The 67,257-nt window shown below is 42.5% G+C and overlaps 2 protein-coding genes and 1 long non-coding RNA gene across 3 annotated transcripts; 1 reads left to right on the forward strand and 2 right to left on the reverse strand.

Annotated features, from left to right (window-relative positions):
• Window positions 1-7,773: 7,773 nt before the first annotated feature.
• Window positions 7,774-25,528, reverse strand: RBM12B (RNA binding motif protein 12B). Its single transcript, XM_053467912.1, has 2 exons — window positions 22,434-25,528; window positions 7,774-9,268 (listed from the first exon to the last, which is right to left on the reverse strand). The coding sequence occupies exons 1-2, from the start codon at window positions 24,454-24,456 to the stop codon at window positions 8,103-8,105; spliced, it is 3,189 nt and encodes a 1,062-aa protein (XP_053323887.1). The 5' UTR covers window positions 24,457-25,528; the 3' UTR covers window positions 7,774-8,102.
• Window positions 25,529-28,937: 3,409 nt separating this feature from the next.
• LOC128496497 (RNA-binding protein 12-like) lies at window positions 28,938-38,723 on the forward strand. The gene is made up of 2 exons (XM_053466149.1): window positions 28,938-29,076; window positions 35,536-38,723. Exon 2 carries the CDS (start codon window positions 35,561-35,563, stop codon window positions 38,210-38,212), a length of 2,652 nt encoding a protein of 883 aa, XP_053322124.1. The 5' UTR covers window positions 28,938-29,076; window positions 35,536-35,560; the 3' UTR covers window positions 38,213-38,723.
• A 15,597-nt stretch (window positions 38,724-54,320) lies between these two features.
• LOC128496498 (uncharacterized) lies at window positions 54,321-55,083 on the reverse strand. The gene is made up of 3 exons (XR_008354241.1): window positions 55,000-55,083; window positions 54,414-54,640; window positions 54,321-54,380 (listed from the first exon to the last, which is right to left on the reverse strand). It is a non-coding gene; the product is annotated as an uncharacterized LOC128496498 (long non-coding RNA).
• Window positions 55,084-67,257: the final 12,174 nt, after the last annotated feature.

Here is a 67,257-nt window from a genome sequence, read left to right on the forward strand (position 1 = left end):
GGGCACAAGTCAAAAACGCTGTGTCTAGAACCTTTGGACCTGTGGTCTTGGGCTCTAATAATCTGGGTAAGAGTGGTTGCAGAGTATGTGTCCTGCCAACATCTGTGGCTATCAACAGTTTAGTTGAAGACTTTGCTGTTCCGGCTAATAAAACAGATGTTTAGTCAGCGGCAAGTAGATCTCTTTGCCTCTCATCAGCTCTGACTCCAATATTTGTAACCCAAAACCTGGTCAAAGGGGGCTTGGAGGGTTTTATGTGACATCCTTTTCATGGACAGACATACCAGCTCCATACACTTTTCTTCATCAGGACAGAGTTCAACAGATAGTCCTGGTTTGGATGTCCAGACCATGGTACACCCTGGTTCAGCCCTTAATCAAGCGCAGAGTTTCCTTTGTAATTAACGGTGGATTACTTTAAGAGACTTGCTTCTCAGTCTCCCTCCCATCCTATTTTATCAGATCAAGCTTTAGCGTTGATTTATTGTTCCCTAAGACATCACACCAGAATGAGATAAAAAAAAAAAAATAGTATTGAGGAATTGAATGACTTGAAAGTGTCCTTTTGGTCTTCTCCCTCTATGGTTGATTCTATTCTTTTAGCACTGGAATTCCTCACACTCAAATTTCAGTCTGATTTAGCATTAAAGCCTATGGCTCTGCTCTAAATGTACTGATACCAAATCTCACACGAGATCCCTATTACCTTAGACTATTGAAGGTAATAGCTCTATTCTGGTATATTACCCCACAATATACTTCAACTTGGCATATGGATCGCTTGTTAGACCTTTTGAATAAACTTAATAAAAACATTTTTTTTTTTTTCGCTGCAAAAATTGGTATGCTTGTTGGCGCTGGCTTTGGCAGCCAGAAGTTCAGAATTAGCCCAAGTTCGCATTACTGATCCATTCTAAGACCCTGGAGGGGTTCCATATCCCTATAGTGCTTCAGTATTACTCCATTTGGTCCGTGATTGTTCTGATCCAGGCCTATGCCGAATAATCTCTTTCTAAAAAAAAAAAAAAAATCTCCAGCTCACCCATTTTGTTTGCCAACCTTTGCTAAAATACATTTAAGGTTACTACCCATTTTCGGTTCATCAGTTGACAAATACCGTATTGGCTCGGATATAGGCCGCCCCCGTACATAGGCCGCACCCTAAAAGTTTGGTGCTTTTTTTAAAGAAAAAGTTTTTTTCTTTAAAAAAGCACCAAAAAAAACCTGCTGCCACTCTGTCCCCCCCCAGATATGCTGCCACTGTGTGTCCCCCCCGAGATATGCTACCACTGTCCTCCCTCCCCAAGATATGCTGCCACTGTCCTCCTCTGCCCCCCCCCCCCGACTTACCGGAGCAGACTCCCGGGTGTCTTGCGGGCCGGCGGGGGACATCTACGTAATACAACTTCCGGTGCCGGCACTGGAAGTTGCATACGCGTATTGCGTAGATGTCCCCCGCCGGCCCCGCAAGACACCCGGGAGTCTGCTCCGGTAAGTCCGGGGGGGACTTACGCTTAGACAACCTCCCGTGCCGGCACCCCCCCGTGGGAAGTGCTGGCAGGGGAGGCAGTCTGAGCGTGTCGGGGAGTAGGATGCAGGTCCCCTGCACCGCTGCGGGGGATCTGTATCCTAACCCCGCCCGGGACTGCATGCGTCGGGACTGCATGTGTCGGGCGGTAGACCCCGAATATAGGCCGCACCCCCACTTTAAAGACTTAAAGTGGGGGGAAAAAGTGCGGCCTATAGTTCGAGCCAATACGGTACTTCATGACTGCAGATTTTATACTATGTAGTTCCATATTTTATATGCTAACCCCGACTGTTCTCACCCCCATTTCCCATAAGAGCCCCTTTCCACTCTATTCTAGCTAGCACTTCATTTCTATCTTTATTCTCCCCCAGAGCCTAGTTTAAAAGATCCCTGATTCCTTTAGCTACCCTCTCCTAGCACTGGAGCCCCCTCATCATTAGGGTGCAGTCCATCCCTGCTGTAGAGTCTGTAACCTTGCTTGCTTACTTTTATGCTGCAGCTTTATGGCACTTTCCAATCAGTTTAGAGACCCTCCACTACCCATCAGTGGAAATAGCTGCCCTTACCACCAGGTGTAGCATATGTGCTACACAACACAAACCCATGAAGTCCCAAACTCTAACTCCCTTCATCATGTTTGGTTACTGATGGGGCAGCAAACATGGTGAAAGTGGTTAGAGATTGGGACTTCGTGGGTTTGCTTAGTGCATCACGACATATGGTAGTAAGGGCAATCTTCCCACATTCTACCTAGAAACAAACTTGTTTGGAAATGTAGCTGCAGTCCCAATGGACTCTTAAGTGGACAGAAAATAGGGGTTATACTGGAGGCAAACTGGGAAGACTGCCCTCCACCGTCCTGAGCTCGCCTCACTTTTGCCTTCCTCTTTCCTTCAAACCCTGCCCACCACTAACCTATCTTGAGTGAAGGCAACCCATTACTATAAATCTCAATCCCACTTATTGGTCTGTATTGGCCTTTTGTGCTCAGGGGACATCAAATCCAACCCTGGGCCGACCCCGACCCTTCCAATGCATGTTGCTGTGATCTTCTGGCTCTACTTCCCAATTGTTTGGTTACTTACCGTACCGCTTTCTTAGTTCCTTTCCTCCACCATGCCTACAGTACACTGATCCTAGGTGACTTCAATATAAAGATTTAGGGCTGCAACTAACGATTATTTAATTTAATTAGTAATCGTATGCTCTCTGAAGACCCTCCGCTTTCGAGAAGCATACTTTCTATTCCATCTGAACAACCAACAAACTTGACTGCTTGAATGAGGATTAGCTGTTCACTCCTCCTACTGTTTCACTTCCCCTTAACCCCTTCAATCCCAGGGGTTTTTGGTACCTCAAAGCCCAGAGCAATTTTGCCATTTTTGGGGTATGTCGGTTTAGCGATTATTCTCTGTTCCTGTGAATAGTGTACCCATGTAAACTATATATTGTTTTTTTCAAGGAGAGATAGAGCTTTCGTTTGATACCATAGTTGGATGATTAGCTGAAAATTTAGAATGAGAAATTTAGTAAAAACTAGCGAAGATTAGAAAAATAAACTAATTTTTTTTTACATTTTCCCTCTGAATCCTCACAAAATTAGGTAAAGTGATGGAAAATCCCCTCCAAGTTTATCAATTCAGGTGTCCTGATTTCAGAAATACCTAATTTATATAGATTTACCAGACTTTCCCAGCACCAGGGAGCATACTATTAGGTGTACAATTTTGTATAATTTTTATGCCTAAGGCTTAACTGGTTTGGGGGTTGTGAACGGGGGCAGAAGGGTTATACTGGCTAGATGTTATGCTAGGGCAGTGGGATGTAAGGTTTTTTTAAGAATTTTTTTTATCTTTTTATATATTTTTTTTAATTTTTTTTTATTTTTATTTTTTTACATTTTTTTGTATTTTTTTTTTTTTTTACACAATAATGGTAAGAGGTCCTCCTAGGGACCTCCTGAACATGCCAGCGAGATCACAGCTCACATTATAATTTTTTTTAGTATTATTTATATTATTATTTTAATGATTTATTTAATATTATTTTTTAAATGAATTAACTTTTTTTTTTCAGCTTTTCCTTTTCAGGACGGGAGGGGGAGTGAGAGAGATGGTCTCACACTCCCCTCCCCGCGATCCCCCTGCACCGATCACACTGTGATCTCTATGCAGGTCCTCACAGACCTGCATAGAGATCGTAGGGTCTCTGTGCCTCATTGGAGGGCAGGATATCCCCGCAGGGGATATCCTGTCCTCCGATGACCTTCCGGGTTACGTCAGCAGTGACACAACCCGGAAGGGAATGCCCGATCGTGCGTTTGAAACTGCGCGATCGGGCAGTTTACCGGTAACAGCTTACCGGCTTTCATGCCGGAAGCTGTTACAGGCGATCGGACAGCAGAAAGCCGGCAAAGCCAGGCAGGTATTGTTAATGGGGTGTTTAGCGTTAACTTAGGGGCAGTTATTAATGGGGTGTTTAGGGTTAACATAGGGGCAGTTATTGTTAATGGGGTGTTTAGGGTTAACTTAGGGGCAGTTATTGTTAATGGGGTGTTTAGGGTTAACTTAGGGGCAGTTATAGTTAATAGGGTGTTTAGGGTTAATTTAGGGGCAGTTATGGTTAATGGAGTGTTTAGGGTTAATTTAGGAGCAGTTATGGTTAATGGGTTAATTGAGGGGCAGTTGTGGTTGATGGGGTCTTCAGGGTTAATTTAGGGGCAGTTGTGGTTGATGGGGTCTTCAGGATTAATTTAATGCTGAGGACTGAGGATTAATTTAATTAATTTAATAAAGTTAATTTAAGGTGCAGTTAGAGGTAAAGGGGGCAAACTGAGGGGAATCTAAATCCTGGGGGCAGTGAAGATTAACCCTGTACTTATTCATAAAAGTATGGTGTCTGTGAACGAGTCTGCAAATCTATGAGTGTACTATGGCATATCAGGGGGGTATACGGCATACCTGAGGAGGACGGAATGACATATCTGGGGGTAAAAGGCATATAGGGTATATAAGGCATATGTGGGGAGGGCAGTGTGGCATGTCGGAGAGGGCAGTGTGGCAAGCCTGGGCTCAAATATCCATTGGGGAAATAAAAACAAGAATACATTTTTATTCTGCCGTTTGTTTTTAACATCCTATGTTACTTTATTTAATAATTTAAAATGAATTTTTTTTTTTTATCCGATTAATCGAAAAAATAATCGGCCAACTAATCGATTATGAAAATAATCGGCCAACTAATCGATTATGAAAATAATCGGCCAACTAATCGATTATGAAAATAATCGTTAGTTGCAGCCCTACAAATACGGTATTTTATATCCATTTTGAGTGTACAGTAATGTAGGTTATTACATGCAACACATTTAACTTGTTTCCTCTTGGTGCAAGGATATCCCTGACAGTGTAAAGCCATAAGGAATAGTTGAAGCATTACAACAGCATATAATAAAAAAAATCTATATATTTAATAAAAAAACAGGAATTGCTTGGGTTTTGCCAAACTTTGTGACCTATAAAATATACAGAGCACAATTCAACTGTCTGAGAGTGACATTTCATATGAAAAAAAAAAAAAAAAAAGCACAGAACGAACCTGTCTCAAGAGGGGCTTATTGGCTAAAATAGGTTTAACAGGAGAGTTGTATTTCATCTCCTTTACTCTACTAGAGTGATTTCTTCCGTCTCCTTACATGTTGTATACATTACACAGGGTAAGTTCAGTCCTTGTTGGCCCTTCATAATGAACAGTTAAGTGAGGGAGTTCAAACCACAACACTCCCTTTAGTTAATGAATCCCCATGTTGCTGCCGTGTTTCTGAATATCTCATTCTCCTTTATGAGTTAAAAGGCAAAGAAAAGATTTCAGATTAACGATATCATTAACCAAAGTTCCAAAATCTTCAGATAAACATTTAACATATTATATTGTGTCATGCTTTATTCAGCAGAAGAGCCATGCGTGAAAAACCAAGTACACCCTTACTGCTTCCGTAGGAATTAAGAAGCTAAGTAGCAGACAGGTTCTGCTAATTAAATGCCCTTGATTAATTGATCAGCATATGTAACCACCTATTTTAGCAGTTTGCTGGTCTGGAGCTTTCTGGTTTGAGTTAACACAATTTCAAGGAGGAAAGACATCAGTGACGATCTAAGAGAAGCAATTGTTGGCGCCCATCAATCCAGTAAGGTTTATAATGCTATTTCCAAACAATTTAAAGTTCATCTTTCTACAGTAAGAAATATTTTTGGAAAACATTCAACTCAGTTGCCAATCTTCCCAGGAGTGGACGTTCCAGCAAATTCCTTCCAAGGTTAGATGGTGCAATTCTCAGAGAAACTGCAAAAACAACAAAAGTTCATGTTTGGAAAGGATGCCAGGAGAAAGCCTCTTCTACCTAAAAAGACCGTGGCAGCATAGCTTAGGTTTGCAAAGTTGCAACAGAACAAGCCACAAGACTTCGGAAATAAATGTCCTTTTGACAGAACAGACCAAAGTGGAGATGGTTGACCGTAACGCACAGCATCACATTTGGCAAAAAAAAAACCACAGCATATCAGCACAACTCCTCTTACCAACTGTCAAGCATAGTGGTGGGTGATTTAGGCCTTTTTTTGCAGACACAGGACCTGGGAACCTTGCAGTTATGAGTCAGCCATAATTTCCTCTGTATACCAAACTATTCTAGAGTCAAATGTGAGGCCATCTGTCCAACAGCTGAAGCTTGGCCGAAAATGGGTCATGCAATGGAACAATAAATGCCTGAAAAAGAAAAAAAATCAAGGTGTTGCAATGGCCCAAAATACAGCCTCAACGCTGTGGGGGGCCTTAAGAGATCTGTGCATAAAAAAAAGCCTGCAAACCTCAATGAACTAGAGCGAGTGTAAAAAAAAAAAAAAAGTGCACCAAAATTCATCCACAATGGTGTGAATAACCAGAATAAGGAATCTGCACACTCCAAAGGAACTCAGGTGCTTAACTGTGCCAGGAAGGGCCAGCTCCCCAGTAAATCAAAGCGATAAATAAGGCTCCAGGCACTCAAAGATTCCAGCGTCAGGCAGGTTTATTAGAGGAAGAAAAAAAACAAAGTTTCCACCTCACAATAAGGTCTTTTTCAAGTTACAATGATGTGAGACCAATGATAACGTATAATAATCACACAGGAGACTAATACTTCAACTTATTGCTAAAGATGGTTCTACAAGCTATTGAGTCATAAGGTGTACTTTGTTCTTCAAAACATGGCTTCTCCATTTCAGCTTTATTTTTGTTGAATAAATCAAGACACTGTATTATGTCATGTGTCATCGCTCACCTAAGGTTATTACCTAATCTTAAGATCTAAGGAACAACGTATAGTTATATCCGAATATGTAAAACCATAGAATTTAGAGGGTTTCTTTTTCACAGGACTGTAAACAAACTACTACTATTAAAAAGGTGCATATCTTTTTTTGTGGAGACAGCACTAATGAATTAAGGCACAAGTGAATAAAAACCATAAAGAGAACACCCATGGTATTTCCTGATGTAGGGATGATATAAACGTTAGCAGTAGTTTCAGTGTCGCAGCCATCGCTGTTCATGTCTTCTTTCATTTATGCTAAGGGAAGGTCCAAGCACACAATGTAAATCTTTGTTTTATCTGCCATTCCATGTGTTACAAAGTATTTTTTGCACCCACAGGTCTAATGTTCCAAAGCAAGCGTCAGTTCTACCTTAAGCTTAGTTATAACCGTGTTACTAACACCATGTTCAGAAAGTCAGAATTATAGTCCAAATTTTCACATGCATGCAGACAGTAGTGAAAAGTATTTGAAGTGGGAAACAAAATGCAGCTTTTTCCTCCCACTTTGTAGTTTGGAATAACCTTATTATATAGCAGCTCCAAGAATTGTGACACTCAAGAAAACAAAGCTTTCAGTAAAACCGAGTATTCTAGTTTGGGTCACACTGTCAAAAATTCAAATGTTAACAGCATGGTCTGGAATTCTACAAATTAATCCTGACACCTCAAATTGTCCAAGAAATGTGGATGTTCCATAATCAATGTTTCATTAATCAGATGACAGTCCTTCGGCACTTAGTCTCCAATGTTTTAAAGGATTGAGAGAATACTCACCAATGAAATTCCATAGGGGGCACTTGCTATCCATTTCTCCACCATATTTTATGACTGTATAACTTAATGTAACAAAACGTTCCTTAAATGTCCTACCAAACACGACCACATTAAACAGTTTTTAAAGCAATGGCTTGTATAATTTTTATTCTTGAACAAGGAAATATCTAGACAGTCTTATGCAATGTATAACTTTTAATCTGTACATCAAAACTCACAACTGAAAATAAAACTGGAAATATATTGAAAATTAGAATATTTAAAGTGACCAAAGACATAAATGATGCACTCTTGTTTAACACAATTTTGACTAATTTACGAAAATTAGCTGCACTGGCTTAACTTTTGGCTCATTTTGTTTAGAAAAGTAAAGAAACTTGTATAATCAGGCCAACACTAACACGTGTCAAAGGGAAACAAAAACAAAGTGGAAAAAATCCCTTTGTTTCAGATTTTCAACAGACTCAAGATAACTTTACGGGATCCTATAGGCCTCTCATTAAGTTCATTGACAGCAGCAACTGCCTCATTATAATCCTTTATGCACACAGTTGCTGTTCCTGTGGACAATCCATTTTTTGTACGTTTGAAATTGATAGATTCAGGAATCACGTTGTAACCATAAAAAAAATCTAAGACTTCTTCTGTTGTAGCAGTAAATGGTAAATTCCTCATACGTATTAAAGCTCCACTTGACCCGTTTCCAAAGCTTTGGTTCTGATCAACTTCTGAGTCGCTGTAATCTATCATCTTTCTTTCTTCAATATCAAACTTCCCAAAAGGCTCACTACCTCTGTGAACATTCATATGGTATGGACTTTGCCTTTCTGGTGAACCTCTGAAATTATGTCCTTGCCCAAAATCAGACAAGCCCACAGAGTGTTGAACGGGCTCATACAATCTATTCCCAAAATCTTCACTCACGTCAAGGGGATGGTCAGTACGATCACGTGAATTTACTGGCTCACGAAAGTCATCTTCATAGACAGGAGAGTTCCTTGCATCTCTCACCTCTGGTGCATCAGGGAAAGAGCCAAACTGTTTAGTCTGTTCCTCAGAGATGCGCCTCAAAAGGACTTCTGTCCCCAAGAACCGTTGACGATTTAAACCTTCAGCCAGGATGGCTTGTTCTTCAGATGGAAATCTTACCACGGCTTCCCCTAGTCCAACACCTTTACTATCATAAAGCAAGATAACGTCATCCTCACGCACAGCAAATCCAACAAAAAATTTCTGGACTTCACCTTTGCTCACATCAAAAGGAAAATTCCTTAGATATAAGCATCTTTTTAAATTAGCATGTTCTTTCAAGCTTCCTTTTGAAAAATTACTGTCTCGTGAATTGCTTCTTATGGATGGCGATGGTTGTTCATGCGAGTCAATTAACTGCAACATTTCTTTTCTAGTAATAGGAAATACATAAACTAGACGCCCTTTTAATTCTCTTCTGTGTAAACCAAGACACTTTTCATACTGCCTTTTATTATCTAGCATAACAAACCCTTCCCTTGTTCTGTTTTTATACTCATCCAACAGAAATTTGATCTGCGTGTCTGCCATATCTGGATCACTTAGAAAATTCTTTATATCGTGTTTAGCGACACTAAAGGAAACAGATGACCAAACACACACACCAACACAGGCTCTGTCACACCAACACCCAGACACACACATCAGGACAGGCTCTGCCACACCGACAACCAAACACACACACACCAGGACAGGCTCTGCCACACAGACACCCACACACATCAGGACAGGCTCTACCACACCCACATCCAAACACACACACACACCAGGACAGGCTCTGCCACACAGACACCCACACACATCAGGACAGGCTCTGCCACACCCACATCCAAACACACACACACCAGGACAGGCTCTGACACACTGACACCCAAACACACACACCCTAGAACAGGCTCTGCCACACCGACAACCAAACACACACACACACCAGGACAGGCTCTGCCACACAGACACCCACACACATCAGGACAGGCTCTGCCACACCCACATCCAAACACACACACACCAGGACAGGCTCTGACACACTGACACCCAAACACACACACCAGGACGGGCTCTGCCACACAGAAACCCACACACATCAGGACAGGCTCTGCCACACCCACATCCAAACACACACACACCAGGACAGGCTCTGACACACTGACACCCAAACACACACACCCTAGGACAGGCTCTGCCACACTGACAACCGAACACACACACCAGGACAGGCTCTGCCACACCAACACCCAAACACACACCAGGACAGGCTCTGCCACACCAACACCCAAACACACACCAGGACAGGCTCTGCCACACCAACACCCAAACACACACACCCGAGGACAGGCTCTGCTACACTGATAACCAAAACACACAAACAGCAGGACACAATCTACGTCACAGACGTCTACATCAGAATGGATTTTTCACACTGCATTGTCGTTTATACCCCCCTTAGTGTTTTTGCCCCTTGTGTATTGATGCCCCTGCTGCCCATATATGTTAATATTAGCCCCAGTTGCCGATAGCAGGTATAGATCAACACATTAACACACAAACCAAGCTTTGCATGTATAGATCAATTGAAATTCACTTGTGATCTCAAATAAACAGAATCAGACATACAAATCCTGTATTTGCAGGTATACAATAGTATATGAAACGTAGCATTGCAGGTATAGATCAAATCAATACATGGAAACAGCATTGCAGGTATTAATCAACTGAATAATACATATTAACCCTGTATTTGCAGGTATACATAAATAATGTATGGAAACATAGCATAGCAGATATGGATCTACAGAATAACACACAAACCCAGCTTTGCAGGTATAGATCAATTGGAATTCGCATAAAAACACGTCATTAAAAGGTATATTTATAACCCCATAAATTACACGCATAGATCACAGGTTGCACACCCCAAAGCCAGCCCTGGCGTCCACACTGCCCACACAGCAATCACACTCCTATCATAACCAGGCAACCAGTAAATGCTGGAATTTAGGCATGATGGGACTGTGAGTGCTGTTAGCAATCACACTCCTATCATGCCAAGTCAGCCAGTACATGCTGGTACAGGGTGGCTGTAAGTGATGTGCAGACCCCATACTGCTGGCAGCATCAATACACAAGGGGGCAGCTAGCTAGGTTTCAGCATGTACTGGCTGACTTGGCATGATAGGAGTGTGATTCCTAACAGCAATCACAGTCCCATCATGCCTAGGTTCCAGCATTTACTGGTTGGATGTGTAAGTGCTGGAACCTAGGCATGATGGGACTTTGATTGCTGTTAGCAATCACACTCCTATCATGCCAAGTCAGCCAGTACATGCTCGAGGTGCGGCCCGCGTAAGATCGGTTGCCGATCTTACGCGGGCCGCACCTCGAGGTCTCGCGGGCCGCAGGTTGGACGCCCCTGCCTTATCACTTTCTAACCCCCTCTCCCTACTCACTATCTACCCTCCCCCTTTGTAGTTGTCTCACCTTTAGGTCCAGCGACGGGAGCACGAGGCTTCTGTCTTCGTTCTCTGCTGCGGTGGCCGCTGCTTCACCGCTGAGCGGTGCCGGCATTTCACCCTGAGTGCCGAAATATGACGGGATTTAAAGTCGCATTGCGACTTTATTCCAAATTCGGCAGGGGGGCAACAGGGGGGGGGGCAAGGATTAACATAGGGGGGCAAGGATTAACATGGGGGGGCAAGGATTAACATAGGGGGGCAATTGCCCCCCCTTGCCCCCTGTAGCGACGCCACTGACCCTAAACCTGGAGCTTTTTTAGCATTTTTATCATTTTCACTCATGACTTATTCCTAAAACTGCAGTATAAAATATTTTAATGGTCTGCTTGTGTGTGATAGTCTCTGAAATATCTGCCAATGCAGATATTGGCATGGTGGCAGAGGTTGTTACTGTCTTTCTTAAAGACTTGTCTCCTGCAGGGCTCTTTTTGTCCCTCTGGGGGAGGCATAGCCACCTTGCGACAGCCTGTGTGTATGCAGCAGATTCCTGAAAAGGCCGTTGCCTGCTAAAAATGCTCACACCGCAGGTGATTGGGACGATTGTGTAGCCACAAATTTGAAGGATGCCTGTCCTAGATGGATGCAGTCTCCAGAGCATTAAAAGGTTCCATAAGAGAGTCTTTTGTGCCAGGGACCATTGCTGCTTCTGAAGAGTATGTGGTCCATTTGTTTTCCTTTTAAATCTTTTATGTATGTTCTGCTCCTGTGAGATCATTGTTCAAATTTAATATGAAACATTAATAAAAAATCAGTAAAACGATTTAAATCTAAAATGGATATAGTTTGAAACTCCACCCAGCATAAGCCCAGAGACCTTCTTTTTTTTTTGTTTTTTTTTATATAATCTATCTTATTATTATTATTATTAATATATATATAATGGCACATTTTTAGGCTTGTTCGAAGCCTTTTCTGTGGGTCTGTTCAGTTCCTTCTTGTTCTTCCTCTTTGATCACCGTACATTGTGCAGAGAATAATTCTGTCTGCTCCTGAAAATGTAAGCAAACTCATAATGGATGCGCGGCTCCTTAAAGTCAGTGTAGTCCCTCATCTAATAGAGCGTTCGTGTAACCCATTGCAATCTGACTACTGTTGTGCTTCACCTGAAATTGACAGGGAGTCTGAGGAAGTGGTAAACTCGGATGCATCTTCTGAGAGAGTGAAGTTAAGCAATTTGTAAATGGCCAGAGTTAACTGGGCAATAATCTACCATCAAAGCTCTTTTCCTCTAGATGGGCTGTGGATTTGGATTCTGAGGTTAGAGATTTTGGTTCACTGGCTTTCATAGCACTGTTGGTGAAGGAACATGACTAACTTCTTAGAAATCATATTGGGATTTCTGATATACAAGCATCGGTGGCTCCTGAAGTGGAGCCTGCTTTACTTTACAGTACCGTGACTAATATATACTCATGCCATGGATCAGACCTTATGTGATGTCCAGTTAAAAATACACAGCCTTTACACCTTCTCCAGGATAATGAAATCATTGATTTCTCAAGTCAGACAGAGAATTTGTTAGCTTCCGTTATTTAGGTCAGGGCTTGACAAATCTGTTGTGAATCTAGGCGCCAGCTAAAAAAGGTTGGGAGCCAGGATTTTTTTAAAACTAACAGTTGGTCAGGAGTGATCTGATCATCATCAGCCCACTTACTAAACTTACAGCATTTGACCTGGAAGCACCCTGGACTTCCAGGTCAGTGCTGTTTTGTTTTTTTTATTATAATTTTTTTTTTAACTCTTTCAATGCTGATGTTCCATTGGAGCACAGCATTGACTGATATTTAGTCCCCACAAGCATTTGGGGACAAATGTTAACCCCTGCAATGCCACGAATGTGTCATACACATTTGTGACATTGAAGGGGTTCACGCTGCACTGTCGCTCTCATGGCGCGATCGGGCAGCAGTGGGGTGTTGGGGCTGGTGTCTACACTCATGTGGAGACCGAAGAACCCTCTCCCCCTGTCCCTGAAGCTGCCTCTGGCAGCTGGGACGCAATTGCTGGTCTATAGACCAGCCATTGCAGGGGGGAGTCTCTTTGATGACTGCTGTAGGCTTCCATGCCTACAGGAGTCATCAAAAGGCTTTTGGGGGCTCGTTTTTGCTGTTGCTGGTCTGCCTGGCAGACCACCAGCAGCAGAGCCCCTTACAAAACGGGAATTAACCCCTAAATGCCGCGGCATTGAAGGGGTTAACGCTGCACTGTCACTCTCATGGAGCGATCAGGCAGCAGGGGGGTGTTATGTCAGGTCAACACACCACCCCCTTCCCTGAAGCTGCCTGTGGCAGCTGAAAACACGATTGCTGGTTTTCCTGCAACCGCGTTTTCAGCCTACAGGATCACTCCGTGGGAGTGATCTCAGGCTTGGGGGCGGGCTCGAAGTGGCTGTGCAGTCTGCTGGCTGGGCAGACAGCAGCAGCGCCCCCGTGTGGTGACGAGGGGACAATTTTTTGCAGATGTAAGAGGCTGACAAACACCTAGGCGCCAGGACAAAATTCTCTGTCGCCATGGCGACCTGGCGCCTGGGATTTGTCGAGGCCTGATCTAGGTGATATTTTGCTAATAAATTCAGATTTGGCTGTGCTAATTCAACAGAGAAATTCTCATAGCTCTTTTTCAGGTTCTGGGGTTTGTACTAAATTTCCAAAAATCCATTCTAACACTTACAATATTCTCTTTCTAGGTTTTGTGCTGTCTTTGGGTATTCCCCAAGCAAAATGGGGGGGGGGGACTACAAAAGATCTGGTAAAGGTTATAGGAATGATCCCTTGGCGCCGGACGATTCCATTATTATGCAGGAACGTTTGTGGGCTTCAAGGGTGCTCATTCCTTACACAGTCACAGGTAAAGAGTTAACAGCTATTCTGGGGACTGGGATTCCCCATCCTCAATAATTGATTCCACTACCCTTTGCCTTCATTTTGATCACGGTTGGGGAGCATTCCCTGCTCAAAAGGCAATAAGAGGGACTTGGTCAGAGCAGGAATGCTCACTGTGTGTGTGTGTGTGATATATATATATATATATCTCAAACAAAAAGTAGCCTTTCACAAACTTGTTCCTTTAGGCCCTTCAAAAGTTTGTGTGCCATCAGCCAACAGATCAGCTGTGGCTTAAATAAACCACAGAGGGGGCACAAGTCAAAAACGCTGTGTCTAGAACCTTTGGACCTGTGGTCTTGGGCTCTAATAATCTGGGTAAGAGTGGTTGCAGAGTATGTGTCCTGCCAACATCTGTGGCTATCAACAGTTTAGTTGAAGACTTTGCTGTTCCGGCTAATAAAACAGATGTTTAGTCAGCGGCAAGTAGATCTCTTTGCCTCTCATCAGCTCTGACTCCAATATTTGTAACCCAAAACCTGGTCAAAGGGGGCTTGGAGGGTTTTATGTGACATCCTTTTCATGGACAGACATACCAGCTCCATACACTTTTCTTCATCAGGACAGAGTTCAACAGATAGTCCTGGTTTGGATGTCCAGACCATGGTACACCCTGGTTCAGCCCTTAATCAAGCGCAGAGTTTCCTTTGTAATTAACGGTGGATTACTTTAAGAGACTTGCTTCTCAGTCTCCCTCCCATCCTATTTTATCAGATCAAGCTTTAGCGTTGATTTATTGTTCCCTAAGACATCACACCAGAATGAGATAAAAAAAAAAAAATAGTATTGAGGAATTGAATGACTTGAAAGTGTCCTTTTGGTCTTCTCCCTCTATGGTTGATTCTATTCTTTTAGCACTGGAATTCCTCACACTCAAATTTCAGTCTGATTTAGCATTAAAGCCTATGGCTCTGCTCTAAATGTACTGATACCAAATCTCACACGAGATCCCTATTACCTTAGACTATTGAAGGTAATAGCTCTATTCTGGTATATTACCCCACAATATACTTCAACTTGGCATATGGATCGCTTGTTAGACCTTTTGAATAAACTTAATAAAAACATTTTTTTTTTTTCGCTGCAAAAATTGGTATGCTTGTTGGCGCTGGCTTTGGCAGCCAGAAGTTCAGAATTAGCCCAAGTTCGCATTACTGATCCATTCTAAGACCCTGGAGGGGTTCCATATCCCTATAGTGCTTCAGTATTACTCCATTTGGTCCGTGATTGTTCTGATCCAGGCCTATGCCGAATAATCTCTTTCTAAAAAAAAAAAAAAAATCTCCAGCTCACCCATTTTGTTTGCCAACCTTTGCTAAAATACATTTAAGGTTACTACCCATTTTCGGTTCATCAGTTGACAAATACCGTATTGGCTCGGATATAGGCCGCCCCCGTACATAGGCCGCACCCTAAAAGTTTGGTGCTTTTTTTAAAGAAAAAGTTTTTTTCTTTAAAAAAGCACCAAAAAAAACCTGCTGCCACTCTGTCCCCCCCCAGATATGCTGCCACTGTGTGTCCCCCCCGAGATATGCTACCACTGTCCTCCCTCCCCAAGATATGCTGCCACTGTCCTCCTCTGCCCCCCCCCCCCGACTTACCGGAGCAGACTCCCGGGTGTCTTGCGGGCCGGCGGGGGACATCTACGTAATACAACTTCCGGTGCCGGCACTGGAAGTTGCATACGCGTATTGCGTAGATGTCCCCCGCCGGCCCCGCAAGACACCCGGGAGTCTGCTCCGGTAAGTCCGGGGGGGACTTACGCTTAGACAACCTCCCGTGCCGGCACCCCCCCGTGGGAAGTGCTGGCAGGGGAGGCAGTCTGAGCGTGTCGGGGAGTAGGATGCAGGTCCCCTGCACCGCTGCGGGGGATCTGTATCCTAACCCCGCCCGGGACTGCATGCGTCGGGACTGCATGTGTCGGGCGGTAGACCCCGAATATAGGCCGCACCCCCACTTTAAAGACTTAAAGTGGGGGGAAAAAGTGCGGCCTATAGTTCGAGCCAATACGGTACTTCATGACTGCAGATTTTATACTATGTAGTTCCATATTTTATATGCTAACCCCGACTGTTCTCACCCCCATTTCCCATAAGAGCCCCTTTCCACTCTATTCTAGCTAGCACTTCATTTCTATCTTTATTCTCCCCCAGAGCCTAGTTTAAAAGATCCCTGATTCCTTTAGCTACCCTCTCCTAGCACTGGAGCCCCCTCATCATTAGGGTGCAGTCCATCCCTGCTGTAGAGTCTGTAACCTTGCTTGCTTACTTTTATGCTGCAGCTTTATGGCACTTTCCAATCAGTTTAGAGACCCTCCACTACCCATCAGTGGAAATAGCTGCCCTTACCACCAGGTGTAGCATATGTGCTACACAACACAAACCCATGAAGTCCCAAACTCTAACTCCCTTCATCATGTTTGGTTACTGATGGGGCAGCAAACATGGTGAAAGTGGTTAGAGATTGGGACTTCGTGGGTTTGCTTAGTGCATCACGACATATGGTAGTAAGGGCAATCTTCCCACATTCTACCTAGAAACAAACTTGTTTGGAAATGTAGCTGCAGTCCCAATGGACTCTTAAGTGGACAGAAAATAGGGGTTATACTGGAGGCAAACTGGGAAGACTGCCCTCCACCGTCCTGAGCTCGCCTCACTTTTGCCTTCCTCTTTCCTTCAAACCCTGCCCACCACTAACCTATCTTGAGTGAAGGCAACCCATTACTATAAATCTCAATCCCACTTATTGGTCTGTATTGGCCTTTTGTGCTCAGGGGACATCAAATCCAACCCTGGGCCGACCCCGACCCTTCCAATGCATGTTGCTGTGATCTTCTGGCTCTACTTCCCAATTGTTTGGTTACTTACCGTACCGCTTTCTCAGTTCCTTTCCTCCACCATGCCTACAGTACACTGATCCTAGGTGACTTCAATATAAAGATTTAGGGCTGCAACTAACGATTATTTAATTTAATTAGTAATCGTATGCTCTCTGAAGACCCTCCGCTTTCGAGAAGCATACTTTCTATTCCATCTGAACAACCAACAAACTTGACTGCTTGAATGAGGATTAGCTGTTCACTCCTCCTACTGTTTCACTTCCCCTTAACCCCTTCAATCCCAGGGGTTTTTGGTACCTCAAAGCCCAGAGCAATTTTGCCATTTTTGGGGTATGTCGGTTTAGCGATTATTCTCTGTTCCTGTGAATAGTGTACCCATGTAAACTATATATTGTTTTTTTCAAGGAGAGATAGAGCTTTCGTTTGATACCATAGTTGGATGATTAGCTGAAAATTTAGAATGAGAAATTTAGTAAAAACTAGCGAAGATTAGAAAAATAAACTAATTTTTTTTTACATTTTCCCTCTGAATCCTCACAAAATTAGGTAAAGTGATGGAAAATCCCCTCCAAGTTTATCAATTCAGGTGTCCTGATTTCAGAAATACCTAATTTATATAGATTTACCAGACTTTCCCAGCACCAGGGAGCATACTATTAGGTGTACAATTTTGTATAATTTTTATGCCTAAGGCTTAACTGGTTTGGGGGTTGTGAACGGGGGCAGAAGGGTTATACTGGCTAGATGTTATGCTAGGGCAGTGGGATGTAAGGTTTTTTTAAGAATTTTTTTTATCTTTTTATATATTTTTTTTAATTTTTTTTTATTTTTATTTTTTTACATTTTTTTGTATTTTTTTTTTTTTTTACACAATAATGGTAAGAGGTCCTCCTAGGGACCTCCTGAACATGCCAGCGAGATCACAGCTCACATTATAATTTTTTTTAGTATTATTTATATTATTATTTTAATGATTTATTTAATATTATTTTTTAAATGAATTAACTTTTTTTTTTCAGCTTTTCCTTTTCAGGACGGGAGGGGGAGTGAGAGAGATGGTCTCACACTCCCCTCCCCGCGATCCCCCTGCACCGATCACACTGTGATCTCTATGCAGGTCCTCACAGACCTGCATAGAGATCGTAGGGTCTCTGTGCCTCATTGGAGGGCAGGATATCCCCGCAGGGGATATCCTGTCCTCCGATGACCTTCCGGGTTACGTCAGCAGTGACACAACCCGGAAGGGAATGCCCGATCGTGCGTTTGAAACTGCGCGATCGGGCAGTTTACCGGTAACAGCTTACCGGCTTTCATGCCGGAAGCTGTTACAGGCGATCGGACAGCAGAAAGCCGGCAAAGCCAGGCAGGTATTGTTAATGGGGTGTTTAGCGTTAACTTAGGGGCAGTTATTAATGGGGTGTTTAGGGTTAACATAGGGGCAGTTATTGTTAATGGGGTGTTTAGGGTTAACTTAGGGGCAGTTATTGTTAATGGGGTGTTTAGGGTTAACTTAGGGGCAGTTATAGTTAATAGGGTGTTTAGGGTTAATTTAGGGGCAGTTATGGTTAATGGAGTGTTTAGGGTTAATTTAGGAGCAGTTATGGTTAATGGGTTAATTGAGGGGCAGTTGTGGTTGATGGGGTCTTCAGGGTTAATTTAGGGGCAGTTGTGGTTGATGGGGTCTTCAGGATTAATTTAATGCTGAGGACTGAGGATTAATTTAATTAATTTAATAAAGTTAATTTAAGGTGCAGTTAGAGGTAAAGGGGGCAAACTGAGGGGAATCTAAATCCTGGGGGCAGTGAAGATTAACCCTGTACTTATTCATAAAAGTATGGTGTCTGTGAACGAGTCTGCAAATCTATGAGTGTACTATGGCATATCAGGGGGGTATACGGCATACCTGAGGAGGACGGAATGACATATCTGGGGGTAAAAGGCATATAGGGTATATAAGGCATATGTGGGGAGGGCAGTGTGGCATGTCGGAGAGGGCAGTGTGGCAAGCCTGGGCTCAAATATCCATTGGGGAAATAAAAACAAGAATACATTTTTATTCTGCCGTTTGTTTTTAACATCCTATGTTACTTTATTTAATAATTTAAAATGAATTTTTTTTTTTATCCGATTAATCGAAAAAATAATCGGCCAACTAATCGATTATGAAAATAATCGGCCAACTAATCGATTATGAAAATAATCGGCCAACTAATCGATTATGAAAATAATCGTTAGTTGCAGCCCTACAAATACGGTATTTTATATCCATTTTGAGTGTACAGTAATGTAGGTTATTACATGCAACACATTTAACTTGTTTCCTCTTGGTGCAAGGATATCCCTGACAGTGTAAAGCCATAAGGAATAGTTGAAGCATTACAACAGCATATAATAAAAAAAATCTATATATTTAATAAAAAAACAGGAATTGCTTGGGTTTTGCCAAACTTTGTGACCTATAAAATATACAGAGCACAATTCAACTGTCTGAGAGTGACATTTCATATGAAAAAAAAAAAAAAAAAAGCACAGAACGAACCTGTCTCAAGAGGGGCTTATTGGCTAAAATAGGTTTAACAGGAGAGTTGTATTTCATCTCCTTTACTCTACTAGAGTGATTTCTTCCGTCTCCTTACATGTTGTATACATTACACAGGGTAAGTTCAGTCCTTGTTGGCCCTTCATAATGAACAGTTAAGTGAGGGAGTTCAAACCACAACACTCCCTTTAGTTAATGAATCCCCATGTTGCTGCCGTGTTTCTGAATATCTCATTCTCCTTTATGAGTTAAAAGGCAAAGAAAAGATTTCAGATTAACGATATCATTAACCAAAGTTCCAAAATCTTCAGATAAACATTTAACATATTATATTGTGTCATGCTTTATTCAGCAGAAGAGCCATGCGTGAAAAACCAAGTACACCCTTACTGCTTCCGTAGGAATTAAGAAGCTAAGTAGCAGACAGGTTCTGCTAATTAAATGCCCTTGATTAATTGATCAGCATATGTAACCACCTATTTTAGCAGTTTGCTGGTCTGGAGCTTTCTGGTTTGAGTTAACACAATTTCAAGGAGGAAAGACATCAGTGACGATCTAAGAGAAGCAATTGTTGGCGCCCATCAATCCAGTAAGGTTTATAATGCTATTTCCAAACAATTTAAAGTTCATCTTTCTACAGTAAGAAAGATTTTTGGAAAACATTCAACTCAGTTGCCAATCTTCCCAGGAGTGGACGTTCCAGCAAATTCCTTCCAAGGTTAGATGGTGCAATTCTCAGAGAAACTGCAAAAACAACAAAAGTTCATGTTTGGAAAGGATGCCAGGAGAAAGCCTCTTCTACCTAAAAAGACCGTGGCAGCATAGCTTAGGTTTGCAAAGTTGCAACAGAACAAGCCACAAGACTTCGGAAATAAATGTCCTTTTGACAGAACAGACCAAAGTGGAGATGGTTGACCGTAACGCACAGCATCACATTTGGCAAAAAAAAAACCACAGCATATCAGCACAACTCCTCTTACCAACTGTCAAGCATAGTGGTGGGTGATTTAGGCCTTTTTTTGCAGACACAGGACCTGGGAACCTTGCAGTTATGAGTCAGCCATAATTTCCTCTGTATACCAAACTATTCTAGAGTCAAATGTGAGGCCATCTGTCCAACAGCTGAAGCTTGGCCGAAAATGGGTCATGCAATGGAACAATAAATGCCTGAAAAAGAAAAAAAATCAAGGTGTTGCAATGGCCCAAAATACAGCCTCAACGCTGTGGGGGGCCTTAAGAGATCTGTGCATAAAAAAAAGCCTGCAAACCTCAATGAACTAGAGCGAGTGTAAAAAAAAAAAAAAAGTGCACCAAAATTCATCCACAATGGTGTGAATAACCAGAATAAGGAATCTGCACACTCCAAAGGAACTCAGGTGCTTAACTGTGCCAGGAAGGGCCAGCTCCCCAGTAAATCAAAGCGATAAATAAGGCTCCAGGCACTCAAAGATTCCAGCGTCAGGCAGGTTTATTAGAGGAAGAAAAAAAACAAAGTTTCCACCTCACAATAAGGTCTTTTTCAAGTTACAATGATGTGAGACCAATGATAACGTATAATAATCACACAGGAGACTAATACTTCAACTTATTGCTAAAGATGGTTCTACAAGCTATTGAGTCATAAGGTGTACTTTGTTCTTCAAAACATGGCTTCTCCATTTCAGCTTTATTTTTGTTGAATAAATCAAGACACTGTATTATGTCATGTGTCATCGCTCACCTAAGGTTATTACCTAATCTTAAGATCTAAGGAACAACGTATAGTTATATCCGAATATGTAAAACCATAGAATTTAGAGGGTTTCTTTTTCACAGGACTGTAAACAAACTACTACTATTAAAAAGGTGCATATCTTTTTTTGTGGAGACAGCACTAATGAATTAAGGCACAAGTGAATAAAAACCATAAAGAGAACACCCATGGTATTTCCTGATGTAGGGATGATATAAACGTTAGCAGTAGTTTCAGTGTCGCAGCCATCGCTGTTCATGTCTTCTTTCATTTATGCTAAGGGAAGGTCCAAGCACACAATGTAAATCTTTGTTTTATCTGCCATTCCATGTGTTACAAAGTATTTTTTGCACCCACAGGTCTAATGTTCCAAAGCAAGCGTCAGTTCTACCTTAAGCTTAGTTATAACCGTGTTACTAACACCATGTTCAGAAAGTCAGAATTATAGTCCAAATTTTCACATGCATGCAGACAGTAGTGAAAAGTATTTGAAGTGGGAAACAAAATGCAGCTTTTTCCTCCCACTTTGTAGTTTGGAATAACCTTATTATATAGCAGCTCCAAGAATTGTGACACTCAAGAAAACAAAGCTTTCAGTAAAACCGAGTATTCTAGTTTGGGTCACACTGTCAAAAATTCAAATGTTAACAGCATGGTCTGGAATTCTACAAATTAATCCTGACACCTCAAATTGTCCAAGAAATGTGGATGTTCCATAATCAATGTTTCATTAATCAGATGACAGTCCTTCGGCACTTAGTCTCCAATGTTTTAAAGGATTGAGAGAATACTCACCAATGAAATTCCATAGGGGGCACTTGCTATCCATTTCTCCACCATATTTTATGACTGTATAACTTAATGTAACAAAACGTTCCTTAAATGTCCTACCAAACACGACCACATTAAACAGTTTTTAAAGCAATGGCTTGTATAATTTTTATTCTTGAACAAGGAAATATCTAGACAGTCTTATGCAATGTATAACTTTTAATCTGTACATCAAAACTCACAACTGAAAATAAAACTGGAAATATATTGAAAATTAGAATATTTAAAGTGACCAAAGACATAAATGATGCACTCTTGTTTAACACAATTTTGACTAATTTACGAAAATTAGCTGCACTGGCTTAACTTTTGGCTCATTTTGTTTAGAAAAGTAAAGAAACTTGTATAATCAGGCCAACACTAACACGTGTCAAAGGGAAACAAAAACAAAGTGGAAAAAATCCCTTTGTTTCAGATTTTCAACAGACTCAAGATAACTTTACGGGATCCTATAGGCCTCTCATTAAGTTCATTGACAGCAGCAACTGCCTCATTATAATCCTTTATGCACACAGTTGCTGTTCCTGTGGACAATCCATTTTTTGTACGTTTGAAATTGATAGATTCAGGAATCACGTTGTAACCATAAAAAAAATCTAAGACTTCTTCTGTTGTAGCAGTAAATGGTAAATTCCTCATACGTATTAAAGCTCCACTTGACCCGTTTCCAAAGCTTTGGTTCTGATCAACTTCTGAGTCGCTGTAATCTATCATCTTTCTTTCTTCAATATCAAACTTCCCAAAAGGCTCACTACCTCTGTGAACATTCATATGGTATGGACTTTGCCTTTCTGGTGAACCTCTGAAATTATGTCCTTGCCCAAAATCAGACAAGCCCACAGAGTGTTGAACGGGCTCATACAATCTATTCCCAAAATCTTCACTCACGTCAAGGGGATGGTCAGTACGATCACGTGAATTTACTGGCTCACGAAAGTCATCTTCATAGACAGGAGAGTTCCTTGCATCTCTCACCTCTGGTGCATCAGGGAAAGAGCCAAACTGTTTAGTCTGTTCCTCAGAGATGCGCCTCAAAAGGACTTCTGTCCCCAAGAACCGTTGACGATTTAAACCTTCAGCCAGGATGGCTTGTTCTTCAGATGGAAATCTTACCACGGCTTCCCCTAGTCCAACACCTTTACTATCATAAAGCAAGATAACGTCATCCTCACGCACAGCAAATCCAACAAAAAATTTCTGGACTTCACCTTTGCTCACATCAAAAGGAAAATTCCTTAGATATAAGCATCTTTTTAAATTAGCATGTTCTTTCAAGCTTCCTTTTGAAAAATTACTGTCTCGTGAATTGCTTCTTATGGATGGCGATGGTTGTTCATGCGAGTCAATTAACTGCAACATTTCTTTTCTAGTAATAGGAAATACATAAACTAGACGCCCTTTTAATTCTCTTCTGTGTAAACCAAGACACTTTTCATACTGCCTTTTATTATCTAGCATAACAAACCCTTCCCTTGTTCTGTTTTTATACTCATCCAACAGAAATTTGATCTGCGTGTCTGCCATATCTGGATCACTTAGAAAATTCTTTATATCGTGTTTAGCGACACTAAAGGATAAGTTAGTCAGATGAATATAAAACTGCTGAAGATGAGGCGATTGAGACCTTGTTCTTTGCCTCCTTGGTGATCTAGAACGATTTCTTGCGCGACCATAACCGTCTCCAACAGGATGGCGTTGCATATCTAGGTCATCAATTTGGCCACCAGCTTCAACCCATTTTTCTTCAGAAGTCTTCTTTACAGATATAAACCTGTGACCCATGTATTCATTATTATGCTTGAGCGCTGCATTGGCGTCACCAACGCTACCAAACTTGACAAACGCATTTCCATTCCTAACACCATTTGGACGTAGCAGAAAGATAATATCAACCAAATGTAAACCATCAAAAAAGGATCTGATGTCATCAGGTGTTGCACTATATGGAAGACCATATAAAAAAACATAGATACTATCATCTTCTTTAGGTTCCCTGTTGTCTCTCTTTGCCTCATTTGGTTTGTGCAGTTTATCCGCATGCTTTATTCCACTACTATGAAACCCAGAATCAGAATGATTATCAAGTTTATTTTGATTCATTCCTTTCTTCGCTGTAGTCGATACCGTTGAAAGATCTCCAACAGGACCCGAATGCTTTGAATCTCTGGTTCCTTTGCGGTTCATGTCTAAAGTGTTTTGCATTTCTGTCTTGCTGCTTAGAAAAAGCTGGATGTAAGATTTCTTTATAACACCGCCAGCCCGGCTCATAGCACGCCTGGCATCTTCATCGGTGGCAAATATAATAAAGGCTTCACCAGACTTTCCGCCAATAATATGAACACCTCCATCCGGAATACTCAATCCAGAGAAGAAATGCCGAATATCAGCAGACCCAGCTATAACAGGAAGTCCCTGTAAACGGATGACTACTGCCATTTTTAGGTTTGGATTGAATGATACCTGCAGACAAAAAAACAAGTATATAACAGCATTTTTAATATGTAGTCTTTAAAAGCAAACAAAGGTACCAAAACATGGATATGCTAAGTCATTCTGAAATGGAGTGTTGCCTTTAAATAAGATGGAAAAATACAAATGAATGCAACGCCAAAACACTTGGAAGGCCTGAACTGGAAAAGTCCAAAAGTAACTATTCAAACTTAAGCCTCATTAAAACAAAAAAAAACCATTTTGGATCAAATCAGCATGTAATGTAATACAAACATAATGCCAACTGCCAGCAATTAGAGGATTTATACCACAAATGCATTAAAATGCAGTAACATGGAAAGAGAAGAGCTAGTTATATGTAGTACCTTTGCACACAATAATGTAATCCATGCGTTTCAAATGCTGGTAAAGAAAAGTTAATTAAATGTCTATTTGGCAAAGTCGTTCTGCAAAGTGAACTCTCCAAACATTTAGATACATCCATGGACCTCACGGATACTGCATGCCGAGTTTTGACTCCATTTGCATTTTCAATCCAAATGTTTATCATAAGGGCCAATAGACAGTATGAAGGAGTTACAGAAGAAACCATAAATTACCTTGGTGACTGGGAACTAATCTCCTTAACCACAAATCCCATCCATTCTGTGATTGAATCGGATTATAACTACATACATACTTTCATAAAGTTTAAATAGGCTAGTTTTTTTACAGCTTACCTGTGTTTTCAGATGACCTGTTAATTTGCTAACAACTTAACTGTGGAAAGAAGTTAAAACAGATATTAAGGCAAAATAATTTTTTTCCGAATCCTTTACAAATATAACAGACAGTAGTTCACATGATTAACAATCATATCCACAAAGATCCAAACCATTATGTTGTCAGTGATGACTTAAATCGAGGTTCATGAACTTACATAAACACACAAAGCTACCGTGTAACCTTTTCAACAAGAACGGCAGCACGTTGCATTTCCATTCATCAGATGCATGATTATCTTGGCAGCTGCTTTAAAGTAAAATCCCACAGAAATCAAACATATTTAAAGGAAACCAAACATTACAACAGTGGCTACTTTAATGCAAAACCCGATCAACTGTTATAAAGACATGATTCATTAAAAACTGAGAAAAGCCGCCGTCCTGCCGGTTAAACCGTTTGTGAACACCGGCAGCAGAGATCTGAACGCTTTCACTAGTTCACAGACACTCGTTGTCTGGAAATTGTTCCATGGATGCTGAGAAAATTCTTCTAGGATAAGATGTAAGAAGTAACGGGTTGAAAATGTGAACCCACAAAGGTCCTGAACTTAGAATCCATACAATGTTACACGCACTGCACATTAGAAGTTCCATGATATCCAATGGTGTTTTTAAACCCCAACCCATTAAAAGAGGGGCAAAGGACCAGCATAAAAATACACTTTGCTCCCCCGTGGCACCAGAAACGTGTACTACCTGTGCTCCTCCATGTAACACAAAGTCTCACAAACGGAATCATTTTTTAAATGATGCCATCAGGTACTACCATAAATACTTTGGGACAACAATCTAAAGACAGAAAGACAACTAAAAATGATCTTTTCTTTACAATTTCAATACTTAAAGTAAGCCAGAGGTTTAGACTTTAACAAGAGAAATAGAACCGCTTCTCATCAGAAGTGGTAGAGGCAAATAGAGCGAGGGGGATAAAGGAACCGAGTAGAGGAACCAAGCCGTGCTCATCCGCTGTGAGGCAAAGTTCCTCTAATAAATCTTAATGTAGAAGCAGAGACAGAACCCGCACACCTAAACCACAACAAGCAAAGGAGGGATTGAGATGGGAGGCAACATGTAGGTCTCCAGACCCCAAGAAATCATGTATAATAAAGAGTTATGGCCATTTGCACACTTTAAGTGCCAAATAAGATTGATTCAACGTGACCTTTTATGAGTCAGGTCATCAAAAAGACAAAATCATTAAAGCTGGAACAGCTTGAGCCGCTTTATTTTGGGATCCGAATAGTAAAGTGCCTGACACCGTTTCCATGCATAGAGTGGATGAGAAGCCAGTGAGTTTCAGTCAGGTGTTCTGCCGTATTCCAACGCATGTGGCGCAAGAGGTCCTCTCAGTAGCTACAGGAACAGCAAAGAATATGGATGGGTCTCCTTAAAGCCCGGCCGCGTCCAGATAGGAGGATCTATTTAGGCTGCTTAGCTCACAATCCAAAAAACCGATTCCAATTAATAAAGCCGCCACCACTCAGATCAAAAGTTGAGGCTCACATGCCAAGCACCTGGCAAGGTCCGGAACACACTGTAGACAGCAGCTCGTCCACGGATGCGCCACGTTACCAGATCGGAAACCGGAGCGCAAGTGAATCATGCGTGCAAACCCGGAGCATCAGGCACCAACACTGCATATTAGCCGTGAGGGTTTATACACAGGCCTAGCGAACCGCCGGCCGTACATCCCTATCAATTCGACACCAGCCCCGTCCCTCCCCACAATGCATTCGTCTCTCCTCCCAAAACTGCACAACTGGCAATATTTACCGGAACGCAACGGTAACGACCATAAGAACCCTCAAACAGGGATAAACAACACGGTCCGCTAGCGCCTCAACGACCTCCCTCAGCAAGAAAATGGCGCTCACCACCGCTTCCAGAGAGAACGCTCGCCGGTGTGACGCAGCACGTGACATGCCAGGTCGATGTTCTAAACTCTCGAGACCGCAACCACTGCTTCCAATCGTAAAATGGATTCCCAGTCGCTTGTGATGCCATCCATTGCGCTAATAGTAAAAAAATCGAGTCATACGTAAATTCTCCAGATCTCAGAGGTCTTTTCTTCAGATACAACCTGTGTTCGCTGAAAATAATGTATCACTCTCTCACACAAAAATATATACGTTTCGTGCTACTGTTTCCTGAATAGCAGGTGGCATTTTGTTCCTTTAGATGCCATTACATTGGTTGTCATTCATAAATCATACCGTAAGCGCGGATGCCCTGTAAAAAGTGCCCTCTTAAAGCGCAACCTTTTTTATAAAGCGGCAAATTCACAAAACATACTAAATTACAATATATGTAACTATTTGTGTGTGTGTATGTATATATATATATATATATATATATATATATATATATATATATGCAGTAGCACACAATCCACGCTTTACTGGACACTTGTACAGGTCCTCTCATCAGAATAAGGCAATGTAAGCCGTTCTGGACAACATATATTTCATTAACTGTGAATTTTTTTATTACTGAGCCTTTCCTGACAATTTGTATGGTTTGACTGGGAGTTTCTGGGTTAATGGGTAAATTCCCAGGGTCACATAATCTTGACCTGACTCCTTAACCTAATTGATGATATCAGTGCATCCCAACTGGTATATCACTGTCGACATCCCTGCTTTAGACAGAACTGTTTATTATTATTTTTACACTTTGTGACTGGGGTAGAGGAGTGCTTTTTTTTTTCAAATTTTACCATCTGGTCATCCTGCCTTTTTTTTTAACTATATAGTTTCCTGGGGTAAATTGTTTTGGCCTTGTACAAAGATACATTTGGGATATCTTTGAACCAGGCCAAATCAATTTACCCCATCAAACTATATATATATATATATATATATATATTATATTTAAATTAGACATTCCAGGGTATTTTAAATACCGGTATTTTAACTCTTTTCCTTGCACTAATTCTACTACCAGCCTTTGTCCAAAGTTTGTGGTAGTAATTTTTTGTGTTATTTTCACACGCATTGTACTTTAGGTATGAATTTACAGCCCTTGGTATATGTCACTGATAAACAGCACCCCAATATGTGTTCAGCACTGTGTGTGGAAAAAAAAACACAACCAAATCCTACCTTAAACATAGAAAAAAAGGCTGGTAGTAGAATTAGTGCCTGGAAATGGTTAAAATACCAGCATTTGAAATACCTTGATGTGTTTTCAAGCATATTCTACAGCTCAAATATATATGGTTTAATAGGATAAGCTGAACTGACCGGCTTCAAAGATGTCCCAAATCACCCATGGGGGCAGAATTATCAGATTTGAAAAAAAAAATTGTTTGGAAATAGAGATATGCTACTTTTATTAATTGCAAAAAAACATAAAACATTGAGTGTTTCTAAAATCAAGACAAACTGTCCTGAGTTTATCTATTTAGCAAGGATTTTTATTAGCTTTTGTAGACGAATAAAATTCGAGAACCTCAGAAATCTGAAGGGTAAAAAAAAAACGCTCTGTCCTTACACAAAAATTAAAAGCAACAACTGGTTGAAAGATAAGCGCTAATCTTTGTGATGAAAAATCGCATTTGATGTAACTTTAATGACGTCGCATTACGTGTTGTCATGCACCGTATTTCTTCTATACGCAGGAACTATAGATCGGCGCTAGAACGTTCCAAGCGGTTCATCTCGGAAGCTGCGCCCTGCACCCTTTCCCCGCACATGCGCAGTACGTCCGTCAGGCAGATCGGTAGACGCCATTACTGCCTGTAATACGGAACGCGGAGTGGCAGCGGTGGCGGCGGTCAGAACCCGGGAATTGGGGATTCTGAGCACGGAACGGGGAACCGGTGCCGTATACCGATTTATTGGTTGGTAATTTGCTGTGTTTTGTTGGCTTTCTTAGATTGGGCATGTTATTCATTTCCCCCTGATCGGTTTTGAAGCTGGTGGAGCCTGTGTGGCGTTATATATAGAAGATAGGGTGTGTGTTTAACGGGGTAGGGACGCGTGATGGGATCGGACACCGGATCTGTGTTGAGTGAAGTCCTCGGGCAGTCTGGGTTGCTGCTGGTTCTGCTGCATTGGGCTGTGTGTGTTCTGCTCCTACTCATGAGCCAGGAGGAGGCCTTTAGTGCAAGTAAACTGCAGCTCTAACCAAGGAAACGGCTTAGTGGCGTCATGTAAACAATGAATTGTGGCAAATAGCCCCCGATTTCGTCCTGCATATAAGGCTTCTGAAGGGACAACACAACCCCTGGTGTGATTCAAACGTCGTGCTGTGGCTTGGAAACCCAAATGGGTGAATTGCATTTGTGGTGGCATGGATGGCCACAGCCGGTCATGGATCAGTAAAGCAGAGTATGTTCTCCAAACCATCCATGTTCCTCTCCTAATTCCTACTTTTCCGTACTGCAGTGCAGATCATGAATGATCCCAACTGTAACCTAGTCTTGCCATTAGTACCCTGACCTGCGCAGATCAGCAATTCATACTTTATATGTAATATTTTAAATCGGGTTAATTTATTTGCATAGATCGCTTCATAAGATGTTTTCGTAATTTGGGTTTGTCAGAAAACACCGTTTCTTGTAATATTTACTGGGAGTTCAGCTTCTGAGTGTCTGACGGGAATCTGATCAGCTGTAGATTGGCCCTTATGTTGTTAGGGGGCATCTTAATCAGCTGGCTGTTTCCCGAAGTTTGAATTCACAAGCTGCATTCTCTGAAATAAAAATATTGTTTCGATAGATCTTTTCATTTTTTAGGTTTTGCAACTCTGGATATTTAGATTCATTTATGAAAAGTACTGAAAATAACAGTAGCCTGCAAAGAAAATGATCTAGTGTGTATACATTGTGTGTTTAATCTACTCTACGTCACAATTTACACAGATAAGCCACTTATAACATCATAGTTTAAAACAGATCTGCATACCCGTGAACTTTCTGGTTCTGTGGGATGTGGGCGATCCGACTGACGTCGCAGGACACAACGGTATTGTTGGTGGGGAGTGCCGCAAACTTGAGAAGCAGCGCCTCACCCGGAGTCTCTGGGCTGAAACCTGGAGAGTTCCCAGCTATGCAGATCTGTCACTTTCTAATATCCAACGTATTACAGTTCTATGCGCTAAATGATGTATATAATCTACAGATTGAAATAACTATAACCCCCATTTAAGTGTTTACTGTGGGTAGAGCCACCTTAACTTCCTGTTATCAGGATCTACGTTTTATATTTACCTAACGCACACAAAAAATGTAAACCGTTTCACAACCAGTTAGATGGCCACCAATTCTCGGCAAAGGATTGTTTGCACAGATTACATAAAACTGCAGAGAAATAATAAAATACCCCCCCATGCATAGTTTTTTTTTTTTTTTTTTTTGTGTGTGCTTTTTGAAATCTACATGGCACACGACATACTACGTTTCACTGCGCAGCAGCGCCAAATTGGGCAAGGTAGGCACAGAGAAAACAAAAGCTTAAATGGTAATACGGTTAAGATAAAATGAGATATACCGTATTTGCTCGATTATAAGACGAGGTTTTTTCCAGAGCAAATGCTCTGAAAAATACCCCTCGTCTTATAATCAGGGTCGTCTTATAATCAGATCTCAAATAGGTCTGATTTATGAGACTAAGATCCAGATCCCCCGCAGCGATGCAGGGGACCTGGATCCTCCTGTGTTAACCCCCCCCCAACTTACCGGTGCTTCCGAGTCCCCGGTGCTTAGTCCGGGCTGTGTGTAGAGCTCTACACGCTTCCCGGACTAACCACTGGGGACTCAGAAGCACCGGTAAGTTGGAGGGGGGTCCCCTGCAGGGAGGTCCCCTGCATCCTCCTGTGTTATGCCCCCTCCAACTTACCGGTGCTTAGTCCGGGCAGCGTGTAGAGCTCTACGCGATTCGTGTGGAGCTCTACATACTGCCCGGACTAAGCACCGGGGGCTCAGATGCAGGGGACCTGGATCCTCCTGTGTTATGCGCCCCCCCCCCAACTCAGAAGCACCGGTAAGTTTGGAGGAGGGAGAGGGAGTGTTAAATGGGGGTGTAAGGCATTTCTGGAGGCAGAGTGCTCTGTGAAATGCCTTTTAACCCCTTTAATGCCACTCTGCCTCCTGAAATGCCTTTTACCTCCCTATATGCCACTCTGCCCCATAATATGCCTTTTAACCCCCTAAATGCCAGAGTGGCGTAAAGGGGTATAAGGCATTTCTGGAGGCAGAGTGGCACATAGGGGTCAAAAGGCATATCATGGGGCACAGTGGCATATAGAGGGTTAAAAGGCGTATCATGGGGCACAGTGGCATTTAGAGGGTTAAAAGGCATATCATGGGGTATAAGGCATTTCAGGGGCAGAGTGGCAAGCCTGGGGGCAGATGTGCATAACTGGGGGGGCAGGTTGAAAAAAAAAAAGGAAATAAAAACAAAATATTTTTCTCAATCATAGCTTTTATTAACAAACAATTGTTCACTTAGTTTACATGAACTAACATTTACTGGTAAAACTTTTTTCCTACAGGGTCGTCTTATATTCAGGCTTTTTCTTTTTTTCATAAGTTAATATTCAGATTTTGGGGGGTCATCTTATAATCAGGGTCGTCTTATAATCGAGCAAATAAGGTATTTTCACAAGTACGCCAGCCTTTTGCTTTTTCTCGTGCACCGGCTCTTGTGGGCCACAACTCCCATCACCCTTACCAGCTTGACAACCTGTTGACACGCTTTCTTCCCCCGATCAGGAGCACTCATTTAACATGAATGGACCATCACGTTTACCGAGAACGCGATGCATCCATTCATAAAGGACGTCTTGGGCCGTTCTGTAAGACTTCCGGCACTGGAGGCAGCGAATTGCACAGGAGCACTCGGCTACTTTGTGATATTCCATGCCGTCACAATAGGCTTTTGGGCAACTTTTTTTTGTGACGGCATGGAAGATCACAAAGGTTTTAATGGGTTAAGAGTGGCATGTTGCCATCACAGATTTTCACGTAATGTCACTTATTGAAACTATATGTCTCTTGTACTTTTTGTCAGTCCTTGTTTTGGGTTTATTTATTAACATTTAACCTAATGGAAGCTGAGGTCCTTGGATGCCAGTGCTATAGCCAGCATTATCAGATTAGTTTCATTTTCTGAAGTTCTCTCCCTTCTCCTTTAGCAGAATTTACCGTAAACCTATTGCTTGTCCCAAATCCATCATTCATGATCTGCTTGATTTATTCTTCCTCGTTAGTTTATCTCTGTCATGTTATCAGGTTGCTGTTTTTTTTGTTTTGTTTTTCTCCTTTCATGCAGCCTTTTGCAGGAATATTAACTCATGGAAGCCGCAGTTTGGCTCTCAGGGTTGCAAGGCCAACAATGTTTTATTAATTCCCCAATCTTGTAGGTAAAATTTTCCAAAACAATTGCACTCATTGGCGAACAAAAAGCAAAATCTATAGGTAATCTTAATTCGTGCTTTCAGTTATGTCTAAAGGTCTGACAGCAACGTTTGCCCTTAATGGCATCGTAACTAATGATGTATTGGGTACGCCATGAAAAGATGTTCCTACCGGACAAATTATGTACCTGATGCATCATCGGTCAAAAAGCTCCCATGCAGCAATCACGTGGTCTCCCCTTTCGCTGACCGCTCCATGACTAGGACAATCGGTCTACAGCAGATGCTCTGCGCTTTTCTTACAACCAATCGCATCCACGGATACAGTCAGGCGAAAACGGAAACCCTTTAAGCACTACCTCTTTATCCGTTCTCTACCCTCTCTTTCTCATGGTGATCATAAGCTGGAGAGAGGCAGAGAACAGTGGATTTTTTTTTTCTTTAATCTGACCAAGAGGTTAAATTTTTTTGTGTTTACTTTTTAGTTTATATTGTGTAGTTAGTATGTGGACTTTGAGGGTTAGGAAGGGGTTTAAATAAATGAACATTATATAGCATTAAAGGGTGTCTTTCAAAATAAGCACAAAAAAACAAATACCGTATTTGCCCGAATATAGGCCGTGCTTTTTGTCCCCGCTTTAAGTCTTTAAAGTGTGGCCTATATTTGGGGTTTAGCGCAGGAACGCGCAATTCATATGGCCCAACTCCCGGGACATGCAGTTCCGGGCGCCTGGCAGGCAGCAGGGTTAAGATCTAGATCCCCCGCAGCGCTGCAGGGAAACTGGATCCTACTCTCTGGCAGCCGGTGAACGTCTGCTCGATACGCGTAGGCAACTTCCGGTTCTGGCGCTTCTGCCGTGTGAAGTGCTGGCAGGGGAGGTTGTCTGCATGATGTGATTAAACAACCTCCCTTTTTGGCACTAGAAGTTGTCTTCATGTTAGAGTCACGCAGACGTCCACTGCATTGGTAAGTTGGGGGGGCGGCGTATCTGTGGGGCAGGCAGAGTGGAGCATATCTGTGGGGGGGCAGATGGGCATATCTAAACGTAAGGTGTATTACAATGGCTATTGGTTTTCTGTTTGTATGTAATATATATTTTTTTTCTTTAAAAAAGCACCTAACTTTTAGGGTGCAGCCTATAATCGAGCCAATACGGTATATTTCTGTATTTTTCCCCATGTATACTGTGTACAATTTATATTTTACTCGAGTCATTTTGCATATATAAATATGGTTTTAAAAAAAGCCTTACTTCTAAAAATATATACAAATTGTTTGGTTACATAAATGGGAAAGGGAAATGGTTGAAGAAAGACATAGCAAAAATATGTATGTATTTTTTTCTATGCTATACTAAAATAAAAAAAATTTAATACACAGGAAGTGCCACTGATGAACAATGACCTAATTTATGTTTGGGAACATCCCGATTACAACCATACCTTCACATTCATACATATTTTTGTATGTATGTATGTGAGGGCCACATCCATCCCTTACATAGTATCCTATAGGGTAGTATTTTTCATACTTCTGGGTAAATGGGTTTGCGAGTAGTGAAGGGGGGGCTCATTCTTACATGTTGTGCTAGGCCAACGTGATGTCAAGGTTTTTATAATTTATTTTAAAAAATGGTTAGGCATCCATTTACACCTTATGTATGCCAGTGAGATCAATATGTAGACACTGAACTCTGTATTTTATTAAAATGTATTTATATTTTTTTTTAACACTTTTTCCTTTTATGGATAGAGGGGGAAACGTTGTTTCAAACTCTCTTCCCTCCAATCTTCCCTGCACTGATTAGTGAGCAGAGGTGGAGGGATCATAGGCCCCAGCCGTCGCCAAATGAGCCCCTAAAACTTGGGAAAAGGGTCAAGAGGATCCAAATGTTTTGCAGAAAGTGTACCTTGCAGTGCTTGTAGAAGTTAAAAATATCACTTAGCTGAAAAGCTGCAGCAGTAAGAAATGCACTTCAGAAAGCTATTATCATTCATTATATTACATTTTGTAGTGCAATTCTTGTGATTACATATACGTATTGTTGCAGTTTTTGAGCGGAGGGATATAATTTTAGTTCTTCTAGACAGATCCTGCTGAGTCCTCCAGTAACCTTCCAGTGGATGTCAGAAGTGAGAACTGGCTTCTGCTGACAAGGACAGTCCAGGTTGTCAGTAGACAGCCTGATCTCCCACACAACATTAGGGAGATGTCCCTGCCACTATGAAAAAAACATGACGTACTGGTAGGTCCTAAAGGTAAACTTGCCGCGCATTTTGTGTAGCAGTTGAGTTACTGGCCCTGAAGAGTCATAATTGGTATTGAATCCAGGAGCATGCAGTTCAGGCTGTTGGTGTGCAATTGGGGCCTGTTGAGCTAGCAAGTGTACTTATAGTAACAAGGTTGATCTTTGGCCCTGTAGATAGGCTTTCTAACAGACATTATCCCAAAGCACAGCAAAGGTATGAGCCACCCCAAAATGTTTAATAATACTGATGACTGTTCCATCAAAAGTGGATCCTTCTAGAAAATACCGTTTTACAGTTTTTCTTTCTCTGTAAATTAGTTGATGCCAATAGAATGTTTGCACCCATATTTGCTGCATCATGAAGCCTCAATTTTGATAGATGTACGTACTGTTAAGTGGAGGAATTTGGTTATGAAGTTATAAATAAGCCATTTTTCCCCCTGCATTCCACCAGTTTTGTTAAAACAGAGACCAACTTTTGGTGCTAAGTAAAATCCTTAATCAATTTTCTAGGATATTCTAGTAACATTAAACAGATAGAACGGACAGTACATTTCTTTTAAGATGGTTTGCATTTTACTTGGTATACCCATTTCTTAGATACAGAAAAAGACAATATACAAATAATCTCTCAATAGTATTGGTGAGAAATATAAATTCAATTTTTGTTATGTACTTCTTTTCGTCTGCAGGTAGATAATTCTGTCAGATCTAAGAATGTCTGTAATCGTCCGGTTGCTGGGGCTTCCTATTGTGGCAGATTCGTATGATATCCGAAACTTCTTCATTGGATTAAACATTCCCAGAGGGGGTGTATATATAATCGGCGGATTATATGGTGAAGCTTTTATTGCCTTTGAAACATTTGAAGATGCCCGCTGTGCCCTAAATCTTGCCGGCCGTGCTATAAAGAATTCCGTTATTCACCTTTCACTCAGCAGCGAAGCCGAAATGAGATACGCTTTTGAAGTGAATCGCATCGCTACAAATCAGCCTTTGCAAGCAATGTCCTCTGTGGGGTTCGGTAACGGACCAGCAAGTAATGGACTTCATCCTTATGAACCTCATATAGCAAGTGGAGGAAATGCTTCTTCCAGAGTTCCTTCCTTTTTATATATGCACGGGATGCCACTCAAAGCAACAAAGGTAGATATAAAAGATTATTTTAGGGGACTTGATGTTGAAGATGTAATCTTCTTAAAATTTCAAAATGGCATTAGGAATGGCAATGCTGTTGTTAAATTTGGAAGAAGTACAGATGCCAGGGTCGGTCTTGGGTACAACACGCTTTTCATGGGCACATGTCAGGTATCTTTGTTGCCAGCAAATGAAAAAGAGTGGATGAAAGCTGGTGGAACTTGTAAAAAAGAATATTCTCCACCAATTTCTCCCATTTCTGGTAGAAAAAGGACCCACTCTAGATCACCAGCAAGAAAAAATCTGAAACGTCAAGTCTATATAGACGAATACTATGTACATCTTCAAAACTTGTCTTACAATGTGACCAAAAGAGATATAAAAGGATATTTTCGCTTTGCTGACATTGAAGACTCACAAATTTCATTCCTACTTGATAAATCGGGCAAAAAGACACGGGAAGCTTTTGTCATGTTCAAAAGAGGAAAAGATTATAAAAGGGCTCTTGACCTGCATAACGTTCTCTTTCTGGGACGGCCTATAAGCATATATGCTATCCCAAAAAAGGCTATGTTAGATTTAATTGCACGTGAAGGAAAAATTACATCAAGGTCAAGGGAGCGGTCAATCTCAAAGGATTTACCTAAAAGGAGTTCTCGCGAATCCACAAGTGGTGAATTAAACTGCATTTATTTAAGGAACTTTCCCTTTGATGTTACCAAGTCTGACATTAAGATTTTTTTTACTGGATTTCCTGTGAAAGAAGATGATATATTTTTGCTAAGTGACGATAAAGGGGTTGGTCTAGGGGAAGCCCTAGTAAAATTCCCAACTAAAAAAGAAGCATCCAGTGCTGAAAAACTCCACCGTCGAAAGTTTTTAGGGACAGAAATCCTGTTAAGATGCATCGCTGAGGAACAAATGAAAGCTTTTGGAGTTGATGTTTGCATGACCCACTCAGCTGCCAGAGATTCGTCTAGTCAGTCACTAGATGAATCAGTTCCACTTGTTACTGAGACAGATGACCCACCTGAAGACACAGGCTTGGCGTGTACATTAGAGTCAGGGGACATGGTACCGTCATCAGATTCCTCACAGGTGACACCTGCCATGGATGTTGAAGAGGTTGTGTCGGGGCTCCCTGAAACATGTGCACCAGGGACAGATCCTCCGTCAGATTTCCCTAAAATAGAAGTACCAGGAACCGATACTGTGTCAGACACAGGTGCAAATCCTGCTTCAGACCTCCCTGAAACTAACTCCTTGGGTGCGAATCTTGCGGCAGGCCCCCCTGAATCTGAGGCACCAGGTGCGAGTCCTGCGTCAGGCCCCCCTGAATCTGAGGCACCAGGTGCGAGTCCTGCGTTAGGCCCCCCTGAATCTGAGGCACCAGGTGCGGGTCCTGTGTCAGGCCCCCCTGAATCTGAGGCACCAGGTGCGAGTCCTGCGTCAGGCCCCCCTGAATCTGAGGCACCAGGTGCGAGTCCTGCGTCAGGCCCCCCTGAATCTGAGGCACCAGGTGCGAGTCCTGCGTCAGACCCCCCTGAGACTGAGGCACCAGGTGCAAATCCTGCGTCGGGCCCCCCGGAGACTAAGGCACCAGGTGCAAATCCTGCGTCAGGCCCCCCTCAAACTGAGGCACCAGGTGCAAATCCTGCGTCAGGCCCCCCTCAAACTGAGGCACCAGGTGCAAATCCTGTGTCAGGCCCCCCTCAAACTGAGGCACCAGGTGCAAATCCTGCATCAGACCCGACTGAGACTGAGGCAGTAGGTGCAAATTCTGTATCAGATCCCCCTCAAACTGAAGCACCAGGTGCAAATCCAGCGTCGGACAGCCCCACATCATGTATCACAGAGAGGACGCACTCATTACAATCTACAGAAGAAAAACCAGTTCTGGATGTTTCAAATCCTTCTGTTGCAGAAAAACCTGCCAATAAAGAAGTGTCCATTCCTAGAACCAATCAAGCTGGGGGAGCCACCAGTGACAAAGTATCTGATGGAAAAACAAGTTTTGTAACCATTTTCCTTAGGAATTTGCCTCGTACAGTTACTGTTGCTGAAATTTTTGATTTTTTTCATGGCTACAAAGTGAGCTCTGTTAATCTCAAAAACATTGAAGCGGGTACTGCCACAGTACGTATACAGAACTACAAAGAAGCTTTGTCTGCCGTAAATAAGCTTAATACCAAGCTTGTTGGCAATAAACGCGTGGTTCTAAGTCTATTTTGAAATGCAAATTCAGTTTCTTCGTTTTACTGGTTTGTGTTTGTAAAATTTCTTTTGGCAATACCAAGGAAAGGTTATTGTTGTTGATTCCAAAAAAGAATTCTGCTCTGTAAATAAATAATTTGTATATTGTGTGTTTTAGTAAAACAAAATCTGGATTTTTTTGTTCCTCTTTTGTTATTTGTAGGGTCCTTGCAAAGTGCACATTACCCATATTCTTTCTGCTCCCCAAGCACACTAATGTCCAGTGCTCATGGGAGCCACAAAATCTTTAACACATTCTTTATATGTACACAAATGTTTAGTTCAACTGCAACAAAACCAGTGGTAGAAAGTGATTTATATCAACATAATTGCTTTCCTGTAACCAAAACTCAGGATTGAGTCATATGTCAAGTTCTACAAAACTGAATTCATGAGTTCATACAATATAGCTTGTTTCAAATATCAAAATGCCTAGTGAAAGGAAATTTGTGTATTCAATAAAGTAATTCATTATAGAAAGAAAGAAAAATGTTTGTCTAAATCACTTTTGTTTCCTTTCTGCACAACAGTACGCGTATGGTGCAAATGTCCTGGCTGTCTGAACTTTACCATATGTAAAGTGTGTGTGTGTATATGTATATGTATATATATATATATATATATATATATATATATATATATATATATATATATATATATATATATATATATATATATATACACACACACACTTGTGTTTCACCGAAAGCAAATTCATAGATTTAACACATAAAAAAAAAGTTTATCTGATATACAAAATGTGTAAAAAGTTCATGCAATTTTACTTGTTTCAAAAAGTCAATGCTGTAAGTTAAAGAAACAAAAAAAAAAAATCTGATGCCCCATGTTCTGTTTTTTTTTTTTATACGTTTGTGAAAAAGGAAAACCGTGGGTTTGGAGATCTCTCTGCCTCTGGGCTGTAGTAATGGAAAATACAGTTTTGTTTAATGTATATTAAACCTGCAACTGAAAGCTAGCATGGTTTATACATAGGCATATTAATCTCGGCACCATGCTTTGTTATGCCAATTATAACCTCCCCTCGTCCATTTTAATGATAATGCAAATATACATTCAAGGCTTTTATTGTACATGGATGCCTTGTGTGTACAACCAGAGGTATCTGCTCATAGAAAGGAAACGGCAGCCTCTTTTTAAACAAAAGTAAAAAAATATATATATATATATGTATAGCAGCCATTCTGACTAGTGTGTGAAAGCAGCAGATTAGTGAAGTCTTGATGAATGGTGAGAAAAATAACTATCAGTGCATGGCTGCAAGTGGACTGTTGGTCGATCTACTTACTAACAGCCAGAAACAAATATCTGGTCCCTGCTACCAGGCAAGGAGCAGCATCCACCATAAACACTTGTTTAACAAGTAATATAAGAACAAAAAGAGGCAGAGCACGTATGTACAATTCAGCTGGGCAGAGCTGTTTCTTCAAGCATCACATAGTGCTTGCTATGGTGAACATTTAAGTCTAGAGATTTAGTAGGGCTGATCCTCTGGTGCTCCCCAGCATCTTCCATGATGACCTGGAAGATTCCTGGACTCGTATCACTGCAACGATGATGTTGCATTCAATGTAATAGTGTAAGCACGGAGCCTGCGTTTTGCCGAAAAGGCCTCGATTTTTGCTGGTATGGAGCTTCGCTTAAGGGACATCGAATTTTCAGTGAATGTCACCACCTCGTTTGAGCTGCAGTCCAGCAGGGAAAGACCACGCCGGAGCACTGAAGACCACTGAAGTCTTTACAGGGTGGAAAACAACCGTTTGCTACACGTATGTAGGGCGTCCAAAACTTGGTACAAACTTACATGTCTGTAGTCAGTGTCTCCACCACCAGCCTCCTTCATATGTAGGATTGCTACTTTTTTGTAGTATGGTTTTCTAGATACCTGAGTGCTGTATTTGCTCAAATATAAGATGAGGTATTTTTCAGAGCAATTGCTCTAAATAATAAAAAAAAAAAATTAAGAATACTCCTTGTGTTATATTTGCGGTTGTCTTATAATCGCATCTCAAATAGAGGTCTGACTATAAGACTAAAATCCAGATCCCCCGCAGCACTGCAGGGGACCAGAATCCTCTCTGCTAGCCGGTGGACATCTGCACGATGCTCGCAGACGACCTCCGTTGCTTCTGCCGGGGCTTCTATGAGAGAGCGCCGGCGTGACGTGACCTTGCTTTGCTCAGTAATAGAAGCCCCAGCAGAAGCAACAGAGGTGGGCTGCGCGCATTGTGCAGAAGTTCACTGCCTGCCAGACAGGAGGACGTGGATTCTCCTCTCTGGCAGTCGATGAACGTCTGTGCTATGTGCCCAGACAACTGCTACTCGACACTCTTGCCTGGGCTTCTGTGATGGAGTGCTAGCGAGACCTGACCTTCATTTTGCTCAATCATTGAAGCCCCGTTAGAAATATGCATTGGTAAGTTGGGGGGCATATAGGTGGGTATAAGGCATAGCTGGGGGGCCAGAGTTGCATATAATGGTATATGGCATATCTGGGGGGGGGGATAGTGAAAAGGCCTGGGGTCAAACATGCATAATATAATATTTTTTTATTTTTTTTTATTTATTTATTTTTCTTTAACCTGTAGGCCTGCAAAGGAGAAGACGGCTTAGGACGCTGCCCTAGGTTGTCCTTAGGGCGGCCCCAATTGTAAATACATTAGGGCTGCAACAACTAATCAATAAAATCGATGATAATCGATAATGAAATTCGTTGGCAACGAATTTCATTATCGATTTTATAAAATGAGGTTTTTTCAGAGCAAATGCTCTGAAAAATACCCCTTGTGTTATAATCCGTTTAGTGTGACTCACAGGAGTCACAGCAGCAGTTGCTACTTACAGTTCCTCCCTGCAGTCACTGCCGATTGGCCCGCCCACTTCCTTTTTCCAGTCCCTCCCTCCAATCGCTGCTGGAGAAAGAAAGGGGCGGGGCCAATCAGCAGTGATTGCAGGGAGGGACATGGAGGAAGAAATGGGCGGAGCCAAATGGCCGATTGGCTCCGCCCATTTCCTTAGCATCGCCATGGCTGTGACACTCATCTAACTGTGAGTATAAAATTTATATTTGGGCTGCTGAAAGTTAGGGGAGGTGGGGGTTAATTTAGGGGCAGGTATAGTTAATGGGGTGTTTAGGGTTAATTTAGGGGCAGTTATAGTTAATGGGGTGTTTAGGGTTAATTTAGGGGCAGTGGTGATTGATGGGGTGTTTAGGGTTAATTTAGGGGCAGTTGGGGTGTTTAGGGTTAATTTAGGGGCAGTTGTGGTTAATGGGTTAATTTAGGGGCAGTTGTGGTTGATGGGGTCTTCAGGGTTAATTTAGGGGCAGTTGTGGTTAATGGGGTCTTCTCTTCAGGATTAATTTAATGCTGAGGACTGAGGGTTAATTTAATTAATTTAATAAAGTTAACTTAAGGTGCAGTTAGAGGTAAAGGGGGGCAAACTGAGGGGAATCTAAATCCTGGGAGCAGTGAAGATTAATCCTGTATTTATTTATAAAAGTATTGTGTCTGTGAACGAGTCTGCAAATCTATGAGGGCACTATGGCATATCAGGGGGGTATACGGCATACCTGAGGAGGACGGAGTGACGTATCTGGGGGTATAAGGCATAATAGGGTATGTAAGGCATATGTGGGGAGGGCAGTGTGGCAAATATGCATAACTGGGGGGCAGGTTGGGGAAATAAAAACAAGAAAAAAATTGTATTCTGCCGTTTGTTTTTAACATCCTATATTACTTTATTAATTTTAAAATAAATGAAAAATGTTAATCGAAAAAATAATTGGGCAACTAATCGATTATGAAAATAATCGTTAGTTGCAGCCCTAAAATACATTACTGGCCGCTAAGAAAGATAACCCCTTCGCAACAATTGGCATTCCAGGCACATCATAGAAAACCCATTCTGTTAATGACAAATGAGGTGCGTAGCCACGGTATCCAGGCATTCAGTAACACAAAAAATGGGGTGTTGCTGGACTACAGGAGCATCCAATAGATATGCCTGCTCAGGAAAGCAATCATCATTTACCTAGTCCATGTTTATGAACATTGCCTTTCATATATTTTAGCAGCCTGTCTTCCCTTAGGGAGCACCCCTATGTTGCAGGCTTTATAAATCATCTGCTGATTATCCACATTGCTACCAGGTTTGTAGAAGCTTATAAACATGGAAAGAATATCAGTGTTGATCTCTCAAGAAGTAAGAGCTCTGAGAATGAGAATGGATATATTCAGGCCTTCTGGGTATATGAAGTAAAGGATAGCCATCTTGACCTGCCAGGTTGCGAAGAACATCTGGGAATCAGTGCCAACATTGTTTGGGATATTATATTCCCCAGGGGCGTAACTAGAAACCTCAGGGCCCCGGTGTGAGAATCTGTTAAGGGCCCGGTGTGAGAATCTGTTAAGGGCCCCCCCAACCCATCTATCCCTTTCTCACCATCTACCCTCTCCCTCCCTACCCCCCCTTCTCACGATCTACCCACTCCCTCCCTACCCCCCTTTGTAGGTCACTTACCGTCAACTCCTGTGTTGGGAACGTGAGGCGTTTGTCTTGGGTGACGTCATATGCCGGCGCTCAGCGTGAAGCGCCGGCACCCGAGACAAACGCCTCACGCTCCCAACACTGCACTCTGGGCAGCGCTGAGGGAGGCGGCTGCAGCGGCGGGGAGCAGAGGAGTCCTGGATTTCTGTCAGTCAGGGGGGCCCAAGAGGTGCCGAGCGGTCGTTCTCAGCAACCGCTCGGCGCCCCTTGGGCCCCCCTGACTGGCAGAACTCCAGGGCCCGGTCGCAGTCGTGACCCCGGTAGTTCCGCCACTGATATTCCCCCTTATGAACTAAGGGTATCACTTGTATGTAGATAACTTCTACGTAAGTGTCCTTGTTCCAGCTACTTAATTGTTTAGGCACAGTAGCTTGTTATACTGTGTGTCTGAATCACATAGGTTTCCCACAATGTCTAGCATGAACTCGGTTACAAAGAGGGGAAGACCTTTTGTTTTGCACCAAGAGGAGCTGTTAGCACTGAAGTTTAAGGATTGAAATGATGGATGTATGCTAATCATCATCCACGATGGGAGGACTGTGGAGGTTTATGCCTGTGGCAGAGCTGGGGTCGCAAGAAGGCCAGTGTGCATTAGGGTCTATAACAAGAATACAGGTAGGGTGTTCTGACAGATCAGTTGCTATAGCCCTTCCTCAATATGAGAAGACAAAGGCCTGGCATTAAGACAGTTGCCATTTATATGATACAAACTTCAACCTGCAATGCTTTCTTGTGCGTAAATCCTGCTATTTCAGCTCTAGGTCATTTTGGGGATGATTCGCCTGCTCCCTGGGCAGTGTTGGGGGAATGCAGAATTGGGGCTAGCCATTTTATTTTTAACCCCCACACACACACGCACACTGAAAAGAAGAACTCACAAAAAAGATTGAGTATGCTGTAGTAGGAAGCAAAGAATGGACACCACATTATTTAGTCCAGATTGGCCTGGAAAACCTGTACTCTATATTGCTACCCACCTCAAGCTGTACCACAGTTAAACCATATTTTTTACTGTTCCTGTTCCAGACTTTCACTGTTTTTACTTTTACAGCTCCAAACATTTTAATTTTACCATCATTTAAATAGCATAGGGTGTCAAGTTTTCAAAAATATATGGTTTGATATTGGTAAATTGAATTGGCCAGCTTGAAAGTTGTTCCAAATAGGACGTGTCTGCAGGTTGACCAGCTGTCAAAATGGCAAACTAAAAAATGTACACCTCCCAAATGTGGTATTTTACCCCATACAACACAACAAACCTATGCATGGAGTAGAAATGCATAGAAAATGTTGCTAAACGCATATTGAGGTGTTCCGCAGTGACATATACCAGGAGCTGTAAACTCATACACGAAGTACGTGTGAAATTAGGTAGAGTTAGTGCATGGAAAATAGAAAATACCACCATTTGAAATACCATCTAGTTTTTAAAAATAAAATGGTTATGAAATAGCAATTAAGGCCTGATGAACTAGCAAGTGTGTTGATGTTAGCAAAAGGGTTGATCTAGTGCATTTGTTAATGTTTTGCATTTTACTTGGTATAACTATGTCTCAGATGTGTAAAAAGACAATCTACAAATAAGCTCTTAATAGTATTGGTGAGAAATATAAATTAAATTTTTGTTATGTATTTCTTTTCGTCTGCAGGTAGATAATTCTGTCAGATCTAAGAATGTCTGTAATCGTCCGGTTGCGGGGGCTTCCTATTGTGGCAGATTCGTATGATATCCGACACTTCTTCGTTGGATTAAACATTCCCAGAGGGGGTGTATATATAATCGGTGGTTTATACAGTGAAGCTTTTATTGCCTTTGAAACATTTGAAGATGCCCGCTGTGCCCTAAATCTTGCCGGCCGTACTATAAAGAATTCCGTTATTCACCTTTCACTCAGCAGCGAAGCCGAAATGAGATACGCTTTTGAAGTTAATCGCATCAATACAAATCAGCCTTCGCAAGCAGTGTCCTCTCTGGGGTTTGGTAACGGACCAGCAGATAATGGACTTCATCCTTATGAACCTCATATAGCAAGTGGAGGAAATGCTTCTTCCAGAGTTCCTTCATTTTTAAATATGCACGGGATGCCGCTCAAAGCAACAAAGGTAGATATAAAAGATTATTTCAAGGGACTTGATGTTGAAGATGTAATCTTCTTAAAATTTCAAAATGGCATTAGGAATGGCAATGCTGTTGTTAAATTTGGAAGAAGTACAGATGCCAGGGTCGGTCTTAGTTACAGTAGGCGTTTCATGGGCACATGTCAGGTATCAATGATGCCAGCAGATGAAATGGATTGGATCAGAGCTGGTGGAACTCGTAAAAAGGAATATTCTCCACCAGGTTCCCCCGCTTCTGGGAGAAAAAGGGCCCACTCTAGATCACCAGTAAGAAAAAATCAGAAACGTCAAGTCTATATAGACGAATACTATGTACATCTTATAAACTTGTCTTACAATGCTACCAAAAGAGACTTAAAAGCGCATTTCCACTTTGCTGACATTAGAGACTCACAAATTTCGTTCCTACTTGATAAATCTGGCAAAAAGACACAGGAAGCTTTCATCATGTTCAAAAGAGGAAAAGATTACAAAAGGGCTCTTGACCTGCATAACATCCTCTTTCTGGGACGCCCTTTAAGCATATTTTCTATCCCAAAAAGGGCTATGTTAGATTTAATTGCACGTGAAGGAAAAATAACATCAAGGTCAAGAGAGCGGTCAGTTTCAAAAGATTTGCCTAAAAGGAGTTCTCGCGAATCCACAAGTGGTGAATTAAACTGCATTTATTTAAGAAACTTTCCATCTGATGTTACCAAGTCTGACATTAAGAATTTTTTTACTGGGTTTTCTTTGGAAGAAAAATATATTTTTTTGCTAAGTGACGATAAAGGAGTTGGTCTAGGGGAAGCCCTAGTAAAATTCCCAACTAAAAAAGAAGCATCCAGTGCTGAAAAACTGAAACATCAGAAGTTCCTAGGAGCAGAAATCCTGTTAAGATGCATCACTGAAGAACAAATGCAAGCTTTTGGAGTTGATGTTTGCATGACCCACTCTGGTGAATCTGATACACCAGGAGCAGATCCTGTGTCAGACCACTCTGAAACTGAAGCACCAGGTGCAAATCCAGCGTCGGACAGCCCCACATCATGTATCACAGAGAGGACGCACTCATTACAATCTACAGCAGAAAAACCAGTTCTGGATGTTTCAAATCCTTCTGTTGCAGAAAAACCTGCCAATAAAGAAGTGTCCATTCCTAGAACCCATCAAGCTGGGGGAGCCACCAGTGACAATATATCTGATGGAAAAACAAGTTTTGTAACCATTTTCCTTAGGAATTTGCCTCGTACGGTTACTGTTGCTGAAATTTTTGATTTTTTTCATGGCTACAAAGTGAGCTCTGTTAATCTCAAAAACATTGAAGCGGGTACTGCCACAGTACGTATACAGAACTACAAAGAAGCTTTGTCTGCCGTAAATGAACTGAATACCAAGCTTGTTGGCGATAAACGTGTGGTTCTAAGTCTATTTTGAAATGCAAATTCAGTTTCTTCGTTTTACTGGTTTGTAAACTTTCTTTTGGCAATACCAAGGAAAGGTTATTCCAAAAAGGAATGTTCCTGCTCTGTAAATAAATAATTTGTATATTGTGTGTTTTAGTAAAACAAAATCTGGTATTTTTTCCCTTTGTTATTCGTGGGGTGCCTGCAAAGTGCACATTACCTATATTCTTTCCGCTCCCTAAGCACACAAACCTCCAGCGTGAACCACAAAACTTTTTTTAACACGTTCTTCATATGTACACAAATCTTTAGTTCATCTGCAACAAAAGTGGTAGAATTGCTTTACTGTAACCAAAATTTAATTCATGAGTTTATCAAATGTAGTTTCAAATAGCAAAATGCCTAGTAAAAAAAAAAAGTGTATTCAATAAAGTAATTTATTATAGAAAGATAATTCCTTTTTGCACAACAATGCAGAAATAAGTAGCTGTCTGTTTAAACTTTACCATATGTAAAATAGATGTATACACAGCGGCAAAAATGTAAATGAACCCTTTGTAATTACCTGGTTTTCTGCATCAATTGTTCATAAAATCTTATCTACATTTAAGTCACAAATATAGACAAACATGATGTGCTTAAGCTAATAACACACCATCAATGATTTTTCATGTGTTTATTGAACACACCAATTAAACACAGTTATTTTGAAAAAGTAAGTGAACCCTTTGCTCTGACTGAAACTCTAAAAGGTGGATTTAAAAAAAAAAAAAAAAAAAAAAACATTTTGTACTTTGATCTTAAGGGTCATTATCCTGCTGCAGTACATACCTTCTACTGAGCTTCAGTTGGCAGACAGCCCAACATTAAGGTAAAATCTCGAACATGCACGGAGACGCTTGTTAGGGAGCTCAAGAAGAAGACGTCCTCAAAAAAATGTTTTCAATGGGATGCAGCTTCAGAATTGGTAAGGATAGCAGTTGGAGCATCCGTGCTAGGTATTATATCTAGAAGAGCCTTTCAAATGAGGATATGAGCTATAGAATAATGCATTAATGAGCTGCTTTCATTACATTTGCAGGCAAGGATCTGTAGGGAAAGCCTTGAATCTCTTCTTGAGAGGCTAAAAGAGGACAAAAACGTTCTTCCTTAACACATCTATGTTCTACCCCCACACATCTCAGTTTAATCCAGCAAAAGGAAAAAAAAAGAGCACTTGCTAAGCTCAGGACAAGCTAGTTGGTCAAGACTGAGTCTAGGAAGACCTCTGTGAGAAGAGAACTGTATTACTTCCTGATAGGTTGGGCGGGCACAAGTTACCTCGGACTGCTTGGCTCTGGATGTTATGTCTTGGAGGTATAGTCTGCAGCTTACCTTAACATCATTCTGTGAGAACAGTACAAGAAAGGGACATTGATTTCATTTATACAGGATGTTCTGAAAGAGAAGGTCATTGTTCCAGTACCCTTATCTCAGGTTGGATAAGGTATTTATTCCTACTTGCATACATTAACACACACAGAGTAACAGTTACACACTCACATATTAACACATGCTTAGGTATACCATACTTAAACACTATTTGTGCGTATTTCTACCTTTATTGGCTCAGAACAGCTCTTCTACTTCTACCTCGCAGTCCTTATATGCTATTTGTGTCAGCTCGGTCCTTATATGTTATTTGTGTCTGAGCGCTGAGGAAGGTATCAGGAAGTTTTTGTAGCTGTAGGATAAGAACCTCCTTCTTGGCAAAAAACTCAACCTGTTGAGCAGCTGATGTTTCAAGGTCGCAGAAGATTCGAAGATGCCCGCGCGTTTACTAAATGTAATTACCTTGATGTGACCTCATTGACCATTTTTGTATGTAACACTTGGGATACAAAAGCAGGCACTGATAGGCTATCTCCATAGAAACTGAAAAAGCTTCCTAAAAGTTTCTGTATAGGTATGGTGTAATCACCACTTGACAACAATTGACATGTCAGGCATGTCACAGAAAAACATGCCCTTGGCAAAAATTGATTTGCCTGGCCAACGTCAAATGTTGCTGTAATTCCTCGATGCCACGTTCAGCAACACTGAGAACTGCAGCAGGGGCCTCGTGTGACCTCTCCCCTGAACATTGCCATATTACATATGGAGGATGGACACCTGATTAAAACTGCTGAAATGCCTTGATAGAGACTCATGTACTGACACCAAAAGCTCACCCCAGGATGCGCTGTGATTTTTTTCTCTTGAAAGATGACAGCGCCTATTAAAAAATAAGTTTTATAAGTTCTCAAGAGAGTCTCTGTTGAATACAGGTACTGCATTCAACCATGCACGCCAATGCACAGCGAGGTTGGAGACATTGATGCAGGTAGGACACAGAGAGCAGACAGGTTCAAGGTCAAGCTGAGGTCAGGAATCTAGAGGTCAGAATAAACAGGAACAAACCAAGGTCAAACACTGAAGATGAAAACCAGAACGCGCACTGAGGAGTAGGACTATGAAACATAGGCATCACCATCTGAGGGTAAGGTCTTCATGTCCACTGAGGGTTTATAAAGGATGGGAAGTGACTAGGCGCCAATTAGAGGTTTTGGTGCCAAAATAGGAAAAGTCTGACATCACTTCCCGTTTGGTGGAATCTGGTGGCCATCTTGAGTTGGCAAGACCATAGCCTATAAGTATAGGTGCCTGGTGCCTTCTTCCAGAGGGCGCACTGAGGTGGATGGAGGTCTTCCTCTTTTCCGTAGCGACTGCTGCGGTTGTTGGCTGGCGGAGGGACGTCTCCCTCTTCTCCATGTCTGCGGTTGCTGGCTGATGGAGGGAGGTCTCCCTCTCCTTCGTGGCTGCGGCTGACAGAGGGAGGTCTCCCTCTCCACTGTGGCAGCAACTGCGGTTGCTGATTGATGGAGGTCTCCCTCTCCTCCGTACCGGCAGCTGCCGATTCAGGTAGGTGACAGTATGATGAGGTAAATTGGATTGGCCGGCTTCAAAGATGTCCCATAAAAAGCACATGGGCACAGACTGATAAGATGTTTAAATTGTAAAAAAAAATAAAAAAATGCACATCTCGCAAAGATGGCCTTTTACCTCCCTAATAACCCGACAATAACCCACAAATGGAGGTACCACTGTACTCATGAGATGTTGCTGAATACATATCGGGTGTTATTTGATTGTAGCATATACCAGGAGCTGTAAAGCCATATCTATAAAAGAATGTGGGGAAAAAAAACTATGGCAAACTTTGTTAAAATGTGTGCGTGGAAAGAGGTAAAATACCAGCATTTGAAACCCTGGAGTGTTTGATGAGGTAAATTGATTTGGCCAGCTTCAACAAACTCCCACATAGGGCATTGTTAGGAACAAGGAACCAGACGGACACAAAACGCAAAGTGCGAAACACCTTTATTGCAATAACCAAGCAAACAAACCTAAATTGTGATCCATATAACAAAAGACAAGCTGGGTCAGAAACGAGCCAGGAGGAACTTCAGGGAAAGCCAAGTCATGCACAGGTAATCAGGAAAATTCACTTGCGGCCAGAAACAGAAGGGCTAGGGGGAATTGAAGCGTAGCTGTTTAAATAGCCTGAAGGGGCTGGCTGTTGGCTGGTCCAAAGGAGAATAGCCATGGTAACTAAGGAGGAGAAGTTACCAGAGAGGTGAGTAACCTTGAGAGGCTGCTAGTTAGCCTTCAGCTGTGTAACTCTGGCAGTGAGCAGAGAAGCAGTCAGACCTAAACAGACACAGGGGCAGAATATTCAACATGTCAAAATTCCAATTTGAAAAAAAGATATTGCTGAACATATATTGGGATGTTGTTTGAACGTGACATATACCACAAGCTGTAAAGAGGCCGTGCGAACCAGGTAAGAGCGAAGGCATCTGGCCACACAGCTCAGGATCCACCTTAAGATAGGGGTAGGAGACAGACGGCAACCTCGACTTTGTGCGTCTATGCACCGCAAAAGTAAAACCCTCAGGCAAAAAAGAAATTGCATCTGCCTCAGAAGCCTTAACATCAGACACCCTACGAAAAGAGAGAAGGAACAGAGAGGGGCCGCAAGGGGATCATCTCGTCCAAGTGTGCCTGATTCCCCGGGCCGCCTTGTAAGACTTGCATGTGCCCGAAGCCCAGGACTCTCCGAGCAGGAGGTGACCCGCCTCTAATAAGCCAAGGCCTGTTTGGGGATATCATCCAGGCAACCAAGGATATTCGCCCTTCGAGTACCAGCGGGTGAGAAAGACCCTCCAACAGCGACGGAAACAATGAAAGTGCCAAGGGATCTTGGACGGATGTTCCCAACAGCGCTGGAGACCATGGCTGGGAGGGCCACAAGAGAGTGACCAGAAGCAGAACTACCTATGAGCGCCAGAGATACTGAACCACACGAGGGATCATGGAGAACGGGGGGAAATGTGTAAGCTAGCAACTTTGGCCACTTCTGCAGCAATACATCACTTGTCAGGGCAGCCGGGTCCCGGAGCCAGCTGAAGAAACAGCTCAACTGACCGTTGGTCCGGGATGCAAAGAGGTACAGTGACAACGGTAAGGTGTTGACACTCAGAGAATACTTGTCTGTGGAGCTTCCGGTCGCTCGAATCCCTCCAGTACCTGTAGAGCCAATCCAAGACTTGTTGTCCTCCCCGGGAGGTATTCCGCTCACAGAACAATGTTGTGGTCAAAGCAGAACTCATACATCTCCTTTGTCAGCTCCATAAGGTGTTTGGAACGCGTCCCTCCTAGATGTACCTCACCAAAACGTACCTCGGCCAAAACGTCCATCTGGAGCAATCCTTCCGGTCCTTTGCTAGGCTGCGAATGGCGAAGGAACTCGTGATGAGTTTGAGACAGTTTACATTAAGCTTGTGGTTGGTAACACTCGGTGGTGGTCACGTAGAGGGAGCTCATTTGGTAAACCTGGTTTTATTACCAATCTTTAGGACCATGGTTTACCCAGCCGTGGCTATGGAACTCTGGTCCGGCTATCGTGGGGACTATTCCCGGAGACGTTTCCGAAGCTGGGCTCTCCATTAGTACCACGGGATTGATGTCGCTTCCTCAGGATCACCCCGAAATAGTGACTCATTGTTGGGTGGGCATTGCTGGCCATAGAACTATATGGTGGCACCAGGCTGTCTGGTGGTTGATGATATTATACCCCTATAGGATTTTTTTTTCTTCGAAAGTAGTTAGGCTTAGAGCCCTGCGCGGGACTGCTTTTTTAATCCCGCTCCTGCTGTTTTTAATCCCGCTCCCGCAATGTGCGTGTTCCGCTCCCGCCACATTTGTGGCCAATCCCCCCCCGCTCCCGCCACATTTGTGGCCAATCACGGCCGCCTCCTTACCTGATTTCCCGCGCAGTCCCGCAAGGCTGCCCTCGAGTTGTTCCCTCACAGCGTCTCTTCTCTTACTCCGCCCAGGAACAAGGCGGAGTCACAGGAAGTGATGTCACATCACGTGACTCTGTTTTGTTCCTGGGCAGAGCAAGATAGGAGACACTGTAAGGGAGCAGCAAGAAGGCAGCCTTGCGGGATTACCGGGACCCGCAGGTACAGTGCCTGACCACCCGCTCCCGCCCGCAGCCCCAGCAAGACCGCCCGCACCCGCAAGTTTTTTGGTGGGACCCGCCTCCCAATGCAGTCCTCTAGTTTGGCTACACACCTTTGCTGGAGCAATTGAAGTTGTTTGTCACTGCTGGAACAATTTTACAGAGCTACTACCTACAACCCTAAACCTGATATATCGTACCTGCTCCTTCGGTGTTGCAGCTGCCTGTTTCCAGCAGCTTCTTTGGTCCATGGGCCAGTCGGCCAGCAGACTCACCTTCAAAACAGCTACTGAGCGGGATTGGAAGCGGCACCCGGGCCGCCTACTCCCACCGCCGCCGCCTACAGAAGTTAAAGCGGCCGGCCTGCACACATCGCGCCGCCCAATGGCAGTGCCTCAGCAATTCATCCCACGTCTTAAAAGGGGTGGGGCGAAGAGCTGAGGCACCGGCCCCTTTAACTTCATGAATGTCGGCCTCCATCCGCTGCCCTCACCAGACGCCAGAAGCAGTGGTAAGTCGGGGGGGGGGTTTCTAGAGTGCCCCATGATATGCCTTTTAACCCTCTTTATGCCACTCTGCCGCTAGAAATGCCTTTTAACCCCCTTTATGCCACTCTGCCTCTAGAAATGCCTTTTAACCCCCTATATGCCACTCTGCCTCCAGAAATGCCTTTTAACACCCTGTATGCCACTATGTCCCATGATATGCCTCTGGCATATAGGGGTATAAGGCATTTCTGGAGGCAGAGTGGCATATAGAGGTTAAAAGGCATATCATGGGGCAGAATGGCATATAGGGGGTTAAAAGACATATCAGGGAGGCAGAGTGGCATATAGGGGGTTAAAAGGCATTTCTAGAGGCAGAGTGGCATAAAGGGGGTTAAAAGGCATTTCTAGCGGCAGAGTGGCATAAAGAGGGTTAAAAGGCATATCATGGGGCACTCTAGAAACCCCCCCCCCCCGACTTACCACTGCTTCTGGCGTCTGGTGAGGGCAGCATTTGAAAAAATAGTTTACATGAATTAATTAAGAAATAAATGTTTCTTACAAGAATATCGTGAAGAAAAATGAGATCACTGTTTTGTTCCACTGAATAAAATTGAACTTTTTCATCTAAAAATTTTTGCAGTAGCAAATGTTTTGATTCCATTATGTCTAATGTATTTAACCCCTTAAGGACCGAGCTCATTTTTTCTTTTTGTACCCTGTGGGACCGAGGCTGTTTTAATACTTTTGTGGTGCTTGTGTTCAGCTGTAATTTTCTCCTCACCCATTTAGTGTACCCACATAAGTTATATATATCGTTTTTTTCAGGACAAGATGGGCCTTCTTCAGATACCATTATTTTGATCATATCACCTGGTTTACTATAATAAAAAAAAACCACACATTTTATGACTTTTATTTGAAAAATCTTTTACTCACCTAAAAAAGCAAGTAAAAAAACTAGCTAAATAGATTCTACTACTTGTCCTGAGTTTAGAAATACCCAATGTTTTTATGTTTTTTTGCTGTTTTTGTAAGTTATAGGGCAATAAGTACAAGCAGCGTTTTATGATTTCCAAACCTTTTTATCCATATCTGGTCAGTCTGCCTCCATCTCCTCTTTGGAACATCTTTGAAGCCGGTTAACTCAATTTAACCCCGTCAAACCATATATTTTTGAAAACTAGACACCCCAGGGTATTTCAAATGCTGTTATTTTAACCCTTTCCATGCACCAATTATACAACCACACTTTGTCAAACTTTGTAATAGTAATTTTTTTTTTTTTTTCACACAAATTGTAATTTAGTTATAAATATACAGGCCCTGGTATATGTCACTGTCAAACAACCCCCCAATATGTGTTCAGCAACATCTCCTGAGTACAGCGATACCCCACATGCATGGGTTTGTGAGATTGTTTGGCTGGTAAAAGGCTACATTTGGGACATGCGTAATTCAGGTTTTCAACACAGACTTTTAGCATCTGGTCATTCTGCCTCCATCTCCTCTTTGGAATATCTTTGAAGCCGGTTAACTCAATTTAACCCATTCAAACCATATATTTTTGAAAACTAGACACCCCAGGGTATTTCCAATGCTGTTATTTTAACCCTTTCCATACAACAGTTATACAACCACACTTTGTCAAACTTTGTAATAGTAATTTTTTTTATTTTTTTTCACACAAATTGTATTTTAGTTATAGATATACAGGTGCTGGTATATGTCACTGTCAAACAACCCCCCAATATGTGTTAAGGAACATCTCCTGAGTGCAGTGATACCCCACATACATGGGTTTGTCGTGTTGTTTGAGATTTAAAATGCCACATTTGAAAGTGCGCTTTTTTTCTCCATTTTGGTCAGTCTGTACCTATGCCCTATCTTTGAGCTCGGCCACTCCAATTTACCCCATCAGCCATTTTTTTTTATATTAGACACCCCTTGGGTATTTGAAGTGCTTTTATTTTAACTCTTTGTTGAGATTTTTGAGAAATGTTAGCACTTGCTCAAAATAATAAACTTTATTTTTTATTTTTTTAATCCTTTTTTTAATATTTTTTTTTACACATTTTCACATTTTGCTGGTACTGGATGGTTCCTCTAGTGACATCACTGCATAATTATTTTTAAATGTTAGCACATTTTTTGTAAAAAAAAATTTCCTTTTTTTTTTTATTATTTTTTGAATATTTTACTAATCACATTGTGATTAGAAAGCTGGGCTCCATTGACTTGCATGGTTGAATGCAGTACCTGTATTCAACTTGCAAGTGGAGCCAGAGTTCTCTAGAGGGTCTGGAGACTTGATTGTTTTTTTTACAGGGCAGCCACCATCTTGTTGATGGCGAAGATCACCGGCAGCGGCGGCTGTGACCGCTCTCCGGAGCGGTCACAGTCCATCCAGAGGTAAGTGTTTGGTGTAGTTGGATGCCTCCTGATCGAGGCATTCCAGCGACACCATTTAAGTTTAGGAGGTGATCGTTGATCGCCTCCTAAACACTTTTAAAACGGGCGTCCGCCGCCATACAATGTATGGCAGCTGTTGACGCCCCGGGGAGGGGCCAGACATGGCCCCCGATGCCGATCTCGGCGTTACTGAATGCCTCGACATCGAGGCATTACAGCAACGCCGTTTAAGCGAAGAAAGTGATCGTTCATCACTTTCTAAGCTTATTTAATTTTTTGACTGTTCAGGACCGTCAAAGGTCGTTAAGTGACCGTTTTTCCGTGACGGTCCTGAACCGGCAAAGGTCGTTAAGGGGTTAATTTTATTAGGGCCTTTTAACACTTTTGCTTTCTGGTATTTTAACACAAATAATGTGATAAAAGGAATTTTTTATAGTTATTTGTACGGCAAATAGTGTGACTCAGATATGTATTAGGGGTACGTGTGGGTATAAGAGCTCCAGGGCTGCTTTTCAGTCCCAGTCCGGCCCTGATTTGGTGTGTCACGTTGTGGACCTGTTCCTACAATCCTGTTGAGCCACTGCCCTGTTGTTCTAAAATGTATTCCTCCTCACAAGGACTGCACCTAAGAGGGATGCTAGAACTATTATTAACTCCTTATCCAGACATTCTCACCATATTGCCTGCACTTCAGGTGCAATACTGCTAAGATGGTGTCCTGCTATTCAGGAATTCATCCATGGGCGTAGGAACCCCTAAAAATCTGGGGGGGATAGCATTTTTACTGGTAGGGTATATTCTTGTTCAGTAAACTGGGAATTGTTCATGGCAAATTTTATATAAATGTATGTGTGTGTGTATGTACAATTTCCGCACAAAAAAAGTATCATGTTCAGTTTTCACAGACAAGCTCTTTATTAAACAAACAGGTCAAAGAAAATTAACCAAAAGTTTGGCCTATATTTCAGTTATTTCACTTAGAACAACTGGTAATAATACTTTAAGTAATGCACAATTGCCAAAATTTTAACAAAAGATCCTACAGAAATGCAATGATGCAATTAACCCTTTCCGCATTTGTGGTCTGGGAGCAGACAACACTTAAATACTCTTATAGAAATATTTTATTAACTGCAGGCAGAGTAAGACCCTACAACCAACGCACTGTAGTGGTTATGGTGCAAAGTAGCTGTTTTGCACACTGGGGCACAGTCATGATCCCCAAAACTGTTCCCACAAAGTTAGAAGCATAGTGTTGTCCAAAATGTCTTGGTTTATCACCTTCAGCTCACAAACGCTCTACTAGATAAATGGGAGAAAATTCCCACAGAAACTCACAAAAAAGACAAATCTTACAACCACAGATGGACCCCACTGGACACGGCCACAGAGACTACTATGATGTATTGAAGGAACCATCTAAGACTCCTAACACGTCATGCACACAGGAACATATCCACACGCTTAAACACTTGAATAACATACACACGCATGCACACACTTACGTACACACACACAATGGGTTAAACATGTGTTACAGGGAATCATAATCTTCCCTTTAAGTATGACATGCCTGCTCATACCCACATATGCACTGCTCTTACGCATGCCTGCCCACAAAAACACACACATACGCTGCAATTGCCTGCACATACACACTTGCCAGTACTCACACTTATGCACTACCCTTATACACGCCTGCCCAAACATACATAAACTGCTCACACACACATGCCTGCCCATAAATATACACTGCCCTTGCACATACTTACACAGACATATACACTATAAGACAAATACACTCCTTATATACACACATATACACTGCCCATACACACATACACATATACACTGCCCATACAGATACACTGCCCATACACACATACACATATACACTGCCCATACAGACGTACACATATACACTGCCTATGCAGACATACACATATACACTGCCCATACAGACATACACATATACACTGCCCATACACACATACACATATACACTGCCCATACAGATACACACATATACACTGCCTATACACACGTACACATATACACTGCCCATACACACACATACACATGTACACTGCCCATACACATATACACATATACACTGCCTATACACACGTACACATATACACTGCCCATACAGACGTACACATATACACTGCCTATGCAGACATACACATATACACTGCCTATACACACGTACACATATACACTGCCCATATACACACATATACACTGCCCATACAGACATACACATTTACACTGCCTATACAGACGTACACATATACACTGCCCATACAGACATACACATATACACTGCCCATACAGACGTACACATATACACTGCCCATACAGACGTACACATATACACTGCCCATACAGACATACACATATACACTGCCCATACAGACATACACATATACACTGCCTATACACACGTATACATATACATTGCCCATACACACACATATACACTGCCCATACAGACATACACATATACACTGCCCATACAGACGTACACATATACACTGCCCATACAGACGTACACATATACACTGCCCATACAGACATACACATATACACTGCCCATACAGACGTACACATATACACTGCCCATACAGACGTACACATATACACTGCCCATACAGACATACACATATACACTGCCCATACAGACATACACATATACACTGCCTATACACACGTATACATATACATTGCCCATACACACACATATACACTGCCCATACAGACATACACATATACACTGCCCATACAGACGTACACATATACACTGCCCATACAGACGTACACATATACACTGCCCATACAGACATACACATATACACTGCCCATACAGACGTACACATATACACAGCCCATACACATATACACATATATACTGCCCATACAGACATACACATATACACTGCCCATACAGACATACACATATACACTGCCCATACAGATACACACATATACACTGCCCATACAGACGTACACATATACACTGCCCGTACACACACATATACACTGCCCATACAGACATACACATATACACTGCCCATACAGACGTATGCACATACACGCACATATACACAGCTGCCCTATACACATATGCCTGCCCAAGTGCCCATACACATGCCTTATCATATGTATATACACACACAAATCTACCATCAGACCCCCCCACCTTCGTTCTCCACATCAGACCCCCTCCCACCTTCATTCTCCACATCAGACCCCCCAACCCACCTTTGTTCTCCACATCAGACCCCCCCACAACCTTTGTTCTCCACATCAGACCCCCTCCCACCCACCTTCATTCTCCACATCAGACCCCCCTAACCCACCTTTGTTTTCCACATCAGACCCCCCCACAACCTTCGTTTTCTACATCAGACCCCCCCACAACCTTTGTTCTCCACATCAGACCCCCCAAATAATCAACCACCCACCCACCTTGGTTCTCCACAAATCTTACCTTTTCTTCCTTCTTCCTCCTTTCTGCTTTCTCTTCCTTCTTCCTCCTTCCTGCTTTCTGCTTCCTCCTTTCTGTTCTAACTTTCCTTCTGTTTGCCGCTCGCAGTCTGTGCAGTGCGGCTGCGCACAGCTGTTTCTGCTGAGCGCCGGGGCTGGATATAATCGTCATATCCCGTCGCCCCGGCGCTCAGTTACAGACAGCTGGTGAGTGTGACCTTAATGCAGCTGCAGGACTGGTTGGGGAGATCACGGATTTCCCTAACCAGTCCTGCAGGCTGCAGCTGCCGATCGGGCAGCTGTGAGCACCCTCACAGCTGCACCCGAGTGCACTCACCCTGGGGGGGATTTCTATATTATCGGTCCCCCCCGCATGATTTCCTGGGGGGGATCCGTCCCCCCCGGTTCCTACGCCCGTGAATTCATCCCCTATCACAAGGACTGTCTCTAAGAGGGAAGTAAGCATTATTACTTTAGTCCTTTATTCAGACTCTATCTATTACTTGAGTTCTCACCATATTGCCTGCACTTTGGGATTGCTGATCTTCCACTGCTGCCGTTTGTTTGTTGTCTCACATGCCATCTGTGGACCAAACAGTATTATTGCAGGACGTCATTCTGAACTGTTTTCACTACATTACCTACACCCTCTTTTGGCTGAGCAGTAACTACAACACTTTGTATGAACTTTTATTATCTGAAGCATCTTGTTGACATATTTACCACATCATTAAAAAAAATATCCGCATGTTGAGTTCCACAAGATTTTTCTTTACAAGTCTGCTAACATTTATGATGGTAATAGTACTACTCAGGAGCATACATCACAGGGGTTCAGGGGGAGGGGTTCAGGTAACATGAGAAAGTTAAATTTTAGTCCAATAGGGAAGAGGGAAGGGAAGGAGTAGTCGAGGTAGGGATGGAAAGGGAAAGAGGAGAAAAAATTCTCCTAATTTGAAGGGTTACCTGTGAAGCTCTTTGGGGGGGGGGGGGGGGGATTTGCCTGACTAAATCTTTTACAGGGCTGGTAGTTCAAATTCAGATGGAGAGTAGATGCTGGAAACTGTCACTGTGTCAAAGATTGGGCCAGTAGAGCTTCTGTACTTCTCCAGCTGATCAGTAGACATGTGAGAGCTCCTCTAAGGAACATATTTTCTCAACCTTAGTTACCCAGTCTTTAAATGAGGGGTAGTAGGTTCCAGCGAGATGGTATCAGGAGGTTGGCAGCGTTAAATAAATGCTTAGTGATTGACAGTGTTAGATAAGCAGGAAATATTTGTCCTATTGTTGCTGAGTCAATTGTTCACCTAAAGGTATACTCACCTCTGGGTTCAGCCAGGGGAATGCCTTAATGGTTGTGTGAAGAAAATAGTCCTCTATCTAAATCAACTACATGGACGAAGAAGAGGTTACCCAAGCAATGATCCTGAGGTGCATGACAATATAATATTTATGGAAGGTAGATAGAGCCAAGCCTCCTTGCTTCGTAAGAGTCAATTGGACATGACTCAATCTCGGTTGGGGGTTATACCACATGAACCTCACCGTCACCTGTCTCAGCGTCTTATGACTCAGTCAGTATGATTTGGAAAAGATACAGCAGCGTGGGCAATAAATTCATTTTATGGTATTTATGAGGCCCTGTCATGTAAGAAAGGTCTGTACCTATTTTTGTATGTCTGTGGTAATTGGGTATAGCAGATGATAGACTTAGCAGCTCCAGACTCCTAGTCTCGGAGTGACTAGGAGCCCTGGTTGGGACCACACTCCTGCGACACCCCAAGATATAGGTTGTCTCTCACATGGTCCCAAATCCATAAACTTCAGTAAAAATGATCCGCTTGGGAGTGGGGTCGCACCTTCTTTACTCTCCACTCCGAAGAGCTCCATGTTAAAAGCAGATAATCAACAGAGTACCCACCATATAACTGAACCTGTTTGCTTAGGCTGTGTAGAGCAGAGACTAAACCCATTCGTGTTTCATGCTCCCCCAAGGGCATCAGCACCCACGGTCCCCCAGTACCCCCTCCCAACAATCGCAGGTGGCCCTTAACAAAACAACCAGGTGGTAGGCCTGGGAGGCTTTAGGGACCTTCCAGTGACCCAATGAAGCCCCAGTCCCTGACCAGAGGGTAAAAAGCAAAAAAAAACAAGTTTCTGGAAAGAGTCAGAATGCTTCTGCGTTATCTCCATTACCCCCTGGGGTAGTATATATTGGTGCCCATGTGAGATAACATCCTCACCGGGGGCACCATGGGTGATGTTTAGTACAGGTGCAACTATTCCTTTGGGGTCTTCGAAGGTCCAGAGGGACAGGCAGGGGGTCAGAAAGTGAATCCCTTGGACAGCGTGCAAGCAACACAGAGGTAAGCAGAGGGCCATGCGGAAGTCTGCGAGTGCCACAGATAAATCTGCAATTGAGGTAATGGGATGGGGGAGGTTGTATGAGTAAGTAAATGAATGAGTATTTGTGAATTAATATGCATGAATGAATGAGTGTGTGATTGCAACAATGTGTGAGGGTCAAAGATGGCACAGGGAGGTTGGTGCAAATATGGCACAGACATGTTGTTTGGGGACAAAGATCGCAAGTCCTATGTGTCCAATATGCGTGCTAGGCAGGTCCTCTGTGTGCAATTTGGGTGCCAGGGCTGCAAAGCTACAAGAACCCAAACACAGTGTCTCTCAAACTATGTTTTAATACTTAAAGTTATTAGTAAATATTAATTAATATGTTAACTATTTTTTCATATGTAATAAAAACTATGAGAAAAAAAGCCTCTTGTTTATATTTTCTTTTATTTGCCAAACTGCCCCCCAGCTTGCCACTCTGCCCCCAGATATGCCTTACACCTCCTATATGCCAGGGATTCCACTGTGCCCCTGATATGCCTTATACCCCCTGATATGCCTTATACTCCTTATATGCCAGTGATATGCAACTGAGCCCACTGATATACCTTATAACTTCCAATATGCCACTCTGCTCCTCAGATATGACTTATACCTTCCAATATGCCACTCGCCCCCCATAAATGCCCTAAACCACCCTGAAATTCATTATACTCACTGATTCACCAATCTGCTTCCCCCAAATATGCCACCCTGAAATTCATTATACCCTCATATACCACTCTGCCACCCTGAAATTCATTATACACCCATACACCACTCTGCCTCTTCCCCCCCTCCCAAACACCACTCTGCCTCTTCCCCCTTCCCATACACCACTCTGCCTCCTCCCCCCTCCCATATACCACAATGCTTCCTCCTCCCCCTTCACATACACCACTCTGCCTCCTCCCTCTCACACTATGGCTCTACGGTAAAAACTTCTGCCTGAATTCTAAATACAACGACCGGTTCCTTCTTCTAAAAGCTTTCTGCATGCTCCCCCTCCCATACACCACTCTGCCTCCTCCCCCATCCCATACACCACTCTGCCTCCTCCCCCCTCCCATACACCACTCTGCCCCCTCCCATACACCACTCTGCCCCCCCATACACCACTCTGCCTCCTCCCCCCTCCCATACATCACTCTGCTTCCTCCCCCCTCCCATACATCACTCTGCTTCCTCCCCCCTCCCATACATCACTCTGCCCCCCATACACCACTCTTCCTCCTCCCCCCTCCCATACATCACTCTGCTTCCTCCCCCCTCCCATATATCACTCTGCCTCCTTCCTCTCACACTATGGCTCTGCGGTAAAAACTTCTGCCCGAGTTCTAAATACAAGGACCGGTTCCGTCTTCTAAAAGCTTCCTGCATGCTCCCCCTCCCATACACCACTCTGCCTCCTCCCCCCCGACTCCCTGTTGTCTTGTGGGGGGGTGAACCTCCGTTGCTGGCTGGCACTTTCACTGGAGCTTCATAGAAGCCGCAGCGGAAGTGAAGGGGAGTAACAGAGGTTGTCTGTGCGCATCGCACAGACCCCCACCAGCTGACAGAGAGGATGATCCTCTGCAGGAGACCTGGATTCTCCTCTCTGTCAGTCGGTGGGGGTCTGCACGATGTGCACAGACAGCCTCCGTTACTCCCCTTCACTTTCGCTGTGGGTTCTACGGTGAAGGTCATGTGATGCTGGAGCTGCATTGTAGAAGCCCCAGCCAGGGGCGTACCTAGAGTATTTGGCACCTGGGGCGGATCCTGTATGTGGCACCCCCCCCACACACACACACACTTTAAAACTGCATAGCTTCTACCGTTATATACCGGCACAGACACTGAAGGTGGTACAGCATAACACTTACTGTTATCATTATATACTGAGGCAGACATTAACGGTGGTACAGCATAACACTTATCACTATATACTGAGGCAGAAATTGACAGTGGTACAGCATAACACATATCACTATATACTGAGGCAGACATTGACGGTTGTACAGCATAACACCTACCACTATATACTGAGGCAGACAATGACGGTGGTACAACATAACACCTATCACTATATACTGAGGCACACATTGACGGTGGTACAGCGTAATCCCTATCACTATACATTGAGCCAGACATTGACAATAGTGCAGCATAACTCCTATCACTATATACTAAGCCAAACATTGATGTGGTGTAGGCCTACCACTTCATTAGTAGCAGGGATGCACCGAAATGAATTCTGGACTGAAACGGAAAATGCAGCATTTACCTGGCCGAAACCGAATATGAGCCCCCCCCACACCATAAAAAAAATCTAACTCTTTTATTTAAAGTAAGTAACACACCAAAATAGGACAAAACAATTAAATAAAAATATTAATATATATATATATATATATATATATATATATATATATATATATATATATATATGATTGTTAACAGCAATCACATTCCTATCATGACCAGGCATACCCAGATTCCAAAATGTACTCGCAGACTTGGCATGATAGGAGTATGATTGCCCTATCTACCCCTTCTCATTCCCTTTTGTCCTACCTACCTCTTCTCACCCCCTTCTCCTTATGTACCCCCTATCCCCCTGTCTCACTCCCTTCTCCCTATCTACGCCCTCCTAACAATCTACCCTCTCCCTCTTTGAAGTTCACTTACCTTTCAGGAGTCCTGCGGTGGGGGTGCAAGGCCTCTGTCTCCCAGCTCTGCCACTGTATGGAACAGTATAGAGTGATGGGAGTTATGATGTACTAGAGCATAATTATATAATGAAAAATACATTGGAAATGGTACAGCATAACAACCATCACTCTCACACACTTACCAATCCACACATATACCAATCCACACATATACCAATCCACACACATACCAATCCACACACATACCAATCCACACACATACCAATCCAGACATACACAAATCCACACATATACCAACCCACACATATACCAATCCACACATATACCAATCCACAAATATACCAATCCACACACATACCAATCCACACACATACCAATCCACACATACCAATCCACACACATACCAATCCACACATACTAATCCACACACATACCAATCCAGACATATACCAATCCACACACATACCAATCCACACACATACCAATCCACACACATACCAATCCACACACATACCAATCCAGACACATACCAATCCAGACATATACCAATCCACACATATACCAATCCACACATATACCAATCCACACATATACCAATCCACACATACATCAATCCACACATACCAATCCACACATACCAATCCACACATACCAATCCACACATACCAATCCACACACATACCAATCCATACATACCAATCCACACATACCAATCCATACATACCAATCCACACATACCAATCCACACATACTAATCCACACATACACCAATCCACACATATACCAATCCACACATATACCAATCCACACATATACCAATCTACACATATACTAATCCACACATATACTAATCCACACATACACCAATCTACACATACACCAATCTACACATATACTAATCCACACATATACTAATCCACACATACACCAATCCACACATACTAATCCACACATACCAATCCTCACATACCAATCCACACACATACCAATCCACACACATACCAATCCACACATATACCAATCCACACATATACCAATCCACACATACCAATCCACACACATACCAATCCACACATATACAAATCCACACATATACCAATCCACACATATACTAATCCACACATACATCAATCCACACATACATCAATCCACACATACCAATCCACACACATACCAATCCATACATACCAATCCACACATACCAATCCACACATACTAATCCACACATACACCAATCCACACATATACCAATCCACACATATACCAATCCACACATATACCAATCCACACATATACTAATCCACACATACACTAATCCACACATACACCAATCTACACATATACTAATCCACACATATACTAATCCACACATACACCAATCCACACATACTAATCCACACATACCAATCCACACACATACCAATCCACACACATACCAATCCACACACATACCAATCCACACATATACCAATCCACACATATACAAATCCACACATATACCAATCCACACATATACTAATCCACACATACATCAATCCACACATACATCAATCCACACATACCAATCCACACACATACCAATCCATACATACCAATCCACACATACCAATCCACACATACTAATCCACACATATACCAATCCACACATATACCAATCCACACATATACCAATCTACACATATACTAATCCACACATATACTAATCCACACATACACCAATCTACACATATACTAATCCACACATATACTAATCCACACATACACCAATCCACACATACACCAATCCACACATACTAATCCACACATACCAATCCACACACACATACCAATCCACACACATACCAATCCACACACATACCAATCCACACATACCAATCCACACACATACCAATCCACACATATACCAATCCACACATATACCAATCCACACATATACAAATCCACACATATACCAATCCACACATATACTAATCCACACATACATCAATCCACACATACATCAATCCACACATACCAATCGACACATACCAATCCACACATACCAATCCACACACATACCAATCCATACATACCAATCCACACACATACCAATCCACACACATACCAATCCACACATATACTAATCCACACATATACTAATCCACACATACACCAATCCACACATACCAATCCACTCTCACCCACTGAATGCTTTCCTACCGTTCCTCTTTTCTCCTTACAGCTTCTTTTCCTCCTCTTCGCTCCTCTTCTTCAGTTCTTCTGTCTTCTTCCGGTTCAGTGGGCGCGGCTTCAGTGATGTGCGCCGGGATCTGACAACAAACCCCGGCGCACAGCAGCTGTTGCCGCGCGGATCGTAAGGGAGCGATATCGGAGGTCTTTAACAGACCTCCGGCTCCCTTGAGTGATTTTAAGCCGGGTTCAAGGGTTGAACCCGGCTTAAAATCACTCAAGGGAGCCGGAGGTCTGTTAAAGACCTCCGATACTGCTCTTGCGAGCCTGCTCCTCCAGCGGCGGACATTACTGTCCGTCTCTGTAGGGGTGCCGGGTGCCGGCAAGTTGGCACCCCCTGATGAGCGGCACCTGGTGCGGACCGCCCCCCCCCCTGCTAGGTACGCTACTGGCCCCAGCGGAAGTGGAGGGGAGAGGCGGAGGTTGTCTGTGCGCATTCAGTGGAATTCAAGTCTCCTGCAGTGTTGAGGGGGATCGGGATTCTAGTGTTATAATCCTATCTCTGTTTGAGGTCAGATTATAGAAGGAGAGGAGTTTTTCAGAGCATTTGCTCTGAAAAAAACCTCTTTTTATAATCGATAAAAATCGATTCAACTAATCGATTATTATCGATTTTATCGATTAGTTGTTGCAGCCCTAGTGACTTTGAACGTTGCATGGTTGTTGGTGCCAGACAGGCTGGTCTGAGTATTTCAGAAACTGCTGATCTACTGGGATTTTTACGCACAACCATCTCTAGGGTTTACAGACGAAATGCCTTGTTGATGTCAGAGGAGATTGTGCAGACTGGTTTGAGATGACAGAAAGACAACAGTATCTAAAATAACCACTCGTTACAACCAAAGTATGCAGAATATCATCTCTTAACGCACAACACATGGAACCTTGAAGCAGATGGGCTACAGCAGCAGAAGACCACACTAGGTGTCACTCCTGTCAGCTAAGAAAAGGAAACTGAGGCTACAATTCACGCAGGCTCACCAAAATTGGACAATGGAAGACTAGAACGTTGCCTGGTCTGATGAGTCTTGATTCCAGCTGCGACATTTAGAAGGCAGGGCCAGATTTTGGCGTAAACATCATGAAATCATGGATCCATCCTGCCTTTTATCAATGGTTCAGGCTGGTAGTGTACTGGTGTGGGTGACATTTTCTTAGCACAATAAGTACCAATTGGGCATTGTTTAAATGCAACAGCCTACCTGAGTATTGTTGAGCTGACCATGTCCATCCCTTTATGGCCACAGTGTAGCAATCTTTGGATGGCTACTTCCAGCAGGATAATGCACCATGTCAAAAAGCTCACATCATCTCAAACATGACAATGAGTTCACTGTACTCCAATGGCCTCCACAGTCACCAAATCTCAATCAAATAGAGCACCTTTGGGATGTGGTGGAACGGGAGATTTGCATCATGGATGTGCAGCCAACAAATCTACAGCAACTGCGTGATGCCATCATGTCCATATGGACCAAAATCTGAAATGAAAGAAATGTTTCCAGCACCTTGTAGAAAGTATGCCATAAAGAACAAAGACAGGTCTGAAGGCAAAAAGGGGTCCAACGCGGTACTAGCAGGGTGTACCTAATAAAGTGGCCAGTGAGTGTATATTACAGAGGGCTACATATAAAGCTCAGTGTATACCAGTCATTTAGGAGTATATATTACAAAGGGCTATATGTAAAGCTCAGTGTCCTCACCTGTTGTCTCTGTTAGTCAATTTGTTATGTTACATACTACTTGTTATGTC

The sequence above is a fragment of the Spea bombifrons genome, chromosome 5 (assembly GCF_027358695.1).
Source record: "Spea bombifrons isolate aSpeBom1 chromosome 5, aSpeBom1.2.pri, whole genome shotgun sequence".
NCBI classification, from domain to species: domain Eukaryota; kingdom Metazoa; phylum Chordata; class Amphibia; order Anura; family Pelobatidae; genus Spea; species Spea bombifrons.

Bases quoted from the DNA above. Each gene is read 5' to 3' on its own strand.
- RBM12B (XM_053467912.1), bottom strand. From the start codon at position 24,456: ATGGCAGTAGTCATCCGTTTACAGGGACTTCCTGTTATAGCTGGGTCT. The intron at 9,269-22,433 runs GAAACAAAGGGA...TTTGGTCATCTG, and splicing joins CTTGAGTCTGTTGAAAATCT to TTTCCTTTAGTGTCGCTAAA.
- LOC128496497 (XM_053466149.1), top strand. From the start codon at position 35,561: ATGTCTGTAATCGTCCGGTTGCTGGGGCTTCCTATTGTGGCAGATTCG.